The following is a 72,089-nucleotide window of genomic DNA, read 5'->3' as shown; positions in this document are numbered from 1 at the left end:
CCTCCCCTTACCTGAATATCACTTACTCCTAGCACAATTCAGATGCATCGTCTTAGCTGACTTGGCCAGTTCTACTTTCTTTCTTCCATAATCCGAATTAATATTGATAGCTCCCCATCAAATTCCATTTTGTTCGCCAAGTTGTTTCCAAGGAGTCCCTCGCCTGTCAAATGGGAGTGGGACTCCGTTGCTCCCATAGGTCCGAGGCCTGCTTAGTATGTTCTGAGGTCGGTAAATTTATGAAGCATGATGCTACCCTACTTGCACATAGTCCAAGTGAGGATCTCTCCTCTAACGGGTTATGGACCACTGGTGAATTGTTTAGTCCTAGCTGCCTGAGCACAAGAAGGGCCATGACTCAGAATATATCCGAGAAGCCCACTCCCATTCCATAGCAACTGGTACCCCGACTCTCAGGACCACTTACTAGGCCACTCAGCCATTGCCCACGGTTCACGAACTAGGACGTGAGTACAGTAACTCACACCATGAACCATGCGACGTAAAGCAACTAGAAAAAAAAGATATTCTAGTCGAAATTCCAGCTACAGGAATGAAACAAAATCCAACCAGAAATTGTACAGTGTGTTCCAGGAACGGCAAACGAAGTGCAAGGTATACTTGCAAAAGTTGTTGTGTGCCCCTCCACAGAGGTCATTGCTACACAGCCCACCACACCAGGAAACATTACTAAAAAAGGTCTCCAGTAAATTTCACCATAATCAGTACAAGGTTAGTGAAGCTAAACACATTCTTTTATGTGCATGCGCTGTAGCAATAAGTTACACAGAAAATGGCCGGGTGCAGGGGTTGAGCAGTGTGATGAGCATCCGGTCCGCAGTCTGTTAAGGGGAAAGAATTTAGAGTGGGTAAGACAGAAGATGTTTCCTTAGGACAACAACCCTGCAGTAGTTCTGGGTCTTGAAGTGTTTACTGATTGTGAAAGTACCATTCAGTTTGCATGTTCCAAAATCTTGCATTTGACTTCATAAATTCATGCCATCTTACAGGTAAATGAACCAGGGCTGCAAACAGATATTCCAACAAGGCCAAAATCTGTACTGACATTAAAAATGCATAAGTTATCCTAATATGATTCTGGTAACTTATGGTTCATCCCTCGGTAACTCTAAGAAAATAACAGCAATGAATTTCTGATTTGTTAAGTGTGCAATGTCTTGCAGACACATATATCTCGGGAGAGGATTCTGTACTAAGATACCTCCTCACATGGAGGTTAAGCCAGTATCTCATGGAATTCATCCTCTCATGTGTGAGGAACAGAGATGGAAATAAAATTCTGGTCAACTCAAAGCTGCATACAGGAAATGTGTCACTAGCCAGATCGATCAATCTTGTAATTCAAATATGTGTTTTTGAAAGGTACTGTTTTATTGAACTTTGGCCTTGTACAGAAAATTCAACAAGAAATAGATTTTGTAAGAATTGATCAAGATTAATTCACCCGTTATGTCATCCTTTCTTTATATAGTGAATACATTGATTTTATTGCAGCAGCGTGTAAAATATATCACTAAATCAATTAAATATGTGCAGTATTTGCATCTTTTGCAGTGTTACATAGTATCAGTTTCATATCCGCACTGGAACTACTGACTTATACCCTTACGATACTTTATTACATCCCCCTAATCAATACAAATTTCCAGGTAACTTAACTGATAACTTCAGACCTTGCTGCCAGTAGGAGAAATCACGGACACTGCACTAATCCAATTCTTATCTTCTATTGATTATGGGGATCTAATAGAGTCTAAAAATGTATAATTATTTTGTAGTGCACAAGCACTGACATATGTGGACTGGTGCAGTGTAATGAGTCTACATGAAACATATCCTTTTCTTAGCATCATGGCTGAGATGCACAATATGGAAGATTTGACACATTTATTGTTCATTGTCTCAGTGCTTAGACGTACCTGATTTCCTACAGGTGTCACCTGAAGAAATCTGCAACAGACCAGACTTACTACTATTGTGCCATTTCACTGTTCTTAACAAGATCCAATTGGAACAAAAATGGAGTTTAAGTCATTGGAACGTTGATAATAAAGCGTCAGAATATTACGATGAACCGAAAGAGTAATGTTTTCGTCAAGCGCTCGGCGAGAAATAAGCATAGAAGGCGGTGCTAAAGAAAGACGTGTGAAGATTGTTAAGAGTAATTATTTAACAAAATCTTACATTCGATTCGCATAGAGGAGAACGTCGCAGTCATACTTAAGAGGAAGAGAAAAACATCATTTTAATAGAATACTAGCCATAAATTAGAGCGAAACCTTATTGCACAGCTATTTTACGAAGTATTAGCGCGGGAGTATATTTCACGCCGCGAAATTAAATTGCACTTTAAAATAGAAAGACCTTTACATTGCTACGTCACGATATCCATCCAAGACGACGTATTAGCCGATACCATCAATTCTGAAGGGCTATAGACTTGCAATATCGACAAGAAGAGAAAGAAGAAGACTATATATACACATATATTTTCATAACTTAATCGGAATATTCATTTTATATATTCCAAACTATAGAATATCTCCAAGATCAATTTTCTAAGAGCAACATCCATTTATCATACTCAGTTTGTAGAAAAGCATATCCGTAAGATGACGACATACACCGAACTGACGTCTTGTTTTGTTCTGATTGCTCGAGAAACCAGCAGCATGTGCTAAGGAAATGAAGGCGAGGCTACCTAGGTGATGGCGGCACGGGATGACGTTTCCAGCCTGTAAGGACCGATGACCAGCCGAGACAGTCCCAGATGTTTCCCATACAGATGAGAGAGATGCCGTGAGCTGTGACCACATGTCCACCTACCCGGACATGAGATGACAGCGAGGGAAATCAGAGCAAAGATAAGTTTCTTTAAGTCGATTCTGTAAGTGGAAATTTATTTATTTTCCTAGAGTCATTTTAATTAATGTCAGTGCAACGATTATATATGGGAAGACGGATACCATAGTTAGGTTAGAGGATGTTAGGTATTCATCGAACCCAAATGTCAAATCCATGTGTAGGACATAGTCAACCAGTGATAATAAAGCATACGTTCGTAATGCGGCCAATGTAGTGTGGAAAGGAGGTTAAATTTTTATCTCTTGGTGAATTTTATACGACGTTACGATAAATGATAGACTTATGTGAGAATTTATGACATCTATAATTGAGGAAATGAGATCGTATGTAGGATATGTTAAATGAACAGTAGGAAATGGTAATATTCTACGGAACTATCAAAATAATGAGACTATGACAGAGTAGTCAGATACACGGTCGAGGATGATAATCAGATATACGTCGAGTTGGAAGGAATTAACGTGCTTACTGGGATGAGAAGTGGTATGTATGATGAATAATGTGACGTGATGGTTTATTATTTTAAATGTGAATGATGATATAAAGTTATGATGGTTAATATTGGTGATGATTACTGTTCTTCGTGAGTAAGGTCATGGTTTACTTTAATGAAGATAGTATTCTAAGTTACGTGTTTTTGAAATGTTCATGAATATAATTTGTCTTCCATCGACTGTTTATCCTTAAATAAGACACAGATAGAGTAAGATACGATCTCGATAACGTCCGTATGATGGTATTTTAAATTGTGGATCATCAAAATGATTCATGATAAGGTAGATGATATGAAATTAACCTACGTCCATGTATGTCTTCGGATCATAAGAATTTGCTCACATATTAGGGAAGCTTTGGGGTTTATTCCAATGCATTATCCGACATCATTGGTGACTTATCTTCACAACTAAGAGTTATTGGTAGTAGGTAGAGTCTTTCGTAAGGTAGATCACCCCAAATACGGTATGGTTTGATTGAGTGATGGTAAGATACACTTCATAGTACCAGGACATGACATAGATGTGCACTTGAATTAATTAATGCTTTCAAATAAGAGAACAATTTGCATAACTTTTAGATATGATGTTTCATCATAATATTTTAAAGAATATACTGACTTAAAGAGGGTATCTTTGTCTCTGCCAGAAGAAATATCAAGAAATCTAAAACATGTTTACAAAGTGATACATCTGAAATGATTAAATATTTCTGAAGACAATTTCTCATTTCAATCTAGTTGTGTATTTGGACACAAATAGTTGGAGTCAAGCTAAGTTACCTTATTGCAAGGAATTGAATGATAATAAATAAAAGCGAGTAGGAAGTTCGGAATAATTTTTCAAGAATTTGTATAATGAAAGATGTGATTCTGATTTTAATTTAATCATTACCAAGTACGCTAGCTGCGTTTGACATTTAAAACTCTCAATCTATGACAGTGTATATATTGTGATTCAATGTAATTTCATTTATTTAATTAGATGCATCTAATGTATTTTCTTTCAACTTAATTTATTTTATTTTCAATCAGATATTTTCAATCTAGTATTTTTAAATTGATGTCTTTTATTGTAATGTTTTTCATTTTTAATCATCCCAATTTGAGATCTTATTTCAATTCAACATTTCCAACTTAACTTTTCAAGATGAATTTCAAGATCAGCATATCAATGATTATGACTACCCATTTCAAAGAGAAATTCTTGACAACCTTTTCTTTTGCGTTTGACCTTTCTTGATTATAATAAATGGAGCATGGTAAAACTTAGCCATTCTTTTGATGATTTCTAGAATAGATGCTAGATGTAAGTACTAACCTCTTGAAAATTGCGTAAGGAGAAGGTGGAATCTAACTAGAAATACGGGTAGGAGACGTCCACCGCGTAGGTTAGGTATTTTCCACTAGCATAAATCGGTGATTCTTTCTCTATCACGGAACTCATAGCCCGTAAACTTTGAACAGCGAGAAATGGAATAATAATTGAGCTAGCCTGGATCTTTTGTGTCACGACCTGGACGCTGAAACGGCGCATAAAGATGTTGGCTCCCATACGTGGGGCGATTGAAGAGGAGGACACCGGCATAAAGAAAATTTGGAGTACCACAGTGGAGCAATTGAAGAGAAGGACACCGCGAGACTTAGTTGGGTCTAGTGAGAAAGTTGTCATGCAACCTGATAATTACTGATTATGAGATCAGAGAGAACACAGAAAGATAAGCGGCAGGACTGTGCAAACAAGTAGATGTCCGATAGTAATGGAAATAGAGGGAGAAGAGTTAGATGAATGATAGGAAGAAGAAGTCAGCAGGAGGAAGAACCAGTCGACACTGAAAGGAGATCCAAATAGGATAGAATATGATAGTTCATAATTATGATTATGACTGATAAAGAATTTATTTAGAGACTAATAACAGTATGTTAATTACAATTTTAATAAGAAATAATGTAGATATAGGAAATAGGTTATAGGGAATCATGTTACTTGAATTTCTTTTGAATATTAATCTAATTTGAGAGCTAAATGCAATTAGAATCACAGCTGTTAAGCTACATGTTTCAGATTTCTTGGCAAAAATGGGACAAGGTCACTCGTAAGGCCTAATCTAGGGAGTTAAGCCTATTTACTGATTACATAAACACATTTGCGTAAAGTAGTTGTAAGGATATTGCTGAAGGAGCTGACTTATAGAGAGTTTGAGGAGATATTAGAGTATTGCCAGGATAATAGAAAATTTGAAAGCGATATATAAGTCAACATTGAGCCACATGAAGGTACAAGTATCAGAGAGATCAAGAAGAGAAGCAGAAGTATCAGAGAGAACAAGAAGAGAAGTGGAAAAGAAGAGTAGGAGCAATAAAGGAGGTGAAAGGAGAGCAAGGAGGATTGCTACAGAAGTTACAACAGATGATCAAAGAAGCTAGAAAGCGTGATGAAGAAGCTAGAAAGCGTGATGAAGAAGCAAGGAAAGAAAGGTAGGAGATGATAGAAGAAATAAGTAAAAGACAAGAGGAGAAACAGGTGACCATGATGGAAGAGATGAAACAGGAGATGAAGGAGGAAATAAAGAGAGGTCAGCGGAACAGAGAGAAGAAATGAATAAATATCTAGAGAAGATGGAAGAAATAAATAGAAAACCTGAAGAGAAGCAGAAGACAATGATGGAGGAGATGAATAAACATCAAGAGAAGATGGAAGAGATAACTAGAAACCAAGAAAAGGAGCAGAAGGTACCGATGCAGGAGATAAAGGAAGAGATCAGGAAAATAGGATCAGACATGGACAAAATCAAAAGCAACATGGGTGAATTAAGAGCTGAAATGAGCGGAAAATGGAAGAGAAGAACCAAGAGATCCAGGAAGAGATAAAGAAGATTAGAGGAGAAATGAGGCAGAGTAAAAACTGCCTCCAGATTTTGAAAGAGAATGAAATACAGAAATGAACAGACAACATGGAGTTGAATGTTGATTCTCAAGAAAAATGGAAGCAGTGTCAAGAAAACATCGATAAGTTGAGTGATGGAATTCAAATGACGAATGTAGACATAGAGGCGAAATATGAACAAGCCAGTGAACAGATTTGTAGCAAGATAACCATGATTAGGGACGAAATCAAGCACAACAAAGAGAGCTGGATCAGAGAATGTGCAAATCAGAAGAAGGACTTAAACAAATACAGGCACAATTGCGAGAAATCCGGGAAGAAGCCCAAGGAAAGGCGGCTATGTCATCTTGCAGTGAAAGACAGAAAAATATCGAGCTGCAGATAAACGAAAGGGAAGCCACACCTACGGTGATTACACAATCTAATCACAGTAACGGAGACACGAATATAGAGAATGGGAGTAATGGAAGCCCTACTATCATCAACGTAATTAAAACGTACGACGACAGGCCAAAGCATTTTAAACACGGCCAGCATCTCACCTAAACGATTCCTCAGGGAGATGGAGGATTATTTTAAAGATCATAACGTTCCCGAGGAGAAGAGATTAAGTCATAGAAAGACACTTACACCCAAATCCTAGTCTATGGTTCCAAGCCTTTAGGTATACATTCCACGAGTATAACGATTTTAAGACGGCATTCTTACAGAGATGTTGGAATCCTGAGGTGCAGCAAGACCTCCGTCTAGAGCTGTACTCAAGAAAGTACGCGTCAAATGGACAAACTGGGTATAGTGACTATTTTGCCTATCAGTTCCATCGTTTCCAGGATTTTGATTCGCCACCTAGCGAGCTAGATGCAATTAAAACGATACAGCGACAGTTCCCACCGGAAGTACAAAGATTGTTAGCTGCTGCCAACACAGTAACTGCAGTGCAGATGGAAAAATACTTTGAGGCAAATAGACATGAGCACAGTACCACACACCAGTAGAATAATCAGGAATACCAATGGCGAGGAAACCGTTAATATACTAACTCAGGAAGACATGAGCAAGAATACATCTGATGAACGGAAGGGAATAAGTAGAAAAAGGGAAATGGAATGATCAAGAAGATAGGAGGAGAGAAGGAGAAAGATGTAATTGTAGGAAAATTTCCTATAACCAGGAAGCATATACCGGGAACAGAAGTCACAGACCCTATATGCCGTATAGGAATCAATTTAGAGATGGAAGAGGGAGGTATAATCCTAGAAGAAGAGTTGGATACGAAAGAAGGAATGATAGAGATAATCGGGATAAAGAATACTATAACAGAAGGTACATTGAAGAATTAGGAGAAGCCCGAGATGACAAAAACAAATGGGAAAGAGCAATAAGAGACCAGGACGTTAATGAAGAACGTAGAGGGAGCAGAGAGTCTCGAACTGCAAATCTACAAGAAAAGGAAGCAAGAGGAGCAAAGACTCAATCCGAACACCAAAGAAACTGAGTGTAGGACAGAGGACGACAGAATAACAAGCAAAAAAACGCCAATTTCAGGATAGAGGGAGAGATAGAAAATGTCAAGGACGCAGCAAACCACAAAATTCTCAGTTATCTTATCACACAGGTAGATTCATGGGAAATAGACTCAGAATATTTAATGAAAGATTTATCGGTACATCCCAGGAAAAAAGATATCGCTTACCTGTCATAGTGGCAAGAGTCGGTGAGTTAAGGGTACACTGTCTCGTAGATTCAGGCGCCAGTATTAGTGTGTTGTCCAAAGAATTATTCCATGACATGAATAGGAGGATGAAATTGTTGACAATACCAGTATCAAAGATCAAAATACGTGGGATAATACTGGACAAGACGGTAGAGTGCGACGTAGAGACATACCTCGAGATTAGCATTGGGAAAAGGATTTTCGAACATCCATTCATTGTCATGAATAAAATCAAGTATAATATAATACTGGGAGTAGATTTCATGACAGTGACTGAAATGACAATAGATATGGAGAAGCAGGAAGTGAGATTTCCTGTGTATGGCAAAGACGCAGAAAATGTACAGGAAATAATTAAAATCAATGAGGGTGTAGACATAGTTGACGGCATGAAAATAGAGGAAGAAGAAATAGGTCCTCAGTCAAGAAGACACCCCGGTATTGGGACGGAAGAGAAGGAGACAGGTATGACACAGGAAGAGATACTGAACGGTATAGAGAAGGTCATGGTCACGGAAGAGGAGAACGATACGCCAAACATTACAGAGGCAGTTGCCAGTGCTAAGATTTTGCCTACGGAGAAGTCTAAACTTTACGAAATCATGCAAAAAATACTCCGATGTATTCAAAAACAAGCCTGGACAGATTCCAAATTTCAGATATAAGCTATTGGTGAATGACTGGACACCTTATAAAGGCAAATTGTATGGCATACCGGAGAAACACTTTCCAAAAGTTAAGAAAATAATAAAGGAAATGGAGGATGATGGTATATTAACTAAAACATCCAGTCCATATTTAAACCCATTGGTTATAGTAATGAAAAACAACGGGAAACTGAGAATACGTTTGGATGCTCGCCAGCTATACGGAAGATTAATACCAGAATTAATCAAGTACCAAAGATTAAAGATATTAAGAAATTTAGAGACATGAAGTACTTTACGACCATGGATTTCACCTCCTCATATCATCACATCGTCCTAGAAGAAAAATCCAGATTGCTGACAGGATTCATGTTCGACAATCAAATGCATGTTTATTGCAGGTCTTCCTTTTGGACTCAAGAATAGCTGTGCAGTTTTAGTAAGAGCTTTGAATAGGAACCTGACATCAGAAGTGAAAGAATTCTAGACTTATTATGTGGATGACCTAATTTTAGCAACCAAAACGTTCCCAGACCATTGTGACAAGCTAACGAAACTATTTGAGAATCTGAGGGCAACAGGATTCAAAATAAACATAGGAAAGTCAAAATTTTGTAAGGAAGAGGTATTATTCGTCGGACACATGATTGATGGCACGGGTGTACGACTGAACCCTGTAAACATTAAGGCCATATGCGATTTTCCTCGTCCGAAACGGATTAAACAAGTTAGACAGTTCCTAGGAATGACCCAGTTTTTCTCCAACCATTGCAAAGATTATACTCGAACAGCAGCACCCTTACAAGATCTTTTAAACATGAATAACAGGTGGAAATGGGACAAGAAGGCAGAAGAGGCATTTCAGGGAATGAAAACATTGTTGGCAAGAAGCATAAAATTAGGCTATCCGGACTACGAAAAAGAATTAATAATTCAATCAGATGCTTCCAATATAGGTATAGGGGCATGTCTATACCAGGACGAAAAAGACCAACCGCAGAAAAGGACATATTTGGCTTTTACTAGTCGCAAATTAAGAAGTCAAGAGGTGAATTACACGACCACAGAACAAGAGTGGCTGTCAATAATCTATGCTCTACAACAGTGGAGGAAAACTATCTATGGTTATTCAATAATAGTGAGATCGGATCACAAAGCACTGATATTTGGGTTGAAGGTCGCGATGACAAGCGAAAGGATAACGAGTTGGATGTTGTTTACTCAACAATTCCAAATAAAGATTGAGTATTGCAAAGGGAAGGATAATGTGTGGGCAGATGCTCTAAGCCGAAATCCTGTTGAAAGAGAAGAGGAAATCCATAAAATAGAACTGATCCCACAGGATGAAGAGTTACTGGAAAGGCTGCGGGACTTAAAAAATTTACTACGTGAAGATGGAAAGCTAAAACAAATTGTGGACAGATTGGAGAACGAGAATTGCGAGGATGAAAGCAAGTATAAGAAGAGTATATAGCATCGAACAGGGGATGTTAATGGCTACGGTGGGCAAATACCAAAGAAAATGCGAATTGAGTTACCTTATACGTTGCATAGAGAAGTAATCTGGCACGCACACAGAATTACGGGACACGGAAGCATAGAGAAAGTTACTCAGGTTATATTGGAAAAATTCACCTGGAAAGGAATACGCAGAACGGTGAAAAAGGTAGTAAGGACTTGCGATATATGCCAGAAAGTTAAGCATGGAAACTGTTTAGTCAGACACGAACCCAAAGCCATATTGCCACAGAAAGCCAGGGAAATCTATGCTATCGACATATTCGGCAAATTACTAACCGCTAGGAAGGGACATAAATTTATAGTCGTGGTTATGGACGTATTTTCTAAGTATGTGTCACTTCAACCGATACAGCGAGCAAACTCGAAGCAAGTGTTACAACGTTTGGGCAAATATATATTGCCGAGTATGGGAAAACCTGAAAGATTGTTATCAGAAAGGGGAACACAGTTCACACCTGTTCAATTTAAAGAAGCGATGACGGTACTTGGCATCAAACACATCATTTTTTCGGTAAGACATCCTGCATCTAACCCGGTAGAGAGATGCATGAAAGAAATAGCTAAATTCTGCCGTATTTATTGCTCGGATCAGCATTGGAAATGGATAGACGTGATTAAAATAATCGAAGATAGTATTAACAACACCATACACGAATCCATTGGACAAATACCGAATATGGTACACCGTAATATACACCCTGCAAGACCATGGGACGCAGTAGTCGAATTATCCGTCGATCAGAGTCTAAGTCAGAATGAAATCAACCAGCGGGTGAGAGAAAAGATGTACAAACAGTCTCAGAGAAGACTAAGAAGAGTCCAAAACAAGAGGTTCCACCCTAAACTGAAGAAAGGTGATCTCATATTAATTAAAAAGCCAACAATTTCAAACGTACCAGCCAGGATTTTCTCAAAATTCATGCACTTATTTGACGGACCATTTGTAATAAACAGGTCATTTAACAATAACGCTTATGAGATATGCGACATGGATGGAAAATATAAAGGCATTCACAATGCCTCTAACATGAAAATGTATTTCAAGGAATTAGTGAATGAAAATGCAGTCAGACGCCTTAGCTAAGCATAGAAAATACGAACAGGTACCGCTTATGGAAGGAACAAGACATTACATTTAAAGAAATTAGAACGAACATGCGCCAGAGGATGTAAAGGAACAGCGAAAAGTCACATTGTAGGAATAAGAACAATAATGGAAATATATCGCAAGCAATATATTTAAAGCGATGTAGGGGAAGTAATGTGCCATTTCACTGTTCTTAACAAGATCCAATTGGAACAAAAATGGAGTTTAAGTCATTGGAACGTTGATAATAAAGCGTCAGAATATTACGATGAACCGAAAGAGTAATGTTTTCGTCAAGCGCTCGGCGAGAAATAAGCATAGAAGGCGGTGCTAAAGAAAGACGTGTAAAGATTGTTAAGAGTAATTATTTAACAAAATCTTACATTCGATTCGCAAAGAGGAGAACGTCGCAGTCATACTTAAGAGGAAGAGAAAAACATCATTTTAATAGAATACTAGCCATAAATTAGAGCGAAACCTTATTGCACAGCTATTTTACGAAGTATTAGTGCGGGAGAATATTTCAGGCCGCGAAATTAAATTGCACTTTAAAATAGAAAGACCTTTACATTGCTACGTCACGATATCCATCCCAGACGACGTATTAGCCGATACCATCAATTCTGAAGGGCTATAGACTTGCAATATCGACAAGAAGAGAAAGAAGAAGAATATACACATACATTTCCATAATTTAATCGGAATATTCATTTTATATATTCCAAACTATAGAATATCTCCAAGATCAATTTTCTAAGAGTAACATCCATTTATCATACTCAGTTTGTAAAAAAGCATATCCGTAAGATGACGACATACACCGAACTGACGTCTTGTTTTGTTCTGATTGCTCGAGAAACCAGCAGCATGTGCTAAGGAAATGAAGGCGAGGCTACCTAGGTGATGGCGGCACGGGATGACGTTTCCAGCCTGTAAGGACCGATGACCAGCCGAGACAGTCCCAGATGTTTCCCATACAGATGAGAGAGATGCCGTGAGCTGTGACCACATGTCCACCTACCCGGACATGAGATGACAGCGAGGGAAATCAGAGCAAAGATAAGTTTCTTTAAGTCGATTCTGTAAGTGGAAATTTATTTATTTTCCTAGAGTCATTTTAATTAATGTCAGTGCAACGATTATATATGGGAAGACGGATACCATAGTTAGGTTAGAGGATGTTAGGTATTCATCGAACCCAAATGTCAAATCCATGTGTAGGACATAGTCAACCAGTGATAATAAAGCATACGTTCGTAATGCGGCCAATGAAGTGTGGAAAGGAGGTTAAATTTTTATCTCTTGGTGAATTTTATACGACGTTACGATAAATGATAGACTTATGTGAGAATTTATGACATCTATAATTGAGGAAATGAGATCGTATGTAGGATATGTTAAATGAACAGTAGGAAATGGTAATATTCTACGGAACTATCAAAATAATGAGACTATGACAGAGTAGTCAGATACACGGTCGAGGATGATAATCAGATATACGTCGAGTTGGAAGGAATTAACGTGCTTACTAGGATGAGAAGTGGTATGTATGATGAATAATGTGAAGTGATGGTTTATTATTTTAAATGTGAATGATGATATAAAGTTATGATGGTTAATATTGGTGATGATTATTGTTCGTCTTGAGTAAGGTCATGGTTTATTTTAATGAAGATAGTATTCTAAGTTACGTGTTTTTGAAATTTTAATGAATATAATTTGTCTTCCATCGACTGCTTATCCTTAAATAAGACACAGATAGAGTAAGATACGATCTCGATAACGTCCGTATGATGGTATTTTAAATTGTAGATCATCAAAATGATTCATGATAAGGAAGATGATATGAAATTAACCTACGTCCATGTATTTCTTCGGATCATAAGAATTTGTTCACGTATTAGGGAAGCTTTGAGGTTTATTCCAATGCATTATCCGACATCGTTGGTGACTTACCCTTCACAACTAAGAGTTATTGGTAGTAGGTAGAGTCTTTCGTAAGGTAGATCACCCCAAATACGGTATGGTTTGATTGAGTGATGGTGAGATACACTTGATAGTACAAAGTCATGACATAGATGTGCACTTGAATTAATTAATGCTCTCAAATAAGAGTACAGTTTGCATAACTTTTAGATATGATGTTTGATCATAATATTTTAAAGAATATACTGACTTAAAGAGGGTATCTTTGTCTCTGCCAGAAGAAATACCAAGAAATCTAAAACATGTTTATAAAGTGAAACATCTGAAATGATTAAATATTTCTGAAGACATTTTCTCATGTTAATCTAGTTGTGTATTTGGACACAAATAGTTGGAGTCAAGCTAAGTTACCTTATTGCAAGGATTTGAATGATAATAAATGAAAGCGAGTAGGAAGTTCGGAATAATGTTTCAAGAATTTGTATAATGAAAGATGTGATTCTGATTTTAATTTATTCATTACCAAGTACGCTTGCTGCGTTCGACATTTAAAGCTCTCAATCTATGACAGTGTATATATTGTGATTCAATGTAATTTCATTTATTTAATTAGATGCATCTAATTTCTTTTCTTTCAACTTAATTTATTTTATTTTCAATCATATACTTTCAATCTAGTTTTTTCAATTAATGTCTTTTAATGTAATGTTTTTTCATTTTTAATCATCCCAATTTGAGATGTTATTTCAATTCAATGTTTCCAACTTAACTTTTCAAGATGGATTTCAAGATCAACATATCAATGATTATGACAAACCATTTCAAAGAGAAATTCTTGACAACCTTTTCTTTTGCGTCTGACCTTTCTTGATTAAAATAAATGGTGCATGGTAAAACTTAGCCATTCTCTTGATGATTTCTAGAATAGATGCCTAGTTGTAAGTACGAACCACTTGAAAATTGCATAAGCAGGAGGTGGAAACTAACTAGAAATACGGGTAGGAGACGTCCACCGCGTAGGTTAGGTATTTTCCACTAGCATAAATCGGTGATTCTTTCTCTATCACGGAACCCATAGCCCGTAAACTTTGAATAGCGAGAAATGGTATTATAATTCAGCTAGCCTGGATCTTTTGTGTCACGACCTGGACGCGGGAACGGCGCACTATTATTATAAAAATTATGAATGGCTAATTTAAGATGAGAAGGAACATTCCTGAAAATTTTGTTTCGTGCTTATTCTAAGAGCAAGACTCTCCCTCAACAGGGCTGACTCATAAATAATCACCAAAAAGAAGGTGAACTAAAAGTGAACCAACAATCAAATCAGATAGCATTTTTGTATATCATGTAATAAGGCAATAAACTGTTGATTGTATGTAAGAATGCATTTAGTATTTTGTACTTCATAAAGAATAGAGGAGTCTTCCAGACAACTTCAGACCATGCTGCCAATAGTGGCAAACACGGACACTGTGCTATTGCAATTGTAATCCATGAGCACATTTAGAAATGCCCTGGTAAAGGAATACATACATATAAACATACATCTTCATTTAGACCGTTATTCCTTTTGGTGTTCAGTGTGCAAGCCTCTGTGAATGTACTAATCACCACAACAAACTCCTATTTTAACTGGTTCTATATCTCTTATCTTTAAATCATTAGAAAATGAGTCTAATCATCATCACCTTGGTCTTGAGTTCAATCCTAACTTGGCCTTTATCTCATATCAAATACCCTCCTGCCATTGTTCCTACCGGTATTTACCAGCAATCATTCTTGCTACTTTCATGTCTGTTACTTCTAAGTTGTGAATAAGTTATCCGAGTCCACCCAGCTTTCACTCCCATAAAGCAAAGTTGGTCTGAAAACACATCTATCTAAAGATAGTTTCATCCAAGAGCTGACTTAATTCTTCCAGAGTAATGATGATTGCAACTGTGAGCAGAGTGCATTAGCTTGATTCAAAGTTCACTTACTACATTACCAGCCTGGGAGTACACACATCCTAAATATATGAAATTATCCACCCGTTCCAACTTCATATCACCAATCTGACATTCAATTATCTTGGATGTCTTACCTACAGACATCAATTTAGTCTTAGAAAGGATAAAATTCATACCATACTCATTGCACCTATATTCAAGTTATAAGATAGTAGACTGCATACTTTTGGCAAAATCTGCCATTAAGATAAAATAGTCAGCATACGCCAGATTGCTTGCTAAATTTTCAGCTTACTGAATCTCTTCCTGCACTTTATACCTTTTAGCAGATGATCTATGAAAACTATGACTAACAGATTTTTCAAAATTCTGGCAAATACAGAAAATATGACCCTGACAGTCCCTTTATGATCTTAAACCACACTGCTCTTAATCTCACTTCCTCTGAACCACTGATCTAAACCTCCCTTCCAAGATGCCAGTGAACACCTAGCCTGGTATACTGATTATTAAGATACCTTTATAATCGTTTCAATACTTCCCCTTTGCTTGCTTATAGGTAGGTGCAATTGCAGGTTCCATCCAATCTGAAGGTACCATACTAACACTCCATGATAATCTTATTTTATGAAGCCATTTCAACCTGTTCTTCCCAACATACTTAACCATTTCAGGACTAATTTGATTTATTCCTGCTGCTTTATAACAATATAGTTTATCTACCATCCTTTCCAATTCCTTAAGGGTAATTTCAGCTACATCATTGCTATCTTGACACAAGAGTTGAGAAACAATGGGGGTTGAATGTAATATATGACACAGCAATGTTGCAGAAAAAATACTGTGTTCTATGACTGAGAAAATTATTCATGAGAATTAATTTGAAGAGTATGATGCTGTACTGCAAGAATGGGCTAAAGATGGCATTGTTAAAGAAAGACATTATGAAGGGGCTAGAGGTAAAGGCTACATTCTACTTCATTGGTGTGTATTTAAGGACAGTCCAACTATGTGAATTAGGCCCATATTCGGAAGAGGGAATTGTCACTGAATGACTGTATGACAAAGGTTCAAACTTAATTGAACTTATTTGCTCTGTTCTGTTCTGGCTTAAAGAGAGGCCAGGGGGTGTGTTCTCGGACATAAGAAAGGCATTCCTACAAGTGTCAGTAAGAGGGTTGATCAATTTCTGTGGTGGGAAGATCATACTCATACGAGCTCCAAGGTCTTTCGTCATCACTGAGTGGATGGGAAAGTAGCACGCATTTTTCAGGGACAGAACACTCAGTCTCTCCAGTACTGGGGCTGCTAGGTCTTGTCAGAAAGAAATTGCAAAATTCATAACAAACCTGCAACAAGATGAAGTAATTTCTCTATCTTTATCCTCATTGGTTTCTCCTGCCCTGTGTCTCTGATGCCGAAGATTCTGTTGCAAGGTAGTTAGGAGCAGAAAATAAGTTGGGTCACTGAGGTACTATTAATACAAAAGGCATCTTCATACAGTGGAATAAACAATTACCTCAATAGGCTTGTATCGCTATATCGACATGATTTACCTTGGCTGGCTGTAAGGAAGTCTTATTAACTTCATATATTCTGTGATGCTCGTATGTTTATGTTGCAGTTGTATCATCGAGAAGCAAGCAACCCAATGAAATCAGTCTGCAGCTAATATTTGAAAAAAATGGAGGGTAGCACCATTTAAGAGAACTACAACACCTCGACTAGAATTACTTTCCTGACATATTGGTGTATGAATTTTAACCTCTATAAAAGGCAGTCTCAGGCTCGTTGATGTTCACAGCTATCTTTGGACACTGCATTGATATGGGTGAAGAAGGGTGTCTTCGTACAAAATAGAGTGAAGAAAATACTGACTTTCTCCCACAGAGCAGAGTGGCGGCATTTATGAGGAAGACTTTATCCAACTGATTTGCCTTCACAAGGTTGTAACATGCATGAGTTTTAGAGGAATCCAACTGGTGAAGCTGGGAGAAGAAAAGTGGTCTTGCAGAGAATTTGCATGTTAGAAGAGGAAGTTGATCATGAAAGGGATAAGGAAACTGTGACTTATGCTGTCCCCCCTGGGTAGCTTCCTAGGTATCTGCAATATTCTTCTTCTATCAAGATTGCCAGAATGGTCACCTGGATGTTGCGGTTTTCTAATAACAAAAAAAGGAATGCGAGAGAAACTTGTGGGAGACAACGATGGATGAAATACAGGCATCAGGAAGGTTACTCATTTGATTAGATGAAGATATTTCTGGGGGAGAAGGGAATTCCAGCTGGAAGTCACTTTGCATGATATAAGACTGTGAAGGAAATTTGTGAGTAAAAACAAAGATCATTGAAAGGAAAGATAGTGAGGACTTCATGTGTCCTGTGGTACTAAAGAGTAAACATCATCTGGTGAAACTTCTAATCCATGAGGAACATGTTAGATTATTACACGTTGACACTCGCATATTACTGTTGCACTTGCGAGTAAGATTTTCAGTTATGCAAGGACAAAGGAGCAGCCAGGCCATACTCTCTAGATGTGTGAGATTAAAAACGCCATGAAGCTAAGAAGGCGGATCTTTTTATTGGAATTATCTTCTTTATTTTCATTATTTGAGAAAGTATAATCTCAAATCGAACTGTATTCTAGAACTCTATTGGAAAACAGAATAACAGATGCTGTGGTATTTGAGGTGACAGGTGTAGACCTTGCTGGACTCATGATACTGAAAGTATGTAAAAAGGAAGGGGTGGATTATGCCATGTATACTGCAGTGCACTTGGGAATGGTCAGCCATTTGATAATGAATGGATTTTTACCGGATTAGAAAGACCAAAAGTGTCCCCAACAACAATGGAACAAATTTCACTGGTACAGATAATTTATTTTGAATTATCAACTAAAACCACACAGAAAGAGTCCATAATGCAGCGAGTAAAGTGGAGGATTAACCCTCCCACTGCAGGCTGGTGGGGTGGTTGGTGCCAAAATCTGATTCATATAGTAAAGATAAATTTGAAATGTATCCCCAGGAGAGCTTGACTGTGTTACAAAGAGATGACGAACCTACTGTGTGAGTGTGAAGCCATGGTTAATTCCCGTCCTCTTACCTTCTTGCCTGAGAAGCCTGAAGATCTCAACCAACTTTCACCTTCAAGTATTTTGCAAGTCGATGCCTGCATGGTCTACCACCTTACATACTCTCAGCAGTAGCAGTCAAACATACACAAGAAAATATAAAGACCAGAACAGTAATATCAAATTAAACCCCTAAACACTTACCTTAAGTAAGACAATTAATTACCCAGAGACCATGCACCAAAATAAACCCTGGCACGCCAATAAACTGCTAATCTAGTATTAAAGAAAACAAGTTTCTCACAGTGAACATAATTTACGTATTTAATTCATTAAGTTAGAATAAAGCCATTACTAGTAGGGAGAACGTGCAGCAAAAGAAAAATACCAATATCTAAATTACAATCATTTAAACTTGAAACAAGGCTTTTGGGCATATGCCGTGTCAAGAAAAAAGGTGAAATTCTTTATGCTTTGCAGAGAACTGTGCTCTGCGTCATCAGAATAAGTCTCGACTGTCCACAAGAAAGGCTTCTTAAACAATACGCTTTTGAATTAGGTGATATAAGAGAAGTGGAAATGGTACGTTCATTCGTCACCAGATGGCCCCCCGGACGTGGTACAGCGCTAGCGTTCGATGTGAAAGCTTATGGAACCATCAGAATCAGTCTAAGAGGGTCACATAACATGTGTACGTAACTTATGATATTTTTTTTTGCTAGGGGCTTTACGTCGCACCGACACAGATAGGTCTTATGGCGACGATGGGATAGGAAAGGCCTAGGAGTTGGAAGGAATCGGCCGTGGCCTTAATTAAGGTACAGCCCCAGCATTTGCCTGGTGTGAAAATGGGAAACCACGGAAAACCATCTTCAGGGCTGCCGATAGTGGGATTCGAACCTACTATCTCCCGGATGCAAGCTCACAGCCGCGCGCCTCTACGCGCACGGCCAACTCGCCCGGTACTTATGATATTGACACAATCCTGGAATGAAACACCTGGTGAAGAGGAACGTGCGAATTTGGAAAACACTGAGACGAAATAACAATAGTGAAGGGACAGGGAAGGGAACTACCTACGTAAATCCTTAATAGCTGGATACAAGGTATTACTTAATTGATAGCCAGTGTTCCTGTTGAAATTGTTAGCATTTTAACGTATTTCCACAGCTTCCTGTATAATCCTGGACATATAGTGTCTAGTGTGGGTAAAAGCTCGAGCATCTTGGAACATGACATCATGACCCGACGATAGGGCGTGCTCAGCTATTGCCGACTTGTCTGGCTGGTTGACACGAATATTACGTTCGTGTTCTTTGATACGGGTACCAATGGACCGGCATGTTTGGCCGATTTATACCTTACGGCAAGTACAGGGAACTTCGTATACCCCAGGATGTAAAAGTGGGGACAAATTGTCCTTGGCTTTACTCAGACTGTGAGCAATTTTAGTGGCGCTGCCAAACACGGATTTTATATTGTGTTTGCGGAGGACCTAGCCAATTCAATCTGTGGTGTTGTGAATGTAAGGCAATTAGGCAATTCCCTTCACTTCTTCCCTCTGTGAGCTTTGCTTGGTCATTTCTCTGGGATGCAGGGCTCTATGAATATGTAAATCGCTGTAACCATTACCTTTGAGCGTGACTTTGAGCGTGTTCACCTCCACCTGGATATTTGGTGGCTCACAAATTCGTCTCGCCCTCTTGGCGAGTGTCGTGATAATGCCTTATTTTTGTGCTCGATGGTGGTGAGAGTCTGCATGAAGATAGCGATTTGTGTGCCTAGGCTTACGACAGACGGTTATGTCCTAAGGAGCCATCCGGTTTCTTTCTTACTAGAACATCCATGAAAGGAAGGCATCCGTCCGACTCTATCTCCATAGTGAATTTAATTGAAGGATGTTGCTGATTTAGGTGGTTTAGAAATAGATGAAGTTTCTCAGGACCTTCAGCCCAGACCACAAATGCCTCATCAACATACCTCCACCATACCATTGGTTTGTCAGGTGCCGAAGCAATAGCCTCATCCTCAAAATGCTCCATAATGGACTCAGTCTCCCTAGAGATGTTTCATTTACACCTGCTGTTAAGCAACAGGAATTGTGGTTGAATTTCGATCGCATTACTGCTGTACAGGCCGAACGAAATTTCAACCGAGCGTCATTCAGACAGAAATCTAAGTCCCTTCGACTAGCTCAGAAACAGACGGTCTCTCGCACGAACTAGTAAAAGTCATCAATCTTTCCAAGAAATCCCTGGACGAGAACCAAACGGCAGTTCTAGCTAGGGGTCTTAATTTCGCTGTCGCTTCCTCTAAGATTCCCACTGAGGAGTTAATTACTTCCTTTGAGGCAGCCATCCAAAAAGTACCTGCGGATGAGGCTGAGGAGTTAAGACAGAAATATGTGAGACTCATAAGGTCTGCTGTTGTACGCTCACCCAATTTAACAAGAGGTGAGAGGAGAGTTCTGAAGGAACTTAGAGGTGATTCCGAACGGACCATTCCTTCATCCGATAAGGGTAATGCGACAGTGGTTATGGACACTATTATAAGATCTCTGCTATATTGTCAGAGCCTGTTTACAGATTGAGCTCACGTGACCCCAGCACTCGTGTGTCCAACGCCAACGTGAAGCTCTTAAGGCAATTTTCAAATCCACAAGAGGGGGCTAAACATCTGTCTCCGGGGGATGCAGTGCCACCTAGAATATATGGACTGCCTAAGATCCATAAAAATGATGTTCCCCTCAAACCTGTTGTTAATGCGATAGTTTCTCCTACGTATGCTATGGCTAAATACCTAAGCAAATTTCTTCAGCCACACATAGGACGAAGCCAATCATACATCAGGGACACTCAGTATTTCGTCAACAAGCTGTCAACCATAACCCTTCAACCGAATGCACTTTTGGTGAGTTTCGATGTGGAGTCCTTGTTCACTAAAGTGCCGATTGAATCGGTCATGTCTCTCATTAAGCACCTGTTCCCTAAGGACATTACTAAGCTATTTTAACATTGCATGATTTCCAGCTATTTCAGTTGTATGGGAATTTCAACGAACAGACGGATGGAGTGGCTGTGGGAAGTCCACTTTCGCCCATAGTGGCGAATTTCCTTATGGAGCATTTCGAGGATGAAGCTATTGCTTCGGCACCTGTCAAACCTATGATGATATGGTGATGCATTTGTGGTCTGGCCTGAAGGTCCTGAGAAATTTCATCTATTTCTAAACCACCTAAATCAGCAACATCCTTCAATTAAATTCACTACGGTGATGGAGTCGGACGGATAGCTTCCTTTCATGGATGTTTTAGTAAAAAAAGAACCGGATGGCTCCTTAGGACATACCGTCTATCGTAAGCCTAGCCACACAAATCGCTACTTTCATGCAGATTCTCACCACCATTTAGCACAAGAACAAGGCATTCTCACGACACTCGCCAAAAGGGCGAGACGAATTTGTGAGCCACCAAATATCCAAGTGGAGATGTACACGCTCAAAGTCACGCTCAAGGGTAAAGATTACAGCGAATTGCAGATTTACAGAGACCTGCATCCCAGAGAAACGACAAAGCAAAGCTCACAGAGGGAAGAAGTGAAGGGAACTGCCTACTTGCCTTACATTTACAAAACCACAGATCGAACTGCCAAGGTCCTCCGCAAACACAATATAAAAACCGTATTTGGCACTGCCACTAAAACTGCTCACAGTCTGAGTAAAGCCAAGGACAAATTGTCCCCACTTTTACATCCAGGGGTATACGAAATTCCCTGTACTTGGCGTAAGGTATACATCGGCCAAACATGCCGGTCCATTGGTACCCGTATCAAGGAACAAGAACGTAATATTCGTCTCAACCGGCAAGACAAATCAGCATTAACTGAGCATGCTCTATCATCGGGTCATGATGTCATGTTCCAAGATGCTCGAACTCTTACTCACACTAGACACTACAGGTCCAGGATTATACAGGAAGCTGTGGAAATACGTAAAAATCCTAACAATTTCAACAAGGACACTGGCTATCAATTAAGTAATACCTGGTTGCCAGCCATTAAGAATTTATGTAGGTAGTTCCCTTCCCTGTCCCTTCACTATTGTTATTTCGTCTCGGTGTTTTCCAAATTTGCACGTTCCTCTTCGCCAGATGATTCATTCCAGGCTGGTGTCAATATCATATGTTACGTACACAAGTTATGTGACAATCTTAGGCTGATTATGATGGTTCCGTCAGCTTCCGCTTCGAATGCTAGCGCTGTACCACGTCTGGGGAGCCATCTGTTGACGAATGAACGTACCATTTCCACTTCTATTATAACGTCTAAATTCAAAAGCTCGTTGTTTAAGAAGCCTTTCTCGTGGAAAGTCAAGATTTCTCCGGATGACGCAGAGCACAGTTCTCTGCAAAACGTAAAGAATTTCACCTTATTTTCTTGACCTGGCATAAGCCCAAAAGTCTTATATTTTGTGAAAGCATCAAGGGCAACATTACAATCAATTATATCTAGCGATTAGAATCTTAACGTACCGGCCGAGAAATAATATTAAATGATATATTTGCATAATTCCAAACAACCAAAAAACTCTTGTGAAATTATTAACATGTTTCATGCATCTCGTCTTCTAGTAATGTATTCTTCTGACAAGATTTCATTAACTTATCCAAACATTTCATTAATCTAAGAACATCTAGGCAGAATATACGATCACCACGTAGATTCCCCACGGCCTGCAGTAATTGCCTCACAGATCAGAAAATGACTGGGCTTAATCTGACAGACGGCCGAACAATAAGCACCAGAGAGGAAGAGGAATAAATAAAATTACTTAAAAGCAAGGATAGCTAGACGAATATCACCAAGAAACAGGACAAAATTCGCACAGATCATTAAAAATCACAACTCCGCAAAAACAACATTAAACAATGACTATCATCATCGCAACAATTACTATGGTGATGTAAACACGCCAAGAGACCTTAGCCACCACCAAAACACGAACCAGAACAACAATGCTCCAACAAGCAAGGTATCAGGAGAATAAAGAAAAAACACGCAAATTACCAGATCAAATTACATAAGGTAAAACAGAAGTTAACATGAAATAAAAACGAAACAAGAGACTGGTACCCAAGGAAAATCCCGAATAGTTTTAAAAGTTTTGCACAGGGTAGTTTCATTGAATTGCCCAATAGTATTTGTTACCGTATTTTTGTGGTAGAGAGGTGAAAGAAGGTGCGGGGGTGAACGGGCCTCAAAATACGAAATTAAAGTTAAGGTAAAATTTAACAAGGTTATATTTTCTTTTCAAAATCAAGAAATAACAATAATGGCAGGTACAGAGTAGCAAGGCAACAAAGGTACAATTACAGTATTTACAGGATTTGGGCTTCGAGCCCCGAATTCAGAATTCTTGAGCAACTAGCTCAACTTTACCTCAAAACAATATTTAACAGAGGGGCAGAAAACCCCATTCATGCCCAGGAGCACTTGCCCTGAATTACACAGAAAAGCCTCCTCGAGGTATACATACTCAATTTTCAAGAAAGAGCCACTCGCTCTCAAAATTTAAGCCTATCACAGGCCACACCAAACTCGACCTTCAAGCTGTCCTCTAAGGACATAAACACAGGGGTAAAATACCCAACCTACTGAGGCCTATTAAGTGAGAAAAGGTTAATTACATGGCCTCTAAAAATACCAAGTTGAGAGGAGGCGAACTGCACTCCTAATACATTTTGTTTTAAAACCTAATCTGGCTCTAGGCCACTAATGCAAGGGCTAATCCCATACTAAAGAGGTGACTTTAGAAAGAAACAAATTTACATTACGTTAAGGAAGAATAGGTTGAGAAAAATAAGTTCACCTCAAAACAATATGAGTGGGAGCTCGAGTGGGTTAAGCACTCTCTATCCCGATATTCAGTTTAAAAGATAGAATAGATACTAAGTGTCTTTACATTTTAAGAAAAGTTACATTATGGAAAAACTTCGGACCCGCCCCGAGAGTTAAACTGCTGAGGTAGCAAGAAAAGAAGTTATTATACGGCCATTACCTTGTTGTTGAAGTGCTGCCCGAAGAAAGAGGCGCTTCCCGCCCCCGCTATGTACTTTACACACTGAAAGATGGTACAGAAGTGGCCCAGAGGCCCTAAAATCAGCAGTTTATATACTCTCGCGGAAAGTTCGAGGCGTTTTTGGAATGAGAACACCCACCCACAATCATTCATTGGTTAGGGATAAGCAGCATATTCAAATTGGGGGAAGATACATCAGATTGGTCAGAAATTAATTAAAGAAATTCGGGATTGGCTAAATACAAAACAAGGGGAAAGAGAGGGGTATACAGCCAACTTAAACAATAACAGAAAGAAATTTAACAAGAAACAAACTTTTGAAATAAAAATTTCTCCATAAAACAGTTCTTTCACTTCGCACTAGGGTGCACCATTGTAGTTTTTCAGTAGTGTCCTCTAGAAGAGAAAGTTCACACTTCTCACTACAGGTAAAACAAAAATACATCAAAAATGACACAGTTCAAAAACTCCACAATTTCCAAGTAGTGACATCTTCTGAGAAACTTCAAAATTAATACCGTAGATAAAGTTCAGACTTCCTCCAGCAGGGGAGTTCCAACTGGCGCAAGGTTTGAATTAGCGGCGTGGAGGTGTACCGCCTGGTACAGTATTAATCTGTGAATTATTTCATTTAATTCCACCTTTTCCAAACAGCACCATGATATTGCTTGCTTTTCACTAAGGAAGTTCATAATTTGAACAATGGTTATATACTCAATGTAACTCACATAGATAGGCCACACACTTTTTTAAGAAACAGTTTGGAGGTATTAACAAGTACAATTTGGAAATCCAAATTAGAGAAAACCAAGGTAACTTAAAAAGAATAGTAGGATGACTTAACAAATTCAAAACCCATGACGAGTCCAAAGACGAATGAATTGCAACTCATCCTTCTTCACGCAGCCAGAAGCAGATGCAAAATTGAAATGAAGAAGAGACTTACATGCTGTGTTGGAGTTTGTAGAAACATGCTAGTATCCATTACTCACATAATGGAATTCTCTTGTAGTTACTAAATTCATAATAAAAATTAAGGATGTTCTCCCAAGTTAAATAAAGCAGCCCTACGGGCTAAATCCTTTATGCAGAATTCAGTTATACCATATCGATATGGTAGATCGGAAACCGATCCAGAAGAAAGAATGAAACACGTCTTCTCTTCACCTTACTCCAGGGATTACTCATGGCATTGCACACCTACAATTAGCATGAAACTCCAACAAGGAAGGCCCAAGCGCCGTGATTGGCCAAAGAAGGAGAGAGGAGAGGGAAAGACTCGCTTTCAATGTAACACCACAACTTAGGGCAAAAGATCATACTAAATGTACGTTTAAGAATTACAGAAGAAAACGTTAAAGGAATATATGACCATAGCCACAATGACAAAGATGATACCAAATATAATGTGAGCAAAGCCATGCAGGAAGTAACAGTGGAATACAATGCAGAAACAATTTCCGAATGATAGTAATTTCTGCAGCATGAATGCTGTTTCAAAAATATGGTTGGGAAGAGCTATAAACACATCACCAACGTGACAATGGGAATACTAGATTTCAACTGGATTCTGTGAACTTATCAAGGAGATTTTGATTTCTACTACAGTTGCAACAAGATTTTGAGAAGAGTACCTAAGTCAGTTGATCCAGAAGCAGAATAAGATGTCTACAACCACTGGAGAAGGGGATGTGGTGCTGGTTGCAGCTGATGGGAAGAACTGGATTGACTGGCCATTAACAAGGGTGCTGGAAGTGTACCGTGGGAAAGAGTTGGAAGAGTTGTGAGGTTGAAAACATCGTCAGGTGAGGTGACTAGTCCACATCAGTGACTTCTGACAATGCGAAGGAGGATGCTGACAGCTGTCCCAGTAGTTTTCACTCGCATGACCAGTCGGACACATCAGACTCCTCAAAGAGGTATTATGACAACATGTCTACTGGTTCATGTGAATTTAAAAACTGATTGAATCTAAGTGATTTACAATAAATGTGAAGTTCCTTTCAGGTAGAAAGAAAGTTTCTCACAGGCTATGAACTGTAGGAATTAAGACTGTAAGACATTCTCAAAAGATATCTCCCTCATTAATCCTCCTATCAAAATAGTGTTCATGAGCAGAAAGTTTTACAAACAGATTTCCAGTAAGGTTGGTAGATTTCAAACAAAGTTGGCCATGTATAATTTTTGGGAGAGTAAAATCATTGTTTAAGTCTTCATATAAATCCCCAGTCAATTCATGGATGTCGAAATGATATTGAACCTAAACAATATCCATGGAGAAGAGGATTCGAAATGCTGGTTCAAATACATAAAGTAGTTTTTCAGCTACAAGAACTCAAGCAACAACAAAAAGAAAGGCAAGACCCCAAAGCTAAAAAAAATATTTAGGTAAAATTATTACACCTGAAATGGATAATTATAAGAAAATGCTGCCAAAATCCTATCTTACTATACATAAAAATGGATGTATGTGTGTATGTGTGTAAATGACACATCTCCTCCTAAACCACTGGAGTAATTTCAATCAAATTTTGAACACTTATTATTTGCTCTCCAGAGACGAGCAGTACGCCACCTCTAGCCCCCTTAGGAGCGGGGGGTTAGGGGGGTCAGGTAAAAAAATAATCGAAAATAGTGTCGAATCCGTAGTTTTGGGGTCGCTGACGTGAATAGTGACACTCCCGATTTTTTAAAAGTCAAATTCCTGCTCCCATTTGGGTGGGGGTCGAGGGGGGATTGATATATATAATTAAACGAAAATAGTGTCGAATACATAGTTTTCGGGGTCGTCGAGGTGAATTGTACACTCCGGATTTTTAGTATCAGGAGACAACACACGTGGGGATAAGACAGCCCAGGAAAACTTAAGGGCGGGGGGCAAGGTGGTCAGATATACAAATTAACGAAAACAGTGTCGAATCCATACTTTTCGGGGTCGCTGAGATGAATAGTGACAATTCAGGTTTTTTAAAGTCCAAGTTTAGCCCCCGTTGGGGGGTGAGCGGGGAGTGATATATAAAAATAAACGAAAATAGTGTCGAATACATAGTTTTCGGGGTCGCCGAGGTGAATTGTACACTTCGAATTTTTAATATCAGGAGATAAACTATGTGTGGGGTAAGACAGCACAGGAATCCTTAAGGGCGGGGGGTGAGGGGGGTCAGATATAGAAATTAACGAAAATAGTGTCGAATCCATACTTTTCGGGGTCGCTGGGATGAATAGTGACACTCCGGTTTTTTAGTATCAGGAGACAAACCACGTGGGGGTAATAAACCCCAAGAAACCTTAGGGGCAGGGGGGCAAGGGGGCTCAGATACAAAAATCATCACAAGTAGTGTTGAATCCATACTTTTCGTGGTCGTTGAAATGAATAGTCACACTCCGGAATTTTTTAAGCCCAAGTTCAGCCCCCTTCGTAGTAGGGGGCGATGGGAGAGTGATATATGAAAATAATCGAAAAGAGTGTCGAATCCATAGTTGTCGGGGTCGCTGAGATAAATAGTGAGACTCCAGATATTTTATAAGTTCATCTCCCTTTGGGGTGGTGGGCGAGGGAGGAGTGATAAATGAAATTAATCGAAAATAGTGTCGAATACATAGTTTTCGATTTCGCCGAGGTGAATTGTACACTTCGAAATTTTAGTATCAGGAGACAAACCACGTGGGGGTAGAACACTCCAGGAACCCTTAGGGGCGGGGGGGCAAGATATAAAAAAATCATCGAAAGTAGTGTCGAATCCATACTTTTCGGGGTCGCTGAGATGAATAATGGCACTCCGGAATTTTTTAAAGTTCAGCCACCTTCGTGGTGGGTGGCAATTGGAGAGTGATATTTAAAATTAACGAAAATAATGTTGAATCCATAGCTGTCGGGGTCGCTGAGATGAATGGTGAGACCCCGGATATTTTACAAGTCCCAGTTCATCAACCTTTCTAGTGGGGGGTGAGGGGGATTCAGATTTAAAAATAATCAAAAATAGTGTCGAAGCCATAGTTTTCGGCGTCGCTGAGATGAATAGTAAAACTCCCGATTTTGCACAATTCAAAGTTTAACCCCCTATAGGGGCGAGGGGGAGTGAGATATAATAATAATAATCGAATATACTGCCTAATCCATAGTTTTCCGGGTCGCTGAAATGAATAGTAACATTCCGGATTTTTAAAGTCCAGCTTCAGCCCCCTTTGGCATAGAGGGTGAGAAAGGGTGAAAAAATAAATTGTCAAAAATGCCCCCCTTTGGCATAGAGGGTGAGAAAGGGTGAAAAAATAAACTGTTAAGAATGCCCAAGGTAATAGACGTGTGTATGTTCCAGTATGACTTTCAAGTATGACTTACTACCTGGAAAACATACTATGGGAGTAAGACGCCCCTAGAACCACTTCTGAAGCAGGTGAAATATATAATCCATATTAATAAATTGAAGTCAGTTCGGCGCGATCTATATATACTGTACTATATATATAAATTAAGGCATAAAAATGAAAACAGGCGTGAATTAATGAGACCATTCTAGGCATCCTAGAAACTTAAAACTTGGTACCAGACAACCTGATGACTTCAGGATCCCTAGAAAAATCTACAATTCTCAAAATTCTCTGAGAGGGACACGTTGGGAATTTCAAATCTGCATAAGAACACAGTCGGTGATATTTATCCTGAACGATAACCTATAGGTTTCATGGGCTTAAAAGTTTCCTGAAAGTCCTAAATTTTTACCCTCTCCCCCATATCAAGTTGGCAGCACAATCTCCCAGACGAGTTAGAAAATAGAAATTTAGCAAAATTATAGATTTTTGCCTGTAACCGATGGAAAATTTGCGAGATGTTTAAAAATGTTATTTTTTATCCCCAAATAATATTGAAATATGGAGGCAATTTTAATGACGGTGCAGACCTTCCTTTCGAGGTATTTGGTGGCTAAACGGTAAGTCGAATCAGAAAACGGATGGCACAATCTCCATTCAATTTGGAGTGATCTACAACTTTGGTCCTATGACTTTTTGTCGTACCTCTATCCCTTATGTTAAATTTCTCTCTATTTCTGGATTTACCTAAATTTTGCACTTTGCACACTTAATTGATGGTTTGATTCACTCATAGGAAAAATGAGATCATCAAATTCTACACGAATATTGGCCCACCCAGCCAAATTCTATGTTTGAAGCTGTCGCATAAGTATCTGAAAAGTAATTCACTGTGTGAAAACCTTACATAAATTTCACCCTATTCAACGTTTCTAAAATAATCTTGCCTTTAAATAGATGAGATATCATAGGGCCAGCCATTTAGATAGCTAAATGAGGCCAGAGTCGTCTTTTTATTACAATCCGTTTTACAATATGAATGCACCGTTTATCAGCAGTTATTCTGTAAATGATGGTGAACATGCATATACTTCCGCATGTCGATCTACATTTATTAATTTAAGTCGATTTGTAGCGATCTAGAAAGGGGTGTGTCTTACATTGTAATTAATACTTTACAAATCAATAGTGACTCTCAGCAGGAGGGCGTCTGCTGTTATAATCAGTACTCTCCACATCGACTTAAACTAGCAATAGGAATGGGATAGTTCTCCAACGCCTGTATACCATTGTATTGCATAATTCCTTTCCTGATTTGACTAGCAGAAGGCAAGTGAGCGTGCATTCTTTTCAAACTCTTTTACCTCATTCTCTTTATCATTAGATATAGGTGCGCCCGATTATAAACAAATTTACCCATCAAAATGTGACTGACGTTACGCATAGTGAATTGCGGCAGACAAGTGGAGCTGTCGTTATCATCACAACTCTACAACTCGCACTTCACATTGGAAACAACGTCTGCGGACCTCCCTATGCTTTTTCTCGGATAACGCCGAGCCACGAGAAAATGGATTAACATAATTTCATCAAAGTCGGTATATAGAGTCAGAGAATAAAAAATACAGTCTAAGTTATAAACAATTGTATTCGCCCTGTATGAAATTGTAGTTTAGGGGAAGGCGCATAAAATTAAATTTTTAAATACCTATGTTATTGGTCCTATCGAAAAGTACTACATAACAAAAGTTATAGATAATACGATTTCCGACCATTTATGTTTTATTCAAATTTACCGTACCTCTATTTCAGAATCGGAAGAAAACTAAATGTGAAGGCCTACAATATTGAAAGCGCATAATATTTATCAACAATAACATTACATTGACCATTGTTTGTGGTGATGTTCTTTGTCTCTTATGCTGCCGCTCAACTCCGATAGATGGGATTACTGCTGCGTACCAAGTATAACAAGTCTGACTGAATATTGACAGGAAATAGCTGGGAAGTTAAAAAATTTTCTTCTTTAGCATGTCATTCCTCTGGTTCATACATTTTCTGATACCGTACTGCTGGTACGTAACTCACTGGTTCATCATAGAATTCCAATTATTCGATCCCTACTCTGACGCAGTTTTGAATGAGCAGTGTGCACTCTTAAGGCAGAGGATCATGTAGTAGTAGTAGTAGCAGCAGCAGCAGCAGCAGCAGCAGTAGTAGTAGTAGTAGTAGTAGTAGTAGTAGTAGTAGTAGTAGTAGTATGACCTGGTCTAGAATTACAATTTAGACATATTCGAAATTATAGCACCATAATTCACTAAATAACTCAAATTTCAACCCTGAAAAGAGCCGTTTCCTAAAAAGAGCTCCTTCCTCTTCACTTTTATTCAATTCTACATTCATTTTATTCCCTCCAAGTCAGATAGATTTTTTCCGCCACCAGTGTAGTGAATTGAGATTTCCCGACTCATCGGGTACTCCTAGGAAGCAGATTAGTAAAGGGGCATAGTTTATGCCCTGGGACTCTCCACTATTTGACCCCGCCCCCGAAAAAAGACTAAGAGTGTTCACGGATCACAGCTGTCTGCGGCCTGGTCATTCCAGCTCTGGAACTTTGGACTGTCAGGTCGGCAGCATAGTACTGTTCGTTAAAAGTAAGAAAACGTGTTTTTCATTTGATCGAGTATTTCATGTGAAATCATTGCTTATACTCGCGCCATTCCTACTGACGTCATTGTAATGACCTATGTTCATTTCAGTTGGGAAAAATACTAAGACAGTCTTTCTGAGGATGTAAAAAGGCAGGTGGACAGACAAGTGTCTGCCATTACAATTCAATTCCCCAACCTGATTTTGACTAATGGTAGGCAAGTGGGCCTACCATTACAATGAAAATTCCCTAACGCAGTCGTCATATGAAAAAAGACGTTTGATGATTTCTCCGTCGCGTTTCTAAGGTAACGTTAAGAGGTGGTGGTGGTGATTATTGTTTTAAGACTAAGTACAACTGGGCAACCATCCTCTATATAATACTAATCAGAGAGAAAAAATGGAAGGGGTCGGACACTTCGAAAATTGAAGGTATCGGCCAAAGGAAGGCAAGGGCCACGAACGGCATGAAAATGAAAGAATCCCTAAGCCTCCATACGTAATACCGTCGGGGTCTGAAAAGAACAAGAGTTGACCAAGGGAGGTCGGATAGGATAGATGAAAGTGAGGAGGCTGGCACAAGTAAGTGGAAGCAATGCCAGGACTCAGCTAGCACCCCATGGTCGCCAACCCACGCTCCAAAGTTCAGAGTCCCTGGGGCCCCATTTGGTCACCTCCTACGACAGGCAGGGTATACCATGTATGTTATTCTACTGCACCCATCCACAGGGGGATAACGTTAAGAGCTATGCAATTTAATACAGTCTTGCTCACAACGTGTACTCTACCTAACCTACAATTCTTTATACAATGTAGAATTCCGTAGCAAAGCACGGGTACATCAGCTAGTAATCAATATATATACAAAGAGTTGTTACAATTCTTTATTATATAGATTACAGTCATTACTAATATGCATGGCTTATTATTCCATGGACTAGAATGATGCAGCTTTCCATGTCAATTTATCCTGCCCTAAGAGTTTGTTCTCTAACTACTGCAGTGTTTTCCCCAGAAATTTTGTCAGCCGGGTATCAGGAATGAGTGGCCTGGCGGGGAATACTACGTATTAAAATGGATATGAAATTTTTTTTATATTTATTCCCCTCAGGGCATTCATATTAACAGACAGGTAACAGTAAATGCAAAACTGAACTTTTGTAATACTAATACACCGAACAAGACAATAGAGGATTTTGAACGTCTAGTGTTCTACTGCTCATTCATTATCATTCAATAATGGGGATTACCATTCCATTGCTGTGGAGTGCCATATGGGTTTGTGACATCATGCAAAAGAGCTAAACATTTAAACTGCGATGTAATTATAGTGAAAATAATGATTGACCATTTAACTAAACAGTTTTACAGTACCGTATGTAATTAGTGCATATCTAGGTTATATTAGCTGGGTGGTCCGTAAACAGGGCAGGACACTGCACGCATTAGAGAGGTCTTGGGGAGAGCATGGTATTGAAATTATATTTACTACAATTCTTTTATCACATTAATATCATGGCCTCCACTATCACTCTAAATCTCTGGATTTGCTCCTAAACTAAACTAATGAAATCCTGCAGGAATTTCTTTCTAACAATAATAAGGTTGTTATAACATTCCTTCAGATGTGGTAGATTTCATAGAATATTAATACAGCTGTTGCAGTACCTACAGCCAGTGTTGTAATATTATGTTGGAAAAAGAGGTGGTCAACTATTTTGCCATTAAGTGGTTCTTAAATGCAGTATAAGGTGACTTTTCACTTCAATGGAGTATTTAACAATCTCACTATCCACATGAGCCCTTTTAATTCCTCACCCTAACAGGGATTAAGTATAGTATACTCTTAGATTTATCCATCTGTGCAAACTCAAAAGCAAAACTTGAGGAAGCCTTAGGAGTATAGTGACAGTCGAAAATCCAGTTATCAAAGTTGACCATCAGTGTTATAACATATTTTCAATCAGGAGAAAAGATGAGTAAAAATCAATAATGAGCAAGCTCCCCATACAAACATTAATTTAAATCTGTTGGTGCCAAAGAAGATAATATAGATTTATCAATACTGCATTAATGGACTCGATCAGCTCATGACTTTACGTGAAAAGGAACCGACCAGTCACAATCAGTAATTTTATCATGAACATTAATCTAAATGTCACTGTAGTAGTTCTGCCAAATAAAGAAAAAGTCCACAGCTCTGATAGGATCCCAAATCAGCCCTAAGTTTCAGATACTGATATCTCAAACTCACTGGAAATCTTACCAAGGTCTTGTAGGTAAGATAAAGGTGCTTATTGTCTACTTAATAGGGCATGCTCAGTTAATTTACACTGAAAATAATTAGTGTTACGTAAACAATCATTAAACTATCCATGGGGAAATATAATGAATACAAAGTTCCAATGCCAACAACTATCCACTATTTCCAATAACAATGAATAACATCCAGCATATAATATACTTTGAATGATGGTTTAAACCGCCCTGTCGATATAGTATCAGTTTCTAATTTTGTACAATTATTTCACTCGTACATGTTTCGGGAGCCCCAACTCCTCTCATCAGCAACTTCTACACCATAAATCAATATTCCCCATATCTTAAGATCTAACATTATTCAGTTAAACATAAGTAATAATCAATATATAACATTGTTTTTAACACATACACACATAATGACCATTTCTTGATGATGTTTGTTGTAATGGAACACTTTAAAACATAATAGAACACTTTAGAACACTTATAAAAAGTTCAGCTGGTTATTCGTATGTTATTTAATATATTAAAATATGTATTAAAATGTCGGATTGCTTCCTTAGAAAAATCAATCAGTGATAAAACGTTTCTTGTTACTATTTGTTCTGTTATAGCTCACTTAGCATAGGCCTATTAAAAAATTAACAATTATACAACAAAAGTTAACATATTTGCCTTGTTATTGTTAGAACTCTTTCTAGAATGAACTGGTTTACCACTGAATTGACTCCTTAAGATTTAAACGTGTAATTCATTACATCATGTCAGATGTAATCTTGCTATCTTAGTGTTGGGCTGGAATTTCAAAGGAGCAGATCAAACGTCCTGTTATGTCCTTGAATTTGTGGCTATTACTTGCTGTTCTTATTGTGAATTATCGAAGCAGAGGAGGAGTACCTGCTCACCGGCCTAACACATATTGATTCTATGTCGTGCAAACTGGCTTTAGAGATTTTGAAACACTAAGGTGACGGAAATTGTTCGCGCAAAAGGCTAATGTATTTGAGCACCTTTAATACCATCACGGTGATAAAGGATTTAATATACCAGTTTGAAACCTGAAGGCAAGCCCTCCACAACCTGAGCTACTCAGACTGCCATTCTTCAAGACAAGAGCTACAAAGCAATGAGAGATGAAGAGAAACCCACTTCTCCTTCAAATCCTAAAGAATGAACTCAGTTTTCAGACATGCTGTGCCAAATAAAAGGTCCATAACTGTAAATTCAGCATTTATATAATCACAAAAAATATATTTAGTCAATCTGAGATTAGTATACAAATATATATATATATCTGCCTTAAGAATAGACAGCAAGACACTCATTAATCTCCTGAACATCAGATAAAAGTAGAATTATGTAACCAGTCAAACTCAGACGACTGCTAAGGGTTTACGAGGATGGTTTGAAAAGTTCTCAGAATCACCGCTAGATGTCAGTGCTAGAGAAACGAGGTTCCCGCGCAATAATCACACATCCTTTGTGAGTGAACACGTGGGGCATCAGTGCTCTAGCTGCAGGAGCGTGGTAGTGACGACTCTTTGTTATTGTTCCCGCGTAGTTATGTATGACAATGGAAAAAACTGAGATTCGAGCAGTGATTAAATACTTTATAAAGAAAGGTATGAAAGCAAAGGAAATTCATGCCGACTTTCAGAACACACTGGAGGACTCTGCTCCTTCATTTTCAACTGTTGCCAAGTGTACCAGCGAGTTTAAATTTGGTCGGGAGAGCTTGGATGATGATCCGCGTAGTGGACGGCCAAAAAGTGTGACGACCCCAGAATTTATCGCAAAAGTGCATAAAATGGTCATGGAGGATCGTTGACTGAAAGTGTGGGAGATTGCTGAAGTTGTAGGGATGTCTTCTGAACGGGTACATTATATTTTAACCGAAGAATTGGGTATGAAAAAATTATCTGCAAGATGGGTGCCGCGGCTCTTGACATTGGACAATAAACCCACCAGATTGGAAATGTCCAAACAAAGTCTGGCCCGTTTTCAGTGCAACCAACAAGATTTTTTGCGCCAGTTTGTGACTACAGATGAAACTTGGGTCCAATACTATACCCCAGAGACAAAACAGAAGTCAAAGCAGTGGAAACATGCTGATTCACCACCACCAAAGAAAGCAAAGGCAGTGCATTCGGCCGGAAAGGTCATGGCCTCAGTTTTCTTTGATGCAATAGGCATTCTGCTGATAGATTATCTTCCTACCGGCCAAACAATTATGGGGCAATACTATGCAAACCTCCCAGACTAACTACAGGAAAAGATACGCGAAACAAGGCCTGGTTTGACAAGGAAAAAGTCATCTTTCATCAGGACAACGCTCCGCCGCACACAGGTGTTATTGCCATGGCAAAACTTCATGAACTGGGGTACGAATTGTTGCCACATGCACCTTATTCACCTGATTTGGCACCATCAGACTTTCATCTATTCCCCATGCTGAAAATTTTCCTCGGTAGATGGAGATTTTCTACAAGGGAAGAACTGACAGCCGAATTGGAGAGGTATTTTGCAGGCCTGGAGGAATCTCATTTTCGAGATGGGATCAAGGCATTGGAACATTGCTGGACCAAATGCATTAGTCTACAGGGAGACTATGATGAAAAATAAAAGCAGTTCTACTGAGGCAAGATACTTAATTCTAGTACATTCCGAGAACTGTACGAATTGTAATAACTATAAAGTTACCTGGAATGTACTTACGCATGAAGTATTTGATGTTTCCTCAAGGCAGATTGGTTCCTCTTTGATCTTCACTTCCAAGTCCATTTTAAATAGTGTGCGAAGGTATAGACAGTTTTGGGATGTAGATTATTTCCACAGACCTTACACTGAAACATAGCAACAAACAATATTATTGCTGTTTTGTAGTCAAGTCTGTAGTTTTAGATGACTGTTGATATTGTCCTCATAGCCACAGGACCTTCAGTTTTACCTGGAAACTGAACTACAGAAATAAACATTTTCAATTAAAGAACACCCCACACCCACAGAATGGGAGTAATTTGCACACCCTTTGTGAAAAGCCTGTGACTATGGAACTTACGTATCACCCACTACAAGGGGAGTCTAATGACTGGTTTGATGCACCTCCCCATACAGCCCTATTCTGTGCTACACTGCAGATGTACTTTAACCTGTTAATTACATTTTGTCCTCTATACCACAACTAATCTATTTTTATGATTTTTTATATCACACTGATACAGATAGAACTTATGGCATTATGGCTAGGACTGGGAAGCAAGTGACTGTGGCCTTGAGTAAGGTACAGTCTCAGTATTTCTTTGGTGCTAAAATAAGAAAACATAGAAAAATGTATTTAGGGCTGCGACTTCCTTCCCACTCCTAGCCCTTTCCCATCTCATTGTTACCATTAGTCCTAAATGTGTCAGTGCTATGTAAAGCCAATTTTATTTAAAAAAAGAAATTATACAACCAAACCTTCAAACAATTGATTTTTTGCTCTACTTAGAGGTCAAATGATCCGCTTTCAGCCATTGTGAAGACACAATACCCACGCCCTGTCCCTCTGCTAGCTCTATCAGCTGTGTACATTTTGCACTGCTCAATATAAACCTAACTGTCTTAACACTACAGTCCAGCGGTGATTCAGATACAATATAAAGTTTGAAAGTCACTATTAGGAATGTTCTGATAAAGTTCATTCAGTTTAGTTCACAATCCACAAACCTTTCGATAGTAAGTGATGAGCCCTGTCTTATTCATCACACTTACAAATTATGTACATCATCCTGGATGTTAATGACAATACTGGGTAAGCCCTGTGTCTTATGTATATTAATAAGCCAATTTCTAATATAGATATAGGCATACTTCTTTTCTCAACGCACAGTCCTCACCTGGGCTAGCAGCCCCTAAAAGAACTAGCATACAATATGTTGAATTCAGTAGCAGTTTAGCCAGATTCCTTATTGATCATACAATTTATTTGATAGAGAAGAGCCTGGTACATTGGCAACTTCATCCAAAAAGTTACAACCACTACTGATTGTGTTTGTTACAACAAACAGTTCTGAATTGGCTATGAACTCCTTCAAAACTATCTTAATGAGCAAACATGAATCAGAATGCTTCCAGAACTGATCGTTAATAATGGTTTGTTGGAACTAGTAAATGGCATTTTTGAACCGTATCAACGAATTGTTGCAAAACTTTTAATGATGGACGATGGAAGACCTCACTTTTCCAATGAGAAGGACTGCATGTATAGTACGCGCACCTTTTAGTGATACATGCACACCCTAGTGTTGAATCGGTCGACCACCGTTATCTTCGAGATTCGTATTGGCAACCTTTGAAACACAAACTATGTACTGCTTATGCATCGCTGTGCGACATCTGGCCTACACTTTGCATACTAATACTGTTGTTGTTTACACAGCAAAGCCAAACTGTAGAATTCGTGCTAGGAACAAGATTCGCATCGAGAAATGTTATATAATGTTAAATAATGTATGTGTGACACAACTGCTGATGTAAGATAATAAATGTTTAGAAAATTCATATCGATCGATCATATTATCGATTCAATTCAGATTTCATTTTCCATTCAATTGGCAGTATAACCGGAACCGGGAGAGCTCCCTCCTTACTCCTCGCCCCCGTACAAATTAATATCGCTAAAAGCTGCGCGGACTATAGTCATACCAATTATTGATCAACTCAAATGTGCATGTATAAAACATGTAGTCGCTGGTATTGAACGCAAACTGATGGAACTGGCTCTGAAATGGTTCTGAATTTAGTTTCAACAGCCATGGGCGCCCGCAAGGAGGGGCAAGGGGGGGCACTTGCCCCCCCCTGGAATTCTAAAGATGTTGATGTTCAATTGTTTAATATCATACAAGAGTATTTCATAAACTGAAATTACTGACAGTCATCTAGCATATGTTATAACTGGAAGTTTCTGTAAACAATTTAATGTTGCTGACGTTATATTGGTTTTTATATTCAAGAAAATTGTTAATGTGCCCCCCCCCCTGGAAAAGATCCTGCGGGCGCCCATGTCAACAGCATGAATTCAGAAACCACGTACAGAACCAGTTCTGAATTTCTGTTGGACCAGTACGTATAGGCTACTACTGCGCATGAGTAGGTTATTCAGAATCAATTTGGTACCATGTTGGAACAAATTTGCATGTATATCACTAAGAATAGTAGCTGGGATATACTGAATGTAGACAGCCTACAGTCGGCTGAAAAACAGAATGATCTGCCGCTAATCTTTTATGTTTAAAACGAACTGAACAATAAAGCTTACCTTATTTACTATCACGTAACGTACGATATTAAGTTCTTTATGGATATGTACAAGATTGAGACTCCTTTGGACACGGTGTAAAACGTATACTCTTCAATTACCTGATGTAGAAAATCTTAAGAGAAACAGCACAATCCACAGAATAAACCTGCACAAGCAGCCGCAATATATCCGAGATGCACAGTACTAAAAAAATTAATTGAACTTTAAATAACGACAAGCCAACCACTTCGAAAACAACTCGGAAAACCGAATAGGGCTTCTCACAAATTTATAACCAGGGCGTCGTTCCTCGACCGTATACATACACACCCGGTATAACTCACTTATCTCCAGTTAATTACTGCACATGGATAGAAGTCATCCGGGACAACCAATACCAAAAGAGGGACGGTAGACGACTGGGTAGTGTTGGCTCGTTCATGAACTAACTAGTTCATTTGAACGACTCTTTTACTTGAACTGGTACGAGTTCGTTCAAATATCTTGAAAGAGGTCGTTCACGCGAGCATTCAGCATGTTGGAGGCATAGAGTTAGTAAAGGTCCGCTCCCACCTAGTGGAATCGAATCGAACCGAACAGTCGAAATTTCCGCTCGGCCGCTCACATCTAGCAGCCAGCAGCGGAATAGAATCGAACGGGATTCTACGCGGGAAATATAAGGCACGCAATGGACAGTTTAATAGCGCTAGCACTTTTGTGTGAAGAGGCGGAAAATGAAGATAATGAGAGGAAAAGAGATCGGAGAAGATTCTGGGTACATGAAATTAATTTAACAAGAGAGCCGAAAGGAGAGTATGCAACTTTATTTGAATATTTATTGCGCGATGAAGCTAAGTTTCGGCAGTACTTCAGAATGAGTGTGTTGAAGTTTCAACAACTATTTCAGATGGCAGAACCACATTTAACGAAACAGTTTACAAGATTTCGTGCACCAGTACCTCCTCTTCTGAGAATGATCGTCTGCTTGAGGTAAGTTGTAAGCCAAAACCGAATATATATATATCATAATGACAATTATGTGGGTAGGCCTATGTTTAGACACTTCGTTATCAATCCTGTTGAGTGTTTCCGGCAAGTTGTTGTGGGCAAGTTTTATTACAAATTATTGACGAAATTCTAGCGAGCTGTTACGGAGAATGTTAATTTCTCCATAGCAGTACCGATATTATTTTAACGTCAACTCGAACGTGAAGCCTAACCAGTCGTCAGCTGACTGGGAAATTTGATAGCAATAGAAGTAAATAAAAGCAATAATTGTTATATAATTACTGCAGTAGAAATGCAAACTAGCTCCATCACTTCACCGTGAAATAATCATCGCATGCATCTCTACCGGTACCTACCTTGTAGAAATTTACTGGAAAGAGCAAGTTGGCGTAATCCCGCCGTGATCTTCTAATTTTACTTATTTGTTCTATTCCCTGTCGAATAAGAGTTTTGTGAAGTTCGAAAGCTACTCGGTGTGAACTTATAAGATAAATGACTTATCCTTATTCATATATTCGTTATTAATGACTATAAATAGGTTTTTCTGCTGCATTCAAACTTTGAGTTTTAGGGCTAAATTCTAATAACAGCCTATATCGAAATAAAATCTTGATCATGACCTTTTAGAGCATTATAAAACTTTGCATTTGTTATTCTGGCTACTGACAACCTATAGCTATTCTGTTCTACTTTTTTGAATTCCTACAAGACAGCAAATTTAAATTAGTGTGGTGCTTTCCAAGTATTAGTGGGCTATTATGTTCTGTAAAATTAGGACTATAGATTGTAAGAGTGGAACTTGAACTCACATAAAAATATCAAAGGAAATATGTTCAAACTTAAAAAAAGAATAAGGAACGTAAAATACTTTCAACACCAACAACTGAATTACCCCCAGAATATCAGAAAAAGTTGAATGAGAGAAAATTGTTAATTTCATACTAGGCCTATTGGTAGACAGATAGGAATAGTCCTGCATAGAACCCTCATTAGAATAATAATTTAAATCCTCTAAGTTTATAGCATTAGGCTTGACAGCAGCTTTATTAAACATTATTAAATTTAAATTTGCTGTCCTGTGGAAAATCAAAAGTCAAACATTATAGCTGTAGGGTGTCAGTAGCCAGAATAACAAATGAAAGGTTTTATAATGCTTTAAAAGGTCATGATCAAGATTTTATTATAATATAGGCTGTAGGCCTAATTAGAATTTAGGCCTAAAACTCAAAGCTTGAATTACTTAAATTTAAATTCTCACTGAATAACTAGGGCTACTAATTTTTAATTGCACTCTGGTTGTACCTGATAATGAAGGTGCCCCAAGTTCTTATTGGAACTAAAACAAATTTTATTTTGTTTTTAGTTCTTGTTTGAGGTTGTTCCCAATAAGTTGGCCTACTAATTGTTAACCTAATTTGAATGATATTTGTACCAGTAGTATTAACATGGTTGATGAAAGTAGATTTGTCTCCAGTACCTATGTTAAAACATTATTAATGGGAGACCTTGTAATAAATATACAGGCAGGTCTCTTAGCAAACGTTTTACAACCTGTCAGTAAGATATTTTCTAATTTCTTGATTCATTGGGACCAGATCATATGAGTTATAGGAAGCAGTTGATATTAATTTTGAATAACTCGTAACAGGTCGAAGGTAGATACCACTATAGAGAGATTAAAAGTAGCATTCATTGATAACACATGTGATATACAGGAAGGTTTCTTGGAATACACCATAATATGAGGGACTAATGTATATTTTAAGAAAAAGTTTACCCAGTTTTGAAGTTTCTGAGAATAATTACTTGAGGTAAGCTGCAATAATTTTAAATTTAATAAAAACAGTAATTGAATCTTAAAATAATCTATTTTATTACAACTTATAGCAGTGAACAGAACAACAACAAAATAATGTACTTTTTGTACTCTTCATTGATAACCCTGTCGGTTGACTGCTTCCATCTCAGCATCTGTCACAGCTTCTAGTACCCTTCTCTTCGTAGCAATTTGAAGGTCCAGAGGCAAAGATTTTACAGTCTCTGCCATACTTAAAAAGAAGTGTGTTATCGCATCAGTTTTGTTTGTTTCAAGAGGGTTCACCTTTTCCAGATAATTAGACAAAACTGTAGCTACAGATGTGGATGGAGGTGTCTGGGATCGTTTCCTTTTAAAACCAGAATGCACTGTTTTTGTTGATGGTGAGATTGTTGCCTGTGAAGTAGATGGTTTTTCTTGTGTGAACTGGTTAGGATCTGCAGCACAAGTTCCTTCAGTGGTTTCTGGCTCAATATACACTACAGACTCAGGTGTTACAGGTTCGGTTGATATAATGGTGTCATTGTCATTCAAAAGAAAATATTGAGTTGGTTCTATTATTAAATTCTGGGATGTGTTTTCTGTGGAAATATTGGATAACTGTGGGGAAATTGGTGCAAGGTATGGCTTCAAGAATGACAGCTCATTCTGAAATCTCCAGTCTTTTTTTACCCCTCCCTGACTTCCACTTTTTTCTTTCTTGATCAGAGATTTCCTGTAGCATTCTCTCAAACGCTTCCAGGATTCTTTACATTCAGTTGCTGGAAAAGAAAACAGGCCCATAAGTACCATAATTTAAATTTGTAACATAAATACTATATAAGGCAAAATATAGTGAACTGTTCTCTATTTTGTTTCAGGTTCCTTGCTACAGGGGATAGCTTGCGAACAATTTCGTTCAGCTACAGGTTAGGACATTCCACAGTCGTCAAAATTGTTAATGAAACATGTGAAATTTTATCGAACATTCTTCATCCTATATACATGCCAAAACCGACTGAAGAAAAATGGAAAAGTGTTGAGAAGGGATTTCAAGAACGATGGCACTTCCCAAACTGTATAGGTTCCATTGATGGGAAACATGTCATCATACAAGCACCAAATAAAAGTGGTTCTTTGTTTTATAATTACAAGGGCACATTTTCTATTGTTCTTTTGGCATTGGTGGACTCGAACTATAAATTCATAGCCGTGGATATTGGAGCATTTGGTTCTAATAGTGATGGAGGAATTTTTCAAAATTCAAATTTAGGAAAAGCGCTGGAAACAAAAAACTTGAATATTCCGGAAAAGAAAAATCTACCTGGTACGGATATCCATTTACCCCATGTTATTGTAGGGGATGAAGCATTCCCCTTAAAGACTTATTTGATGCGACCTTACTCCAAAGCTCAATTAAATGGCAACAAAGAAAAGAAAATATTTAATTACAGACTTAGTAGAGCGCGAAATGTAGTAGAGAACACATTCGGAATAATGGCTCAAAAGTTTAGACTGTATCAAAGACGTTTGCAGCAAACTCCTCAACATGTAAAGAACATAGTTTTCACAACTTGTGTACTGCACAATTTCTTGAGAGACGATGTAATTTCGTTCGTTGAAGAGGAATCGTTAAATTCAACTTCAGCAGCTCTGCAGCGGTTGCATTTTACAGGAGGAAATGCTACTTCTGTTGCAATGGGAGTACGTGATGAATTTAAAACTTATTTTAATGCAGTAGGTTGCGTACCATGGCAAAACGACATCATTAATAGAGGTAGACTGAACACAAATTAAAATCTGTGAAGTGTTTGTTGTCCGCAGCAAAGTGTAGCACTTATGAAATTGTTCAATGTAAATATATATTTTTTATTGTAAATACTGTAAATATAATAAATATAGGCCTAAGTGATGTCAATTATCGTACTAGTATACTATATGTGTACTTCAACATGATACAATTTTATAGTAAGGCCAACAACAATTATGAAATAACTTGTATATAATCTTTCTAACCTGTTTGATTTTTTATTTCCTTGCTTATTTCCTCCCAGGCATTGTCTCTTACGTTGTTGTTACAGTAGTGCTTGTGGGACTTGTCATAAAGAAAACTGTATTTCTGAACTAAACTGATCAGCTTTTCTGTGTCCATTATTATAAATAAAGCAAATTAACTATCGCAAATTAAAACGTCTCATCAGTCTGTAGGAAACAGCTGACTTCCACCTGATACACATTTGCCGCCAAATCCCTGACCGAAAGATGCCGATCGTTTACGAAGTTACACGAATGTTGATAATTCTGTTCGATTCCGCTCCGCTAGTCGAAAAATATTCTTGGCAGAGAATCCTGTTCCGTTCGGTTCGATTCGATTCGACTCGTGGCGATCGCCATCTCTATCTCCCATTTAAACACATGTTAAAAAAAAATTCTGTTCGGTTCGATTCCATTCCATTCCACTAGGTGGGAGCGGGCCTTAAATGATACATTAGAGGTAGCATTGGCGCCACCGTCTACGAGAGAATAACTGTAGCGAGCGGAGCATGTTGAAATTGCAGCTGTTTGGCAAAAAGCTCACTCCGCTGTACTCATCAATGTAAATAGGGGACTTTTAAAACTGTGTGGACAGGGCCGTCGCGTGGTATGTAGGCGCCCAAGGCAAGGCTTAAATCGGCGCCCCCCACCCCCGGTAAAACACGTAATTCTGTTCGTTCCAGTTTTGGTTAGGGTAGATGATACCCTAGCTCTTTAGAGCCACTCCATTATCCACCACTATGGACCCGCCGTGTTGCGGACTGGAAAAACAGACACGCGACGGCCCTGTGTGTGGATGTAGATAAGGTTTAAAATTCTTACATGTAAACATTCTCAGATACTATAGTAACTTGCGACGCTTCTCTCCATAAAAAAGAAAGCCCATAAAGCACGAATACAGAGCTAAATGCGTGATAAAAGAGGACGGTGTTCAGTTGCAGTTAAGTAACACAAAATCAATTTCCTGTTTATATTAAGTCTTCTAACAACATACGTTTAGAAGGAGGGCGCGTATATTTCGCTATTTTTTTTTTTTTTTTTTTTTTTTTTGTGAATGACCAGAAATTTGGTATAATTCTGCCCAACAACCGAAAATGTCCTCTCTCGTACGAAGCGGATGAGCGAGTTTTTAGGCCTAAAAACGTTGGCGAGATTTTGGGGTAAAGTAGACAAAATATTATCATCGCCGGTTTAGACGTTAGCTTTCTGAGCCCAAGTTGGCAGGTTCGAGCATGGCTCAGTCCGGTGATACTAGAAGGTGCTCAAATACGTCAGCCTCTTGTAGATAGATTTAGCGGCACATGAAAGAACTCCCATGGGAAAGAATTCCGACACCTCAGCGTCTCCGAAAACCGTGCAAGTATTTAGTAGGACGTACGGCCATTATATTGTTATTATTATTATTATTATTATTATTATTATTATTATCGCTGTCGATGTTTTCTAAACGTGATTACAAGTGGAAATATAACACTCGATTGTGATTTCAGTCTATAATGGAGTTTTTATCTAGCTTTTCCTCAAATGTATGATTTGCTTTAAGATTTTAAAAGATTATAAAACGATTTCCGTTAATGGAAAGGGAAAGTGGTAAATTATATGATTGAAGAGAACTTGCTTAACATCACACCGACACAGATAGGCCTTATGGCGACGATGGGATAGGAAAGGACTAGGAGTGGGACGGAAGCATCCGTGGACTTATGGTGTGGAAATGGGAAACCACGGAAAACCATTTCGGGGCTGCCGACAGTGTGGTTTGAACCCACTATCTTCCGAAAGCAAGCTTACAGCTGCGTGGCCCTAACCGCACGGCCAACTCGCTCGGTCAATAATTTATTATGTTTGTATATAGTCCTATATGCCATTTATGGGAATCATAATATTGACGAAAGTAAAAGACTCAGATGTTCACACGGTGTTGCACATCTAATTTCTAATTGTAAAATCCGGTAAGGTATGAATGGGGACTGCTACACTTAATGTACGAAGGGAAAGCAACAAACTGTATATACAGAAAATATATTCAATAGCTGTTAATACCACAAATACACTCAAAAAGGAAAAAACGGAGCACAATTCCAGGCTATCATGCACATATTTCCTCATTTTCTTTCTTGTACTGTACCAATTTGCTTTACGTCGCACGGACACAGATAGGTCTTACGGCGACTATGGGGCAGTAAAGGCTAGGAGTGGGAAGGAAACGACTGTGGCCCTAATTAAGATACAGGTCCAGCATTTGCCCGGTGTAAGATCTGGAAACCATCTTCAGGGCTGCCGACAGTGGGATTCAAACCCATTATCTCTTGAATGCAAACTGACAGCTACGTGACGTAAAGCCTGCAGCCACTCGCTCGGTATCATGCACATTATTTTTCTGGGTATTCGCTTTCAAGGTAAGATCCAAAGAATCTAATTCACGCCGACAGGGGAATCAGTCGCAAAGTCACCCCAAGTAGGCCAATTCACATGACAATAAGTGTCACGCAAAGTATTATTTTACATGCACGGAAATGAATTTCAAGGAAAATACCTGTGAAATTATACGCCATTGCCCTTTATGAACCTATCTATGCAGCCATAAGCTGCACAGGAGACTGGCAGTTTCCTTCAATTTATCGGGAATCTCCAGTAGTGGCAGTACCAAACAATCTAGCTTTTGCCAAACAGCGCACACGACTGCAGCGCCAATGCTACCTCTAGTATATTATTTACTAACTCTATGGTTGGAGGACGAAGACCTGAGCAAATACCATCTATTGCCAAACGTACGTACTAGCTCGCGCCTCGTTCATTTGAACGACTTCGTTCATTGAACGAATTTCCGCGAGAGCTGTTTCCATGAAGACAGCACAAATGAACTACCTCGTTCATTTGAACCACAAAATAAGCTCACAAATAAATGGCCAATGGCGTGCCGTGTTAATTATCACATGACAGATAATCGCGGTCGACCGATTCAACACTAGGGTGTGCATGCATCACTAAAAGGTGCGCGTACTATACAGTACATGCAGTTCTTCTCATTGGAATAGTGGGGTCTTCCATCGTCCATCGTTAAAAGTTTTGTAACAATTCGTTGATACGGTTCAAAAATGCCATTTACTAGTTCCAACTGGCGGCGGCGCTATGCATTGAGTACTGTTTTCTGTTCGTGCTAGGAGCCCCGAAAGACGACAATCAAATTCCAAGTTTGCAGAATGTCGTTCTTGCCTGCTAATTATAACTGAGCTCCAGTGGCGTATATTGAGGGCTACCAAGGCTATCAGTGAAGCCCAAGCCTGAAAGCCTATAATGTAAGCATCTGACACATTCTTCCATTTACAAAACTTGAAAGCATTGTGAAAGAACGTCGCTCGTATTTCTGAGAGCAAGGCATCGGAGACTAATATCGCAGCCCAGGGCTTCGGCCCGCTCCCCTCGACCCGCCCCGCGAGGCTTGCTGGCGAATATCGGAATGGTGCGGGGAACGAGGGGATACTAACCTTCAGTTTCGGTCCGTCAAATCGCCGCCGCTAACGAGAGAGACAGCGGTGGAAAAAGAAGGCCCAAAGACTCGAAGTTCTCCGGAAGTGTCCGAATTGATGGGATTCACCCATGTGCTACAGTATCACGAGTTTGTTTTTGCATGTGCATGGGTTGCTTATAGTTGGAAATTATTGGTATATTTCAGTTGATCTCAGAAAAATTTTAGTTTATCTGAATGGCTGAACCGTGTGTAATCCGTGGCCTGGCCGGGAATCGAACCCGGGGCCACCGGGTAAGAGGCAGGCACGCTGCCCCTACACCACGAGGCCGGTAAGCAAAGTCACTTCCGTACATGGAGGCCCTTGGAGGAGTGGAAGGTAAAGGCTTCCACCATTGTTAGTAGAGTGGTTAGCTCTACGCCCGGTCGCCTTTGCCCCCAGGAATTAACCTGGTACTCATTTTTTAGGTAGGCTGAGTGAACCTCAGTGCACCTCCGGAAGTGGAAATCTCGTTTCTTAAATTTTACGACTTCCTGAGGGGGATTCGAACCCACGTCCTTCCGGGCGAACCGAGCACGCCTTTACAGCCCCTGGATAAACCATTCTCGCAACTGAAATATGAAGATAAATTGCTGATAATTAAAAATGGTAAGCCTACCCCACCTCTTACTCAGTTACAGTGTGAACAGGAGGAGAAAATAAAAGAATCCATACTAAGGGTATTTCAACGTAAATAAGTATGAAAAGTATTTGTGGTTATGTGGCTCATGCGAACTTCACAAACTTTATTGTTGGCCGTGCTTATTGTTTGCAACTGAGATTATGACAATAATAATAATAATAATATCCGCCTCTGTGGTGTAGTGGTTAGTGTGTTTAGCTGCCACCCCCGGAGACCCGGGTTCGAATCCCGACTCGGCCACGAAATTTGAAAATTGGTACGAGGGCTGGAACGGGGTCCACTCAGCCTCGGGAGGTCAACTATGTAGAGGAGAGTTCGATTCCTACCTCAGCCATCCTCGAAGTGGTTTTCCGTGGTTTCCCAGTTCTCCTCCAGGCAAATGCCGCGATGGTACCTAACTTAAGGCCACGGCCGCTTCCTTCCCTCTTCCTTGTCTATCCCTTACGATCTTCCCATCCCCCACAAGGTCCCTGTTCAACATAGCAGGCAAGGCTGCCTGGACGAGGTACTGGTCCTCCTTCACAGTTGTATCCCACGACCCAAAGTCTCACGTTCCAGGACATTGGCCTTGAGTATAGAGGTAAGATTTCTCGCTGAGTACGAGGGAAAACTAACCTTGGAGGACAAACGCATTAAGAAATAACAATAATAATAATAATAATAATAATAATAATAATAATAATAATATGCATAGCCTCTGGAAAGGCTTGATGGTGACCTGATGAAATGAATGGTGAAGACGTCATAAGCACCCAGTCCCCGAGCTAGGGGAATTAAGAGTACGAGGAGGCTGATACTTTAGCTACCATCTACAGTAGCAGAGGCTAGGGCTTGTGAATCATCCTTAACACAGCAGGCTTCTCCGATGGCTATTAGGTGCAGCTCAAAACCCTTAAGGCTTGACGTTCACTAAACCAACTATCGAAAATGGGTAACCTAAGTCTAGTGATAGCAGCATACGCCACTGCTGAGCTCATGTTTGTTCGAGTCCGATCTTATGCGAGATACGGTTCACAATACAATAATGTCGCTAGTTTACCTCTCAAAACATTAGGAATAAAATAAAAACCTGTTTACAGTCTAGCACTTACGTGGGCCTACTGTAACCGTTCCATGATACACGACAGTTGTGGGAATTATACACGGGCACTGGTAAATAAATAGACTTTGTCTACACACAAAATAATCAATTTCAACAACATGAGGCACAACGGAATTACACGCACTTGGAGCGGAGTAGCAAAAGCATGTTATCACATGGTAATCGACACGAGACTACGGTACTGCATTGAGTACACATAGGTTATCTTAAGACAGGGGCGGCTTTTCAGGTGAAGTGCCACTTCACCACTTATTTTTACCATAATGAATTACTTACATTTATTTTTCTTATGACATTTGTTGGTTTTACGGAAAGAAAATGTTTTATTGTACGGCGTTTGGAGCACCTCATCACCTGATGAGAACCAGGGGAACTCACGAAAGCGCCGACTGTCGGCTACAGTACGGCGCGTGAGACTGAGTGAAGACGAGAGATTCTCCAGCTGCCTCTACCTCCCAAGTGCTCCCTCCTAGCGCTTGGCCTTGGCTGTTGCCATGACAACCGTGACGTCACCCGCGTACTTTCCACATAGCGGAATGTGCTAGTGAAGTTGTCGGAAGAGCGGAATGTTTCGTCATCCCTGCGTAATCCTGTGCGAAGTACGAGTACTTACGCATCGTGGTTCATTCGTAGTGTTGTGCTGTTTTATTTAAATATGTATCCTATTTATGACATGGTGTGCATTTTATTATAAACACCATTTTCACCTTGGAGAAACGAAGATCAGAATGAATTTCTACGTTTTGATCGCCCTACTGAATCACTGCAAATTTGTGCTACAAAAGAAGTGAAACATTCCGGTAAATCTTACAATCTTAGTTTCAAACGATCGTGGTTTAAGGAATTTCCATGGTTGTGCTCCTCTCCAGCTGCTTGCCTTTTATCAATAAAAATAACGTTTGGAATAAAGAAGGATATTCAGCCCTTTTGAACATAACACGTTCTTTACATAAGCACTCAGACTCTGCAGAACATAAAATACGGCAGCTAGATTTCAAGACATTGGAAACAAACCAAAATACGATCTCTGACGTCCTGAAGGAAAATGCACGACTGTATATTGTAATTGTACAGTTCAGTGAAAATGTACATTTAAATAGGCTTTTCCTTCAGTTGGTAATTGATGCAGTGCTCTATTTAAGTAAGCAAGAACTAGCTTTTCGTGGTCATGACGAAACATTAAATTCAATGAATCGTGGTCACGTGCTGGACCCTCCGCCAGTCACAGGTACGAGGTACGAGTATAAAACAACCAAAAACAACACTTAGTTCCTAAATCTTGTCCTCCTCTGTGGTGTAGTGGTTAGTGTGAGGCCCGGGTTCGATTCCCGGCTCAGCCACGAAATTTGAAAAGTGGTACGAGGGCTGGAACGGGGTCCACTCAGCCTCGGGAGATCAACTGAGTATAGGTGGTCTCGATTCCCACCGGAGCAAGTGGTTTCCCACTTCTCCTCGATGGTACCGGGATGGTACCTAACTTAAGGCCACAACCGCCTCCTTCCCTCTTCCTTGTCTATCCCTTTCAATCTTCCCATCCCCCATCAAGGCCCCTGTTCAGCATAGCATGTGAGGCCGCCTGGGCGAGGTACTGGTCATCCTCCGCAGTTGTATCCCCGACCCAGAGTCTGAAGCTCCAGGATTCTGTCCTTGAGGCGGTAGAGGTAGAATCCCTCGCTGAGTCCGAGGGAAAAACCAACCCTGGAGGGTAAGCAGATTAAGAAGGAAAGAAAGAAGTTCCTAAATCTGTCGCTCGAAACCGAACGGGTAATAGCTCTTCACCATACTTCACAGCCTCGAGCCGCCACTGAAAGCAAAATAATAAAATACAGGGGCATTTTTCGTTATGCAAATATATTATTATTATTATTATTATTATTATTATTATTATTATTATTATTATTATTATTATAAGAACAACAATAATGGCGCCTACCCTCCGGAGCCGTGTGCAGGCGATCTACGCTCATATGAAAATGCGGCCCTACCTAAGATGAATTCTAATGTTTAACTCGGCAAACAGACAGCCCCCGAACCGTTGGAATTAATGAAGGAAAGTTAAAATCCTCGACCCAGTTGAGACCCCTTGAACCTAAGGCCAACACGTGCTAACCATATAGCTCATACTATACATAACGGTATCGAAATATCCTAACCATGATATAGGCCTACGAGGTGAAAATAAAAAGCGTGATTTTTACGCCGTTTCGTTTCACTTTTTTTTTTTTTTGCTAGGGGCTTTACGTCGCACCGACACAGATAGGTCTTATGGCGACGACGTTTCACTTTTCTTTACACATTTCATAATCATTGAAAACCCTTAAGTTCAGTTCTGTTATTCCAAATTGAAAATATACGTGGATATTACAGCGATAACCTGTATTTAGGATAAGATTCCGTAGACCCTTTGCGAATTAGATTAGTTACCCAAGGCGCGGCTCCCGCAGCTCAGCTCAGACGATGTCACAGCGGCTTGTGCGAAGCTGCCAACTTTTGAACTAGTTACAAGGCTAGGTTATGTGAAAAGATTATTGGTCCGGCTTGTAACAAGGCTATCGGGCAGAGGGCAACAAAGCGGTCACACACACTCCACAAGGTACGACCCTGTGACTAATTAAAACTTATCTGGCGCACTGCGTGATCTTCTCTTTTTCTTTTTGAACGAACACGGAAAATGGTGGCAAATGTGAGTTTTACGCTGTCTACGTTTTAATTCTTGTAAATAAGAATATTTCTAGGGGTCGGTTAGTGGGTCGATGAGAAGCCTTGGCACCACGAGGCTCGTAATGAGGTTGCGCGTGAATAACCTGCGCAAAGTACTCCAGCCTACAAGATCCTTGTTCAAGACTAGCAACTCCGAATATATTGCTAGTACATTCTCGCGTAACATTATATGCTAAGATTATTGGGCAGTCCCTCTAAATTCAAAAACAACTTTTGCGTATATTTTTCTTACGTACGATCATGCGGGAAAATCGTGACCGAGGACAAATAATTTTTTGACGATCGATGCGATAAAACGATAGTTCGAGAAATATTGATTTATATGGATCATTTTTGGGACCGAATAAATTCAACGATGAAAAATGAAATGAAATGGCGTATGCCGGGAGTGTCCGAGGACAAGTTCGGCTCGCCAGGTGCAGGCGACCTACGCGTCGTGATGAGGACACATACACCCAGCCCCAGTGCCAGCGAATTAACCAATTAAGGTTAAAATTCCCGACCATGCCGGGAATCAAACCCGGTACCCCTGTGATCAAGGGCCAGCACACTAACCATTTAGCCATGGAGCCGGACAATTCAACGATGAATACGGGAAAACGACAGTTCCGGGAACGATGCATCGAGTTTCTACTGTATTTGACTTGTATTAATATTGTTTATAATTCTCCCCCTCTTGCCGTCCTTTTTCATTATGTCTCAAAACTGTTACGCGTGCGCGTGTTGTTAAAAGTTTTCCACTTAAGCAGAACCATCTACAATTAAAGCCGCAAGGTACGCTTATCTGTCAAGCGGAGGCCGAAAGAAAAGGGGACGTGTTCGATTTTTAATGACTTCACCCATATTCACTACATTTAGACCAATACGATGATTGTGAAAAATGCACACAGTTCATAAAATGGTACTAAGAAACACACACATCAGAAAATACATTCACTGAAGTTACAAATACACATTTTACATGAATAAAAACACAACACTTTAAGAACATTACTCACAATCTCGATTATTCTGGAGCGTTGACAGCTTCCTCCGCTTAGTGTTTTTATCCTCACTGCTGACATAACTCGTGTTCTTCATCTGCTTTCAGCACATATTTAAGACAACATTGGAAAATGTAGACAATAAACAATCTGTCGTACCATTATTGTCACGCCCACAATGACGGCGTTCAAACCAGAACTGCTGATTGTCATCTCTTCCTAAAGCAGCTCAGGATACAGAGAACAGAAATTCTTTATAATTTTCACAACCCAGATGGTCTTCGCATACCACTGTTCTGCAGACACACACAATACAATGTGATGGCACCACTAAACCACCTCTCTGAAATTCTTCAAAATAGGGATCACCTGTTTCATTACTCTGCAGGAGACCTAAACAAGTGCCACAGCTTATCGCTCTGGATATTGTCCTTAGTGTATACCCAGAAATGTACAGCATATTATCTCTGACATCTCAAAATGCCCACCAGAAAGTTCACATGATAAATAGCAGTCTAATTTATTTATTGTTTCTATATTGAGCCCAATAACATCTGTTTTGATGGAATCAGACATTTCTAATTGGCTACAGCCAAACCACACCTTTCGATACCATCACCACCACCGCAACCCTAGAACATCCTTGATCCTAATTTTCATCTTACTTTCTAGGACTTGAGGTGCAGTAACATTGTAGTTACAACCAATAAGCTATAAGTACTGACTAATCCTTCTTTCTAAGTTATCACTTTGAAAGTTTCTTGACAGTAAATAATTTCCTTTCACAGTTCCAAACGAAACTTTTTGAGTAGGGCCTAACTCTTCTTTCTTTTAGTGCAAATAATAATAATAATAATTGTACCGGTCGGTACACCTCCACGCCGCTAATTCAAATATTGCGCCAGTTGAAACTCCTCTCCAGGAGAAAACCTGAACTTTAATAAACTGTATTAACTCAACAGTTTCTCGGAAGATCTCACCACTGTAAATCTGGTAATTTCGAAGTGTTCTGAACTGTGTTTATTTCGATTTGTGTTTGTTTGCTCCGTATCAACAAGTTTGGACATTCCCTAACAGATGTCCCTACCAGATCTATGATAACGCACTCTGGTGTAAAGGAATGTACTCTCTTGAAGAAACCTTGTATTCATAAGTTTGTTCTTTGTTAAATTTCTTTCTTTTATTGTTTGGGTTGGCTATATTAATCCTTCAGTCCGCCAGGTTTGAACTCAGCCAATCCCAAAATTCTTTAATTAATTTTCAGCCAATCATGTATGTCTTCTTCGATATGGATATGCTGCTATTAGCTACCCAATAAAAGCGTGTGGGTGTGTCTATTTATTCCTGAAAAGCCTCGAACTCTCCACGAGGGTATAAAATCTGCTGATTTTCTTGTCTCAGTGCCACTTCAGTAACATCTCTCTTAGTGTGTGAATATGTAGCAGGGGGCGGGAAGCGCCTCTTTCTTCAAGCAGCCGTTCTTCTACAAGTTAATAGACTTTTAACATCTTTAGTCTTCGCTAGCTCAGCAGTTTAACTCTCGGGGAGGGTTCGAAACCCTTTTATATGTAACCCACTACCTTAAAATGTAAATTCCTCTTCTGGTTATGTAAATACTACAAACATCTTTCACGGTAAATCGGGGATAGAGAGTGCTTCACCCTCTCGAGCTCCCCTTTCATTTTGGAATTAAGGTGACCACGTTTTCGTAACCGTTCTACTCAATTTTAATGTATTAAAGTCTTCTCATACGGGTCACCTCCTTAGCTTGGGATTAGCCCCTGTATATCGGCCTAGAGCCAAGTAGGTTTTAAAGGTGTATTAGGAGTGCAAGCTACGCCTGCATTCAATTTGGTATGTTGGGCCAGTAACTTAACCTGTTGTCTTTTGTTTTCCTCCATGCGAAGGCCCTGTAGGTTGGGTACATGCTACCCCTGTTTTGTAAGTGTGCCTTGATGGCAATCCGTAGAAAATTGTGTTGCGGCCTTTGATAGGCTTGTTAGGTTGAGGGCGATTTTTCTCTTTTGGTATTTTGAAAAGTGCCTCTAGGAGGCTTGACATTGTAATTTGGAGCAAGGGCTCCTTGATTTGACGGGGTTTTCTGCCCCTTTGTTCTAATTCTGGTAAAGCTGGGCTAATGGCTCAAGGATTATAATTGTGGGGATCGTAGCCCAGATTTGTAATATTACTGTGTACCTGATTTGTTATTTCACTTTGTGAAAATTGTTACACCTTGTTGTCTATTGAAAATATAACCTTTATTCAAATTTTAAATTCATCTTTCGGACTTGTAGTGAGACCTATTCCTGCCCGCACCTTCTTTCACCTCTTACTACCACGGATATCTCCGTAATAATAATAATAATAATAATAATAATAATAATAATAATAATAATAATAATAATAATAATAATAATAATAATAATAATAATAACTACCTTTGTGGTTTTTGGAGACACCAAATTGCAAGCCCCTCAGGAGTTCTTTTACGTGCCAATAAATCTACCGACACGAGGCTGACGTATTTTAGCTCCTTCAAGTACTACCGAACTGAGACAGGATCGAACCAGCCACGTTGGGGTCAGAAGCCCACCGCCTCAACCGTCTGAGCCACTCATCCCGGGCCTTTTAGTGGAAAGTTGAATTGTTTAATAGATGTGTATTTGTACACATTTAACATTAACACTACAAGAAGTGATTATTATACTGTATAATTTAATAAATATGCATTTAGTTGGGACCACTTTAACAATTTACCACCAAGCTCGATAGCTGCAGTCGCTTAAGTGCGGCCAGTATCCAGTAGTCGGAAAATAGTGGGTTCGAACCCCACTCTCGGCAGTCCTGAAGATGGTTTTCTGTAGTTTTCCATTTTCACACCGGGCAAATGCTGGGGCTGTACCTTAATTAAGGCCACGGCCGCTTCCTTTCAATTCCTAGGCCTTTACTATCACATCGTCACCATAAGACATATCTGTGTCTGTGTGACGTAAAGCAAATAGCACCAAAAATAGAAGGTATTTTACCATTTGCTAAGCATGTCATTTCTTTTACCAACACCTGATAACATATACAGTGACATTCATGGTTTGTCCAACCCTTGTCCCGTTTCCCTACGGGGTCGGGTATGAGGTGAGATGAATTTGTCGTGGCGTTTTTTTTATGACCGGATGCCCTTCCTGACGTCAACCTCATCAGAGGAGTTAATGGGAGATGAAATGAATGACGTGATATATGATAGTAGGGAGAGGGTGAAACCCGGTGCCGGCACATAGCCTACTCCTGTCGAATAGCACCAAGCTCAAGGCTTAACGTCCCCATCCGACGGACGAATCACCATCAACAGCGTCATATGCCCTCACTCCATATGAGCACTGCGGAGAGGTTTGGAATTTAATCCAGGCTTTTGGCACGCAATCTAGTGATTAGAAATAGTATACCACCACCTCCCCTACCCTGCCGGCCAACATTCTGATGGTGAAAAATTTTTCGACCAACGGGACTCGAACCGGCTAACCTCGGTGTTAGACCGTTTTAGACTTCAGCGCCTTAACGATCATGGCCACCAGGCGGGCTATACAGTGACATTCATATCGTGGAGAATTATGAGTAAATGGGTTACATTTGGCATATCATCCATTTTCTTGTTTACCGTACTCTACATTTACAGGCTCCTACCTTCAGGATCTTTTCTTTTAACACTTTTCGATGATAAATATTTTGGAAAATTTGGGAAAATAATTGGAATGCATCAGGGAGAAGCTCATTAGGTTTAGGCGGTAGTATAGTTACGTTTACTTTACTATCACAAATGTTTTCCCCTGTTGATAAACTTTCGTGTGCGACATGTTTTATGCATACGACTGAATCCTTCCCAGGTTCCCAATTATCCCGTTTAAAATGACAAATCCATTTTTGTTTTAATTCCTCGCCTGAAGGAAAACTAAACCAGGTAACAAAACACTTTTTAATGCTATAGTTGTTACGATACACGGGAACACAACATTTCTGGGCATCTGCAAATACACGAAATATTTTATTAATAAGCTAAATTTAGTCCGCACCATCACAAATAATAACGCTATTGATTTAACGTCCCACTAACTACTTTCACGGTTTTTGGGAGACGCCGAGATGCTGGAATTTTGTCCCGGAGGAGTTCTTTAACGTGCCAGTAAATCTACTGACACGAGGCTGACGTATTTGAGCACCTTCAAATACCACCGGAATGAGCTGGGCTTAGAAAGCCAGCTCTACAGCCCTGCATAGCCTTCACATTATTTCGATAACAGGCTCTACGTATGCTTGTTCTATCACTTATGTGTTATATATAGGCACTCGAACATATTCGTGAAAAATTAAACGAAACACGAAACGAAGTTCACTAGACATCAACATACACGGATAGATCCGCGCTTTCACCTTGGCCTCCACTAGACGTTGCCAAACTTACATGACCCCAGCTTGTAACTGTAGTCGGCTATGCGCTTAATCACTTACAATTAAAGAACCCTGACCTGGCCGGGAATCGAACCCGGGGCCGACGCGTGACAGGCGGACGCAATTGCCCCCTACACCGCGGGGCTGGACTTGTTGAAGTTAATATTGACGATTATGTAAAAGTATACTGTCATATTGTTATTATCACTACTATTATTGTCATCATCGTCGTCGCCAAAATAGACCTACAACATTGACACTAACGATGATAAAATACTGAAACAATATTTAATATTTGCTGGCTAATAATCATCTTGTATTCATCGTATCGCAAGTTATCAAGGGAGGAACGTGGAACTGTAATTCCAAGCAGTTCCGACGATAGTTGTTAGATGGCTTTAGTGCATCAGTGGAGTCGACACTGGAGTTGAGAGGGTCGGTTCCAGAGGTAGCAGTCTCGACTCTTCGCGACTCCGTCGCAGACCATCCCTACATCTCGGACAACCAAGACCACTCATCACACTCAGACCACAGGACAGAAAATACATGCATACATTAATGAGGATCATGTAGATACGCTTATGTCTGAAGTCTCATCTTGTTTGACAACTATTAATCCTACAATGTTCAGGCGTGGCCCCTGAGACTCAGCAGTATGACATTTTGCAATTACATCAAGGCATCAGCATTCCGAGGGCTGGTCGTCTGTGTACCCTCCGGTAATTGCGATGGGAATGCAATGCAGCTCTTATCTATTAGCTTTATTTGTTAGTCCTTTTCTAGCACTTCTGCAAAGTGCCAGATGGTCTCTCTGGCCCGTCCCGACCGTTGCCGTACCTTATTCTCTCCAAGACGCTGAGAAGGTTATTTCCTGTGGTTTAAGTTCCGAAGCTCTTACGGCGTTCATTTCTTCGGTAAATAGGATCTACAGTGATGAATGTGACGATTTTGTGATAAAGAGTAATCTTCAATTCAACAGCTAATTTATTAAAGGACAGGAAGAAGAAGACAACGGAATTGCAATTGCTAATTCCAGATTTACAGTGATTTGTTGATAAAGGCAGAACAAACTATAGAATGTGACCAGTTGGGACTTCTCTAAGTGTTACTTACGTGTTACATTTTGCTTCCGTTACTGATAATTGTTATGTTCATTTTTAGTAGTATTATTAACAGATAGGTATATTAAGTAGATATAGTTTGTCACAAATTTTCATATTCGTGTGTTTTTTGAACCCTAAATGTTATGCTGTATTTTCAGTGGACATTAAGTTTCTTATGGAAACCCATCTCGGTTTTTTGTATTTTATTTCCACCAGTGCAATAATAAAAAATATTTTTGCGCACTTTTATCTGCTTTTTGTGTTTTTTGGAGATCCACCGTGTGTCCAATTTCCTTTCCCTCATTTGCTTAATTTGAATAGAAATCTAATAGACGAAACTGGTGGATTTGACCTCCAGCAGACTAAACAAGGACCCAACCCTTCGCCTCTAGTTTTTCCGAACAAATCTGCAAATGAATCATCCTCATTCTCTCGGCTGTTATTATTATTTTTATTGGAGACGGAAAGTCGTGGCACACATATGCGCGTGATGAAGTCAACTACAGTAGCGAGTAAGAAGTAGTGAACCGGAGTGCTGACAGAGAGTGAGACAGCAAACTCTGGCCTGTACTCGTGTACGCCGTACATAGCGTTGGTTAATTGGGAACTGGTTATTGTGTACTTTCCTACGACTGATTTAGGCTACATAGGAGATATATTTTCTTCACTATAATAAGGTATAGGCTGTATATAAATTTGCGAACAAACATTTTGCACACCGTAAAATGGGGTGAATAGGATCACTTTCACGAGGAACATTAACCTACCAACAGAAAGAATGCAGAATTATTCTCCTTTTCTCGTAACATATTCCGAAATGAGATCAAAATCATAAATCTGAACTCGTGGTCCGGTTGTCGATGGTCTATCTGGTGGGATGGTGCCGATCTCCAGGAAGGTCCATCCATATTATCATTCATTGCAAAAGAAAAATTTTAAACTAGTGCAGAAGGTGGAAACTTTGAACTGTTTTGAACTTAGTAGACTAGGAAATTGTTGTCTGTGTGATATTATATGTAATATTTTATGAACTTAGAGAAATGTTAGGGAAATTAGAGAATTTTTACCAAAATTGAGAACTTATTAGGAATTTAGATAGATCGTACCGAATATATTTGAACTCCACAAAAAGATGACAACACAGGAAAGAGTACAGACTAGAAGGGAACAGGAAGAGAAAATGAGAAGAGCTCAAGAAAAGCAGGATGGAGCTCCATTATGGTTCCAAGAATATTTGAAAACGCAAGAAGAGAAAGAGAAGAAGCAAGAAGAGAAAGAGAAGAAGCAAGAAGAGAAAGAGAAGAAGCTGGAAGAAGAAAGACAGAAGGAGAAACAGGAACCTGAAGAGAAAGAGAAGAAGCAAGAAGAGAAGGAGAAAAAGCTGGAAGAAGAAAGACAGAAGGAGAAAGAAGAGAAGGAAAGAAGACGGACAGAAAAGGAACGAAAACAATAAGAATGGTTCAGGGAATTTCAAAAGGAACAAGAAAAGAAACAAGAAGAATGGCAAGAAGAACAACGCGAGGAAAGAACATTATGAACTGATGCAAGAGTTTCATAAGAAACAAGAACAATGGCAACAGAAGCAAGAGGAGAAAGAACAGGAACGGGAATCAAGATTCCAGAGATGCATCGTGGAAATGAGAGAGGAAAGAAGAGAAGATCAGCAGAAACAGAAGGAATCTTTAGAAGAATTCGTTAGGAAAATAGAAGATAAACACAAAGGGATGATCGAAGAATTAAACAAGAAACAAGAAGAAGCGACTGAAGAAACCGCGAAAACACGATCGGAAATTTATGAAGTTAAGAACGAAATTGAAAATATGCAGACTAGGTTGACCGAAACCGTGTAAAATAGAAATAGAGAGATGCGCGAGGAAATAAATAAGATAAATGAAAAGGTAACAGAGGGCCAGGAAACCATCAGAAAATTGGAAGAAGAGAAGATAAATGATTTAGCAACTGGCATGCAAGGATTAAATCTAAGGCAACAAGACTTAGATGAGAAATATGACCAAGCTGCAAGCAAAGTAGCTCAGAAAGTAGACGAATTGAAACAGAAGATAGAAGACAACAAGGTTGAATCGGAACGGAAAATCGAGAGGACAGAAGAAGGGATGAAACAGATTAGAAAGGAAATACAGGAGATGAAGGTGGAAACACACTCAGCGAAATCTATGGCTTCAAACTCTAGCAACAGGCAAAGAGCAATTGAAGTACAAATTAGTGAGAGAGAGAACGCACCTTCAGGGATAAGTGACCCAACTAGGAGAGATATCGAAATGTTAAACGGAAGTAACCAGAGTGAGGGAAGCACAATAATCAATATCATTAGAAACTACGATGACCGCCCGAAACATTTCGACGGCTCGGCTAAGATCTCACCGAAGCAATTCCTTAGGAACATTGAGGAATACATTAAAGAAGGAAAAATTGAAGAAGAAAAGAAACTGCGTATTATTGAAAAACATCTGGACGGGAACCCAAACATTTGGTTCCAGGCTTTCAAGTGTACCTTCCACAACTATGATGAGTTTAAGGTAGCCTTCCTGAGAAAGTTCTGGTGTCCTGAGATTCAGCAACAGCTAAGATTAGAGCTGTATTCGAGGAAGTTCTCAACTGCTGGCCAAACTCGCTACAGCGACTTCTTTTCGTTCCAATTCCATCGATTTCAAGACTTAGACTCTCCGTCTAGTGAACTGGAAGCGATTAAGACCATTCAGAGGCAATTGCCACTTGAAGTACAGAGATTACTAGCGGCCTCTGACATACAAACTGCCATTGACATGGAGAAGCGATTGAGGCAGATTGACCTAACGTCAACGTGTCTAATAGAGAGGAACCCCAGGAGTCATAGGCAAATCGAGGCGATTAATACAATTAGTTCCGAAATCACCAACCGCAGAGTAGATAAGGCTGATGAGATTAGGGCAGAAAATTGTATCAGAGCCCAAGATAAGGAATCGAGGAGATGTTATTGCCAGTACAGTGGGGAGCAGCATGGAAGATGTGGGCAAATAGGAAATAGAAATAGCTTTCAGTACAGGAATAATACTCGTAATGGCACCGACAGAAGTCGACCATACCACAGGAACAGGAGGCGATACAATGAGAGGCGAGGACCAGCCCAATATAATCAGAACGAAGAGAATAGACGTTATATCCAAGAGCTCAGGGAGCAAAGACAAAATAGGAGCCGATGGGAGGAAGCCATCAAAGACAAGGATATAAATGGCGACCGCGAAGGCGCAGAAAGTCTCGAGCTCCAAAATTATAAACGGAGGAGACAAGAAGAAGGCTGGGGGAGCCTGAGAGCCAAGGGAACACAGACAACTCCCAGCCATCTGAGCGGAAAAAGAACGCCGATGGCGAATTAACGAATCAGGAAAGTGTAAATAATGGACCATTGGAAAATATTGTCAAAATTCGCAGTTGGGTAGTAGCTCAGATAGATCACTGGGACATCCAGCCCGAGGACTTAATTAGAGAGGATACCTGTCATGAAACCCAACCTACATTCAAGTTACCAGTAATAGTCGTGAAAGTGTTTGACATCAGGCTGTACTGTTTAGTGGACTCTGGAGCCAGCATAAGTGTGATGTCACATACCTTATTCCAAGAACTTGGCCAGAAAATAGAGATACCGACCATACCTGTATCTGGCGTAAAAATACGAGGTATCATTCCGGACAAGTCAGTAGAGTGCAAGATACAAGCTTACTTAAGTATAAAGATCGGAAAACACAAATTCGAGCACCCGTTCATGGTTATGAAAAAAATAAAATACAACATCATATTTGGAATAGACTTCACGATAAGTTCAAGGATGACGATTGATATGGAAAAATGTGAAGTTCGATTACCGGTAGTAGAAAATGATGGAAATAGAACCGTGGAAAGAATCCAACTTAATGACACGCTTGAAGGGAACGAATGGTTGAAGATCGTGGGAAAGGAAGTGGATCTATTGGACGGAGAGAGCCATGGACTAGAAGAAAAGGATCTTAGCATAGAAATAAAGCCGGAATTGATCATGAGAATCGAGGAGATCATTGCAATTGAGGAGGAAAGCTGCGAAAAATCTGAGATTTGGGAGGCTATTGCTCAAGCTGCAGTGTTAGCAGAAGAAAAACGAACACTGTACAACATCATAAATAAATATATTGAAGTATTTAACGATAAACCTGGGCAAATCCCTAACTTCAAATACAAACTGATGGTTACTGACTGGACGCCGTATAAGGGGAAAGTATATGATGTGCCAGAGAAATACTTCACTGAAGTAAAGCAGATCATTGAAGAAATGTTAGTTGATGGATTGATCGTGAAGACCACAACTCCATTTTTAAACCCAATAGTTATTGTAAAGAAAAACAACGGAAAACTCAGGCTGTGCCTTGATGCTCGTGGTCTCAATGCGAGGCTAATCCCAGAGTATAATCAGGCCCCCATGATCAAGGACATTGTGAAGAGATTTTGAGGTCAGAAATACTTCACAAGTATGGACTGCACGGCCTCATTTCACCATATTGTCCTTGAAGAAAAGTCACGGTTGTTAACAGGTTTCATGTTTAATAACCAAATATATGCCTATTGTCGCCAGCTCGGCTGTATTGATTAGGGCACTAGACAGGAGCCTAACGAGTGAAGTAAAGGAGTTCGTAAATTGTTATGTCGATGATCTGGTCTTTGCGAGTTCTACCTTCGAAGAACACTGTGTCAAACTGGAAAAGCTATTAAGGAACTTACAGAAAACTGGCTTCAAAATAAATATGTCAAAATCCAAATTTTGCCAAATCCAGGTGCTTTTTGTAGGCCACGTGATCGACGGAGAGGGGATAAGACCAAATCCCGTAAAAATAAAGGCCATATGCGACTTCCCGAGGCCGACAAAGGTAAAGCATATAAGGCAATTTCTAGGGATGACTGGATTCTTCTCAGACCATTGCGAAGGTTACACAGAGACGGCTGCACCATTACAGAACCTACTAAAGGTCAACAACAAGTGGAAGTGGAATGATGAGGCCGAACAAGCTTTCATCAACATGAAAGAGCTGATGAAGAAGAGTATCAAACTGGGATATCCTGATTATCAACAGAAGATCATAATTGAAGATGACGCATCGCACGTCGGTATAGGAGCCTGCCTATATCAAGAAGATAACGAGACCCAAAAATGAACTTATCTGGCGTTTACCAGTAGGAAACTCAGAAAATACGAGCAACACAATACCACTACTGAGCTTGAACTTCTAGCGATAGTGCACGCATTACAACAGTGGAGACGTATAATTTATGGGTACCCAGTAACGATAAGGACAGACCACAAGGCGTTGACCTTCGGGTTGAAAGCGGTTATGGTCAGCGAAAGGATAACGCGATGGATGTTATTCACGCAACAATTTGACCTAAAGATCGAACATTGTAGTGGAAAGCAAAACATCCTAGCTGATGCGCTAAGCCGAAACCCGCAAGAAAGTGAAGACGTACTAGCAATTGAGTTGGATACTCGAGATGAACAACTGCTAAGAAAGTTAGAGAATCTGAGAGAATTCCAGGAATCCGACAAGAAATTGAAGGTTATCATCGACAATTTGGCGGACAGGGAATCAACACCAGAATTCACAAGCAACTACGAAATCGTAGATGGATTACTACTGAAAGTAGTGGACAAGATCAACCACAGCAAAAGAATTGTAATACAACAAGAGCTACAGAGAGAATTAATCTGGCATACCCACAAGATGACAGGACATGCTGGCATAGACAAGGACATTGGAACACTAATGGAGAAGTTCACGTGGGAAGGACTGCGAAGATCAGTCAGAGACATAGCAAAAACATGCGACGTGTGCCAGAGAGTAAAGCATAACAATTACGTATGCGGTCATAAACCGATCCCAATTATTCCATCTAGGGCTCAAGAAATTTATGCAATAGATATTTTTGGAAAGTTGCCCACTGCTAGGAAGGGAAAGAAATATATACTGGTGGTTATCGACATATTCTCTAAATATATTTCATTGCAAGCCATCCTGAGAGCCAATACCAAACAAGTTATACACGGCCTCGTCAATAAGACATTCCCTGAGATGGGAGAACCTGAGAGGATCCTCACTGATAGAGGAACGCAATTTACCTCAGCTATATTCCGTGAGCGAATGAGAAATGAGGGCATCAAACATACGTTATGCTCAGTTTGTCATCCAGCAGCGAATCCCGTGGAGAGGTATATGAAATAGATCGCTAAATTCGGGAGGATATATTGCAGTCAATAACACTGGAAATGGATAGACATGCTCGACATCACAGCAGAAAGTTTGAACAACACCGTTAACCAGTCAATTCCCCTGATTCCTAGCGTAGCCCATAAAAATGTTCACCCTCAGAGAACTTGGGACAGCATTTTTACTATGCAGCTAGAATAGAAGCCAGATCCCCAAGAAATAACTCTAAAGATCCAACAGATGCTCAAGGATCAATCACAAAAACGATCAAGAAGAGTACGGAATAAGAAATTCCATGCAACCTTTAAAGAAGGCGATCTAGTTCTAGTCAAAACTGCTCCAATATCAAATGCACCAGCAAAAATATGTGCTAAATTTCTGCCGTTATACAATGGTCCCTACAGAATCGAGCGCGTGCTTGGAAATAATGATTATGAAATAGTAAGCTTAAATGGCAAATACCGTAATATATACAACGCATGCAACATCAAGCTTTACTTTCAAGAAAATGAGCCTATGAAATCAGAACGTAAGAAACAACAAAGCCCAGAACCAATAAACGACGTACCATTATAAAATGTGCCAGGAGGAATGATTAAATATCTTTATTAGGACTGGAAAGAATGAAGAAAATCTGCTGTTGTGTACGCGGTTATGGGGGAAGTAAATAAACTAGAACAACAAAGACAGAATCGATATCAATTTGCGGATAATCGATAATCGAATAGCCAGTATCGGAATGGCAAAGAATTCATACGAGATGCAAGGTCACATTTGAGATTCAAGTTATCAATGAGAAAATATATCGTGACCAATATATATATTTTTTTGTGACGGGGGATTAAATGTGCACGTTCGCATCTCGTACACCATTTACAAAATAGCGGCGTAGGAAGGTATGGCCCATGCGATCTATTAGATGCAATGAACGTCTCATTTATGCGGTATATAGAAGGCCATGCACGTCTCGGAACGGACTAATTTGGAAGACACTACAGGACAGTAGAGGGTCAATTGGATTGTTTTACGAAAAAAATATAGCAGCGGAGTAATTGTTAAAAAACTTCACTCTAAAAAAATTTCATCGGTAGAGGAAGAACGCAACCCCAAGCCAAACTTCACATCTGAAGATTATTCAAGATTTCTGAAGAAGATATTGACTATTTATGATCGACGTTCAAAACAGACGAAATAATTCACCGGCGCACAGTATAAGAAGAGCCGAGATATTACAAAAATAAGTAAAGTACGGTGATCTACATCTGACCAGGATCCCACGAACAACCTTTTTGCGATTGGCGAAGAAGGACTCTCTGCATCAGAGGACCGATAACTTCATACGGCCAGAAGATTATCCCTTTTGAATTTAAAGAAGAACAAAAGTACATTTCGAATTCTGGAGAAAAAGGCTGTTACATAAATTAATATACACGGAGAACTTATTTCCGACTGAAGAAAATTTCAACCCTAAGAATAAGAAATAGAACAGTCAATTGGGATAAATCATCAAAGAAATGGAATATATCATGACTGATTTCTCCGCAGAAAGAATTTGCTTTGCTGTCTGCAGTATTGGAATGATGACTGCTTGCTAAATCTACGAGATGGACTGAACTGGGGAAAGTTACCTTCCCAACCAGACGACCAGACGATGATGGGAAAGCAACGGCCAACCAGTCGACCAGCCGATGAGGAAGAAGGCAACGGCCAACCAGACGACCAGCCGATGATGGGAAGGCAATGTCCAACCTGAGATCCAGATCCTAACCGAGGGTCTAACCACACCCAGGCAATGGAGCGACAACCAGGCTAAATTTAACATCTAACGAGCTAAGTCTTTACATTTGCTAGTAGAGTAGTTTCTTTTAATCTACACCCGCACTCTAACTTCGGCTTGTGCTGATTAATTGATGATATTTATGAACTAATTAAGAACGTGTGTGAATTATAAAGTGAAGGGTGAGATATTTAAGGCTATAACATAAGATGGCAGTGTAGAATTAGAGTTCTATTATATCATATACATGCTACCGCACTTGCTCAGAAATAGTAGAAACTAGCATGAGTAAATGAAAGAAGTGTTTCTTTTGAAGATCTCATAGCAATGAATCTACACAAGTTGTGAAACTTCGATTAATCTCGTATTAGTTGTACAATGACTACGTCACGATTTACCTCCGCGGCAGACATGAATATATTTAAGTTACGTACTCCTTACTTTATAGAAAGAGGGCATTGAACTTCGATTGCTGTTAAGATATAAGAGGTTATTGAAATGTGTTTCATAATAAGGCAATTCTAAGATGCTTGGCATAGTGCTTAAGAGTAATCGGCGATATGTGTACGGTAATACGTATGCCAGTGGAGTGATAATGTATATTGAAATGGTGATATAATATGGTTATTCTCGGAGTATATTTAGGAATATTTGAAATGCAGATGCTTATTTATGTGCTGCAGTATGAAAACGAATTGCTATTTGCCGAGGAAACGTTACGTTAGATTAACACGAGGTGAGTTCTGTGTCACATAGAGAGAGTACGTTAAAAGAGAGCACATCGCGCAGATGACCCATTTTAAGGTAAGATTGACATGTACTATGGTAGAATTGTGAATCGTGACAGTTTTATCTGACATTGGTAAATGCTGTGTAGCTTATACGAGAGAGTTCATTAACATATGGTTTAACTATGCTCATGGCTAAGTCTACTTATGATATTCTTTGGTGCGGTGACATATTTCAATATGAGTACGTATTAATTTCATTTTGTACTGACCATATCAGTTGAGTAGCTCACATACATGAGAGATATTGTGTAATAGGAGATAGCCAAAGCACATCGAGCCGTTGGTAGAGGTGTGTGTAGATCGGAAACTACCCAAACAGTTAGAGAGATGATTTATTTCTTTTAACGCAGAGATGATTTGTGTTGAAGTTCTTAAAGAATACAATGAGTAGGAAAATGGTAAGCTATGAGCCGTATGTCGTAGGCACTAGGGAGGCATTGTCTTAGCGCGTAAGTTGTTATTTAAGCGTATTCAAGTAGAAGGACCAAATAATTAGAATTCAGATTTATGAATGCAAACTTAGGAGAGCAGTTTTATGATTTCATGCTCACGCTAGAGTTTATTTCGGAGACATATAACCAAAGATATACTCAGATCTATATTTACAATCTGACTTTAACCCATTTAATTATTATTACGCTTCATTCTAGCAAACTAAACGTTTTTATCACACAGAATTGACTTAAATGTGGTGAGAATAATTAATGTAGTTATCGTGACAGTATTCACATTCAACAGACAGAAGTACTTAAATGGAGACTGTGATTGCTCAGTGATCTATTGAATATAATTAGAGTAATTTGAACTCATTTCGGAACATGATTACGAATATAGACATAAATAATGAATGTGAACTTGAACACTGAATGAGATGAGCATGAATAGGAAGAGTACGAATGAGTGTAAATAGTTTAAAAATCTCAATTATTTTACTTTTATTTGAGCCAGCGCTGACTCTGATTCCTTATGCATACAGGTTGTCAAGCTTATACTACCCAGAATCCACATCAACTTTTCATTGAACGTTATTTTATTCAATAAATCTTGTTATATTATTTTTCTAGAAGGTGTCTGTGTTATGAATTCTTTTTAGTAACACCTAGTTTATAAGTTAGCTGCTAAGTTAAGTAGACATAAGTAACTGAAGGATTTGATGAATGATAAAGACTTTTTTGAGGTTTTCGGCCGTTGGTACTTACTCGAGCGAATAGATTCCCCAGTGATACGTGTCTCAGCAGACCGAGTCTCTTCCGAAACCACGTTAAAAACAACTAAATGAAAAATCTCAGATTTTTCGAGCGATAGATAGTATACCCTGAGAAGAAATAGAGCTATCGGGAGAATAGTGTGCTTACCGCATGACCGCGGGTACAACACTAATTAGTGAATAAGGGGCCCGACATCTGGATGAATGAAAATATCGGCAAAAGGAAGGGAAGGGCCACTCAATGAAAGACAGGGCAGACAACTTAACAACATTTGCGCTTCATTAAGGTTCATGAAAAGAGAAGCAGTAATGAAGAAATAGGAGTTGCAGTCCATTATTTTGTTTCCTCCTTTGTCTTCTACAGGACAATACACCTCACGCTGTTATCTCGCTTTTACTGTATTTCCCTTTTACCTCTGAAGACAGAAATACATAATACATATGAAATTTACGTGAGGATATTGGCATCGGGTGATAGGTCTTATTGTGATGATGGGATAAGAAGGGGCTAGGCGTTTAAAGGAAGCGATAGTAGCCTTAATTACGGTACAGCCCCAACTTTTACCTGGTGTGAAAATTGTAAACCACTGAAACCCTCTTGAGGTCTCCCGAACGCAGACTGATAGCTACGTGTCCCGAACCACTACGACGTGTTCAGTCTCCTTCACAATCATCCTGCCGTATTTGATGGAACGCATACAGAGGCGCCAGACTGTGAAATATTTTTTATAATGGATACCGTGTAACGTTCATTGTATGTGTTGATTGTTGTTAACCAGTGAGGTAATCACCCCGTGGTCCCTATCTTGTATAGGACAACTAATGGACAGCAGAGAATTGAGCCATCTGCATGTACACAAGGAGAATGTTAAGGCGTTAGACGCAGAGATGGTGGCGAATGTTCTTTTATGAAGAAATGAGGTCAGAAAGCATGCATTCCGTCAGAGAACTGCATTTCCCAATGGATACGGTTACGACAGTACATCTGGTGACAGAACTTTACACACTTCATATCATGAAATGAAAATTTCACAAAATGTGAAGCAAGTCTTATCCTGTTTACTTCTGATTATTTTTGATAGCTCCGTACATAAGACATCCTTTTTATGTATTTATGAACCAAGTTCTTATTTTTCTGTTTACCACTTGTGAATATTACTGAAAACTCCGTTCACAAGATTCCTTAAAAAAATCTATTTGGGAAACAAGTTCTATTATTGGTCTGTTCCGTCTGTGTTCATGTTAATCATGCGACCCCAAAATATTTTCCCGAAAGTCGGCGCTAGCGACTGGATAGGTGAAGGACTCACCTGCCAAATTGACCAGGGAAGAGACAGGCAAAGGAGAGGGAACGAAGCGGCCATGGCCTTGAGACGAAGTGCGGAAACCACGGAAAACCATTTCGAGAATGGCTGATGTGTGAATCGAATCCCCTCTACTCAAATGTCCTCCCTAGGCTGAAGAGATCCCGTTCCGGCTCTCGTAGGTACCAGTAAAACTTCTAAAATTTCGTGGTAGAGCCGGGCATCCGGGCATGGCAGCTAATTGCACCACAGAGACGAAGCAGTATTTGAGGTGAAGTTATTTAGAGGTGCCCTTCATTCGTGAAGTGAAAGATGAAGTTATTGATGATGACATCACACCTCTCGATTCGGTGTTCGGCTGTTGTGCGGTGCACACGTCTCGCTCCGGTCACTGGTGCAGCGGCCTTTTCCTGTCCGTAGATAAGTAGAGTTTTTTATGTTTGTGTTCATATTCTAGTCCTTTTTTTTGTGTTTGTTCTGGGGCTAGTGTAGGGTAATTCTTTTTGGGCTAGTATGTCTGTAGATAGTGGCGGTGGCCCTTTAGGCCGGCCTCCTGATATTGGTACAGGTGCCGTGCGTAAGGATTTACCCATGGACGTTAGTAATACTGCTACCCAACGTGACAGTTCTCAAGATACTATACGTGATTCGGACCAGCGTCCGCAAGTTCCTGTAGCTACCTATTCTACCACTCATCTTGGCCCTTACATAGTATTTGTCGAATCGATTGACTCTACCAATAAAATAGGACATGTTCACCCTATGGCTCTGGGACGGATTTTCTACGAGAGGCACATTAGTGACGTCAAGGCCATCCATAGGAAGGGAAGAAATAGAATTCAAGTTACTTTCATGTCTAGTAAGGCTGCAAACGCCTTTCTCTCTCATCCCATTCTTACGGAAAAGAACTTGACAGCTTTTATTCCGTCTTCGAATATTCAGCGAGTAGGGGTCATACGGGGAGTAGACACTACTATTTCCGAATCCGAAATTCTCACCTAATTAGACTCGCCATATCCAGTGGTGAAGGTACAACGTCTAAATAGACGTTCATCTAAAGACGGAAAAACTGAGTATATCCCTACAGGTACTGTGAAGGTTGTATTCGAGAGTCAACAACTTCCGAAAAGTGTGTCCATTTTTAAAGTCATGTTAGAGGTTCAGGCCTTTATATTCTCTCCTTTATTATGTAAACGATGTCAGAGGTATGGACACACCGCTACTAATTGTCGTTCCAGGGAGCCGAGACGTGGAAAGTGTTCCCTTACTCATTCCACTGAAGACTGCACTCACCCAGTCGTTAAATGTGCTAACTGTGGCGGAAATCATCTTGCGAGAGCAGAACATTGTGAAATCCACAAACAACAAAAAGAAATTAAACGCATTATGAGTGTTGAAAACAAATCCTATTTCGAAGTGAAAAACTCTTTTGCCCCATTACAGTCCTTATCTAACCCCCTTCTGATGCCCCAACATTTTCCTTCTTTACCCAATAGATCATCTCAATCGGATGAAACTTTCCCTCGAAAGCGTAAATTTACTATGGTGGTTAGTAACCCTTCGCGCCCACCTGCTAAACCAGGTTATGACAAGGTATCATATCTTAATTTGCTCAGTAATCCGAAGACGGTTCCGGAACATTCTGGCACTCCAGTCGTACGTTTGATACCTGCTACTTCTAACGAGCCTGCATCTACATCCCGGAAGCCGAGTCCTCAAGGGCAACCTTCGACGTCTCCTGCGCCAATATCGGCATCTCCCTCTGTCATGGCTTTACAAGGTAAATCAAACGATCACTCTGATGTACAGCTTCCAAAAATCTTTAACAATTTTGCAGCTTTAATCGCAGTAATGGACCCTAAAGACCCATGGAAACAAGAGCTACAAGAAATATATGATGATCTTTTTCTATCATTTGGACCTTCCCCTACTGCTAAGTAACACATGCGGATCCTGTAATGGAATTATCGGAACATATTACATATGCAACATCATACAATATTTTGGAATATTCACAGTTTTCATTTGTACTAACTACTAAAGCACCTTGATGGTTTTAGACAATCCCGAGCATTCTAATATTTGGTACATTCAACATTTCCGTAAATTACGTTCAGACTTATCCCTCCGTCATGTTCAAGTATTATTCACATGGCTTTCGGGCCATTCTGGAAAACACGGCAACGTCATAGCGGATATCCTATCTAACGAGGCCGCCCAGGGTATTGGATTGGTCTACTATAACGCAGTTTCACACACAGACTCATGGGAATACGCTCATCACGTCATCCACGATCAGTGGTGTGCAATGGCGCCGCTCTTCCCCGTTGAAAGGTAAGCACTTATTCACGATACTGTCTGATATTCCTACTAATCCGTGGTTCGCCTTTGGTTACTACACTCGGCGTCATATTCTTCAAATCATACATTTCCGCTTAATTCATGTGTGTACGTCTGCTCATCTCTATCGCCTTAATCTTATCGAAAGTAACTTCTGTCCATGTTTTTGAGTAGTAGGTTCTGTCAATCATATCATTTTTCAGTGTCAGACATATGAAAATCACCGTCACGCCTTCGTAGCTAAGCTTCTACATGCGGGTTGCCAACTGCCGTTAACTGTTTCGTGTTTAGTGTTTCAACCGCCTTTTCGCGTTGTAGACTTAATATTTTTTTTTATTTTTTTT

The 72,089-nt window shown here is 39.6% G+C and overlaps 1 protein-coding gene across 1 annotated transcript; it reads left to right on the top strand.

The window, feature by feature from the left end:
• The first annotated feature begins 39,724 nt into the window (after positions 1 to 39,724).
• LOC137502897 (uncharacterized) lies at positions 39,725 to 43,534 on the top strand. The gene is made up of 2 exons (XM_068230083.1): positions 39,725 to 39,754; positions 42,449 to 43,534. The coding sequence occupies exons 1-2, from the start codon at positions 39,738 to 39,740 to the stop codon at positions 43,362 to 43,364; spliced, it is 933 nt and encodes a 310-aa protein (XP_068086184.1). The 5' UTR covers positions 39,725 to 39,737; the 3' UTR covers positions 43,365 to 43,534.
• The last annotated feature ends 28,555 nt before the right edge of the window (positions 43,535 to 72,089 follow it).

This window comes from Anabrus simplex, chromosome 13 (assembly GCF_040414725.1).
Source record: "Anabrus simplex isolate iqAnaSimp1 chromosome 13, ASM4041472v1, whole genome shotgun sequence".
NCBI classification, from domain to species: Eukaryota; Metazoa; Arthropoda; class Insecta; order Orthoptera; family Tettigoniidae; genus Anabrus; species Anabrus simplex.
The sequence above is the reverse complement of the archived record's forward strand: the minus strand, read 5'-3'. Positions and strand labels throughout refer to the sequence as shown.